At 39.1% G+C, this 72,089-nt stretch overlaps 2 protein-coding genes across 5 annotated transcripts in view; one reads left to right on the forward strand and one right to left on the reverse strand.

The window, feature by feature from the left end:
* Positions 1 to 2,490: 2,490 nt before the first annotated feature.
* DNAJC12 (DnaJ heat shock protein family (Hsp40) member C12) lies at positions 2,491 to 47,176 on the reverse strand. 4 transcript variants are annotated; one of them, XM_045196128.2, is made up of 7 exons: positions 47,069 to 47,176; positions 46,812 to 46,930; positions 42,124 to 42,228; positions 33,245 to 33,323; positions 21,820 to 21,959; positions 9,433 to 9,637; positions 2,491 to 3,052 (listed from the first exon to the last, which is right to left on the reverse strand). In XM_045196128.2, the coding sequence occupies exons 3-7, from the start codon at positions 42,199 to 42,201 to the stop codon at positions 2,958 to 2,960; spliced, it is 597 nt and encodes a 198-aa protein (XP_045052063.2). In that variant the 5' UTR covers positions 42,202 to 42,228; positions 46,812 to 46,930; positions 47,069 to 47,176; the 3' UTR covers positions 2,491 to 2,957. The 4 variants fall into 4 exon arrangements, with proteins under 4 accessions (XP_045052063.2, XP_045052064.2, XP_024417111.2 ...); XM_045196129.3 differs by lacking the exon at positions 46,812 to 46,930 and having other exon boundaries at positions 47,069 to 47,116; XM_024561343.4 differs by lacking the exon at positions 46,812 to 46,930 and having other exon boundaries at positions 46,999 to 47,092.
* Positions 47,177 to 66,790: 19,614 nt separating this feature from the next.
* SIRT1 (sirtuin 1) overlaps positions 66,791 to 72,089 on the forward strand; it is a 29,809-nt gene continuing 24,510 nt past the window's right edge. Inside the window, exons 1-4 of the mRNA XM_053922701.1 lie at positions 66,791 to 67,270; positions 68,593 to 68,706; positions 70,076 to 70,317; positions 71,589 to 71,741. Of these exons, the coding sequence (XP_053778676.1) occupies positions 66,880 to 67,270; positions 68,593 to 68,706; positions 70,076 to 70,317; positions 71,589 to 71,741 (900 nt within the window). The 5' untranslated portion in view covers positions 66,791 to 66,879. The remainder of the gene's footprint in view (positions 67,271 to 68,592; positions 68,707 to 70,075; positions 70,318 to 71,588; positions 71,742 to 72,089) is intronic.

A 72,089-nucleotide genomic window follows, 5' to 3' on the forward strand; every position in this document is an offset into this window, starting at 1 on the left:
ATATCTTGGGTACTCCCTGGTATCAGGAGTTATGGGAGGTGCTGGGGAAATTGTTCCATAAGCACAATGCCACACTGAGCCACTCAACAAAGTCTAGCCTAGAGTGAAAAAAAAACCCCAAAAACCCTAAAGGCAAGATTCCCGATGAATAAGCACTGTTTTCTGGGTTTTTCAGTCCAATGACCCTAAGATCTCTGAAGCTTGCTAAGCGGCATCTGTTATTTGTTTAAGAATTTGGTAATCAAATGTTTATATATATATAAACATTTAATATATATATTATTGTTTATATATAATATATTAACATTTATATATAAACAATATTATATATTGTTTATATATAAATGTTAAAATATATATATATATATTTTTATCTGTTTATCCATTCCAGTACTAGATATTTATCCTACAGGTATACTTCACATACAAGAAATACTATGTATAAAGCTATTCATTACAGTGTTATTTGTGATCACACACACAAAACAACTGTAAGTAACATCAAAAAGCATCAATAGAGGACAAGTTAAATTATGGTTCATCCACACAACAGAATGCCATAAAGCAGGTAAAAAGAATAAAGTAGCACCCACACTAAAAATGGGAACATCTCCAGGACTAACCGAATAAATGGAAGGTGTGCGGTTGTGCAGATGCTGCCATTTGTATAAAGAACAGAAACACGTCCATGTGGTTAAGGCACAGGACAGCTACAGAAAGATACACAAGAAACGGTGCCTCTGAGACGGAAAATTGGGGAAAGGGACTGAGGAGGGAAGGAGGCCGTAATTCTGTCACTTAATTATCACAAGTCTAAACACATAATTATACATAGTAAGAATAGTAATGAGTACCCATAATGCTATGTGCCAGGCACGTTCTAAGCACATTACAAACTTACGCTAATTCAACATGCTCCTTTTATATGAAATTCAGATACCTGTCTTATTTCACTGAACTATTAACTACTTGAGAACATCAGCACGACTTAAGCATTTTTTTATCCTGCACAAACGATAGTTTTCACATAATAATGTTCTCAAGAAATATGTACTTCATTTATTCATTCAATATCAAATTTGAGAGAAACTAATTATCTTCAGTATTTAGAGCTAAGAGCTTAATAACCTTTATCTAAAATTATCTTGTTATAATCAGTTCATTCTGCCATGAAGTTGAGCCAAAATCCAAAATTAAATGGCTTTGAAAATGTGCTATTATACATACATACAACTGTGGTTGTGCTGAATACACTGGGGAATTCAAACAAATTACTAAAGAAAAGTTGTCCAGTTCTCCCTTTATTTTTTTATTCAAACAACCGTATTATCAGAGCACAGTCCCCTGCCTTTTAAACTTTGAGTTCAGGAGAGCATTTAAGTGTTTAAAAATAAAAGGTCTCATACTAAGTTATATGGGATCAAGTATGTAAAGTGCTTAGCACAAGCAAGGCCCATCATAAATCCCCGTTCAAGTGGCGCTCTTCCTCATTTCTTATTTGGAGCCCTCAGGCTTCGTGGGAGAGAGAAAAGTAAATGAGAGCTGGTGTTCAGCTTTGTCCACAACTGGGATATCCATCTGTAACAGAAGCAGAGTGGACCAGGGGAATGGAAGTGTTTTTCCCATTGGCAAGTCATTAAAAGGCATCAATGCTGTAAATTAGACAATGGGGGGAGGGGGGTGTTGGTGTGGAGCAGGAAAAGAAAAAATTAAAACTAATTCTTAGATGTAAAAACTCACTTATTCAATCCAGTTTGGGGGTTGGTTTTTTGTTTGTTTGTTTTGGACTGGGCCAGACAGGCATTAGGACAGGCAATTGCAGTCCAAAACCTCATTTTATTAATTTAACAGGCTATACTTTTGCATTTATTTTCTTTTTTAAGCAAAATTTGCAGATGTAGTAACAATGCCAAATCACGTTTTACTGAAGTGGTAAGATATATAAATAATTCTCTGAACAGATTTGACAAAACAATACAAATTCAAATAAAATTAAGGGAACCAATATGAGATTGTATTTGTTTAAAAAAAAAGTTTTCAACTATATTAGGAACTTAGTTGTGTTCCCCCAAAATTCACATATTGAAGTCCCCAACTCCCATTACCTCAGAATGTAATCTAATTTAAAGATAATGTTTTTAAAGTGTTGATTAAGTTAATGGGAAGCTGTTAGGGTGGATCCTTATCCAATATGACTGATGTTCTTACAACAAGTAGAAGCACCAGGGAGGTACATGCACAGAGAAAGGCCAGGTGAGGGCACAGTGAGAAAGCAGCCATCTACAAACCACGGAGAGACACCTCAGAAGAAACCAAACCTGTAGACACCTTGATCTGGGGTTTCTAGCCTTCACACTGTAAGAAAATAAATTTCTGATCACTTGCTACCTAACAAAAGAAATCTGCTAGCAACATATTTGCTCAAATAATTTTTTAAATTTACCATTGTTAAAATTAAAGTAGAAATACCTATTCAAATTATTTTCAAAATACAGCTGAATTATACATTTATTATGAACTTTAGGAAAATTATTTATTTCATTCTATGGGGGTAAGACAAGTAATTTCACACTTCATTTTAAGTCCAGAGTCAGAAAACATTGTCCATCTTGCACTAATAGAGATCATCCTATATCAATTAAATATTTAAATACAGAGATCAATTTTATAATGGATTTCTATAAATAAATGAACAGGAAAACAGTCATAATACAATCTACTCTGGATCCAAGAGTCTTAATTTATTCAAATATTAAAAGAAACTTGTGTTTTAAAATTTTCTTCATTTAAAAAACACATTGGGAGAATGGGTTCAGGATGGAGAATCAATCAGTACTCAGCGATTCCTGACGTGACATGTGAACATGACGTTTTAAAGACGTGAACAAAGACCGCGTGTTGGCAGCACAGGGGATGGTCTTGCTCACTCGCTCTCCCTCCGACAGAGAAGGGACATTTCATATTTCGTAGTTTCTGAATTTCCTCAGGAGTTCTGAAGGGGCATCCCCAGACCAGCGGAAACGAAGGTGCCAATAATTCATATCTGAGAAACCTATAAAGGATAAAAGAGAAGATTTTTAAATCAGAGGTAAAAACAAAGAGGTCAAGCTGGTAAAACACTTTGCTGATAGGACTTCACTGCAATGAATAAAATGTAAGGGTAAGTCTTTGGTATGAACTATTAATATCTTACAGAAACTGATTAACTTAAGCAGACTGTTGAATTCTTATGAACAGGGCTTAATTTATATGGATGAGAGGATCTCACTTGCTTAAACTTAATAATATAAAGATATTTATAGATGTCTCCAGTGGTGGGAATTTTGACAATTCACCTGCAAAAAAAATTGGAAACAACTTTCAAACAACTGCCAAAATAAAAGGTCAATGGTAAAGGATCTCTAGAACTACAAATAATTTATTCAATGATAGTAAGGGGTTTGTTTTTTTTAAGTCTAAGAAACAACTTTGTTGATAATTAGATAAAAGGTCAGTTTCCTTCTCTACTAGAGGAACTATAAATTGGCAAAACTCTTCTGGTAGGCATCTTGCAATATTTACCAAACTCATTAAAATGTATAAACTTACCCAATAATTCTACTACCAGAAATTTATCTTAAGGAAATAATCATGGATGTGCTCGCTCACGTGTTTTAACTATAGGATGTTTATCATAATACCTTTTATAAGTGTTTTTAAAAATCAAGAAGCATTCTAAGTCTTCAGCAACAGAAATCTGGTTAAAAGGCTTTGATATAGTGACTAACAATTTTTTAATATTTACAGTCAAGGAAAAAGGCTCATAACATATTCCTAAGTGACAGGTAGTGGTTAGACAGACTTCGCTGGTGTGGCTCAATGGATTGAGTGCTGGCCTGTGAACCAAAGGGTCACCAGTTCAATTCCCAGTCAGGGCACATGCCTGGGTTGCAGGACAGATCCCCAGTAGGGGGCGTGTGAGAGGCAACCACACATTGATGTTTCTCTCCCTCTCTTTCTCCCTTCTCCTCTCTCTAAAAATAAGTAAATAAAATCTTTAAAAAAAAGAGTTTAGACAGTGTGATCTAATTTTTACATTTCTTATTTACATGAATATTTATGTAAAAAACATTTTTAAAGTCAAAAAAGAATTACTGCTAAATGTTAACAGTAGTTATCCCTGCATTGGTGTAATAGATGTGATTTTCACTTTTATACCCTTTTTGTTTATCTGTATTTTCTTATTTTTCTGCAATAAACAAGTATGACTTTTTTCATTTTTTGTTTATAATATTGCTAATGAAAAAGCAGGTTACAGGATAATAAATAAAATATGCTTCTGTTATTTAAAATATTATCTAAATATCTAGTCTGGAAAAATATACACAGAGACACTTCCGGCAAAGATGGAGGTATAGGTAGATACACTTTGCTTCCTCGCACAACCAAGAAAAGGACAACAACGAATTTAAAAACAAAAAATAACCAGAACTGCCAGAAAATTGAACTGTATGGAATTCCAACAACCAAGGAGTTAAAGAAGAAACATTCATCCAGACCAGTAGGAAGGGCAGAGATGGGCAGCTGGGGAGGAGAGGCCTCACAGCAAGGTGACAGTTGGAGGACTGCATGAGGCAGTGGCTGGCGCACCAGGCACTCTCACATTTGCGTGCAGATAAACAAGGAGGAACAACTGGGGAGTGAGACAGACTGCACAACCCAGGGTTCCAGCGCAGGGAAATAAAGCCTCAAAACCTCTGGCTGTAAAAACCTGTGGGGGTTATGGCAGTGGGAAAGACTCCTGCCTCACAGGAGAGTTTTTTGGAGAGACCCAGAGGGTCCTAGAATGTACACAAACCCACCCATCTGGGAATCAGCAGCACCAGAAGGGCCCAATTTGCTTGTGGATAGTGAGAGAAGTGACTGAAAGCCAGCCCAGAGCCTGGCAAGTGGCATCGTTCCCTCTTGGGTCCCTCCCCCACATACAGCACCACAATACAGCAAAGTGTGTTGCCTTGCCCTGGCAAATACCTACAGCTCTGCCCCTTACAAAGTCACAGGTGTGCCAAGACAAAGAAATCTGGCCCAAATGAAAGAATAGATCAAAACTCCAAAAATAAAACTAAGTGATGAGGAAACATCCAACCTGTCAGATGCACAGTTCAAAACACTGGTAATCAGGATGCTCACAGAAGGGATTGAGTATGGTCGAAAAATAGAGGAAAAAGTGAAGACTATGCAAAGTGAAATAAAGCAAAATATACAGGGAACCAACAGCGAAGGGAAGGAAACCAGGACTTAAATCAACAATTTGGACCAGAAGGAAGAATGAAACATTCAACCAGAATAGAATGAAAAAACAAGAATTCAAAAAAATAAGGAGAGGCTTAGGAACCTCCAGGATAACTTTAAATGTTTCAACATCCAAATCATAGGTGCCAGAAGGAGAAGAGGAAGAGCAAGAAATTGAAAACTTACTTGAAAAAATAATGAAGGAGAATTTCCCCAATCTGGCAAAGGAAATAGACTTCTAGGAAGTCCAGGAAGCTCAGAGAGTTCCACAGGCACACACACCAAGGCACATCATAATTACATTACTCAAGATGAAAGATAAGGAGAGAATCTTCAAAGCAGCAAGAGAAAAGGAGACAGTTACCTACAAAGGAGTTCCCATAAGACTATCAGCTGATAGTCTTCTGTAAAAAGAAACCTTGCAGGCAAGAAGGGGCTGGAAAGAAGTATTCAAAGTCATGAAAGGCAAGGACCTACATCCGAGATTACTCTATCCAGCAAAGCTATCATTTAGAATGGAAGGGCAGATAAAGTGCTTCCCAGACAAGGTCAAGTTAAAGGAGTTCATCATCACCAAGCCCTTATTATATGAATGTTCAAGGGACTTATCTAAGAAAAAGATGATGATCAAAACCTATGAATAGTAAAATGACAACAAACTGACAACTATCAGCAACTGAACCTAAATAAAACAAAAACAAACTAAGCAAACAACTAGAACAGGAACAGAATCACAAAAATGGAGATCACATGGAGGGTTATCAGCAGGAAGGGGACAGGGGGAGAATGAGGGGAAAGGTACAGGAAATAAGAAGCATAAATGGTAGGTACAACATAGACAGGGGGAGGTTAAGAGTAGTATGGGAAATGGAGAAGCCAAAGAACTTATATGTATGACCCATGGACATGAACTAAAGAGTGGAAATGCTGGTGGGAAGGAGGGTGCAGGGTGGAGGGGAATAAAGGGGAGAAAAAAATGGGATAACTGTAATAGCATACTCAGCAAAATATACTTTTAAAAAAGTAAAATATACACAGAATAGTTGACAATATTTATCTCAGGAAAACAGGATCTATTTGTACTTTCTTTAGAATTATCAGAGAAAACAAATCTAAAGAATTTCCATTTGGGGAAAAAGCTCAAAAGGAAATTCTTTCCGACAACCTGTAATTGAAACACACACACAAAATATGTACTGTATGGTCCTTTTAGTTTTAGGTATACTAACATATAAAAACAACCAAAAGATCAGTAATAGATATGTTCTCCAGTTGGTAAGATTACCAGTTGCATTTTCTTCCTTTTGCTTGACCATATTCTCTCACACCTCATCTGCTGCCAGCCAGGCTCCTCTGCCAGAGGGAGCCCCGTGCTAGAAGCCACAGGGTTGGAAAACTGGGAAGGCAGGTGGATGCCCAGAGGACAGCACTGCACACCAACAGCTTCTGCTACATTTGATTTTGTTTGTTTGTTTGTTTGTTTGTTTGTTTTTATTCCAGGATGTTATATGAAAGTATTTGATTATATTTATCAGAGGCCATTTATTCCATAAACAGAAGGAGGAGAGGTGAGATTGTCTCACACGCCAGTTTTCAGATGCCATGATCCATATTTTACTGTTGCAGTGAAGCCAAGATGATGGGGACTATTTGAGGTCTGCTCACCACAGAACTGGCATTAAAAGGCTAACTCCGAAGTAAATATTAAGCATTGCTTGAGGAAATTAACAAATATGCTGAAACATTACATGAGAAGCTTTTCAGGGCTTGGTTAAGCTGACATGGATAATATCTCTTAAATGCTGATGTTACAAAAATTTACACTACACTCATATGAAATTATAAATAATCATGCAATTGCACTTTGGTATATCAAGCTCCAACCACAAGGCACTACTCAGAACAGCCAAGAATCTCTTAAAAAACATTAAAAAAAAAAAACCACTGCTAAATGCAGCCTTTGGCAAAACTTCATAATTCTTATTCTTCAACGAACACCTTCTCAGAACACTGATCCTGCCTCCTCTCACGCCCTCCACTCCATTCCTCAACCACAGTAGGAGAATAACTACCACATGTGCGGGCGTCAGACTGACATCACCATTTCTCCTGAGTAAACCAGGATGTGTCTGCACTGTGCAATACTTACCAGCTGCTAAAAACAATGAGTTAATTCTAAACGGAAGGGTCTAAGGAGAAGTCCTTTAGTAATAAAATCTGACACTTCAAAAAATGATACACCTGATCTGAATATTTTACATGTATTAAGTTATTTACTCCTCAAAAAGTCTGCTTAAGTTAATCAGTTACTATAAGATGTTAATAATTTATTCCAAAGACTTACCCTTATGAAGTAGAAACTAGAATTTTAACCATTATATACAGATAAGAAAACTCAGATGGGTTAACTCTTGTCAACATAAGAACATCCAAATGTGTAGAGAATTTTTATAAAAATTGATTATTTGAGTTAAACAGAGGACATGCCTGGAAGCAAGATCTCAACAGACAGAAAAATCCTTCCCAGAATAACAGTTCATAGATTCTTTTATGCATTTGAGGTTAAGGAGGGAACGTAAGCAAGATTACATGCAGGTGAGGACTGGATTACAGGTTAAGAATATGTGCTCTCTTGAGGGGGGTCACGGTTTAGAAGGGGTCTGAAAGGAGGCATTTCAAAGATCTGTTAACCTAGAGGCATAGAAGCAACAGACACGGCTTGATTAAGGCAGAGATGAACCTTTCACTAAAGAACTTACAGGCCTGGAGCACGACGACCCACCGTGACTTGTCCAGTTAGGAATTTATGATCAGATCACCCTGTGAGGTTACTTTCCATAGAACTCCTTTTTTTGTTGGCCCTAGGGGTTAGCGAGGGACAGATCTGAACGTTCCAAGGCTGAATGGACAAATATTTGCATGTTGCCTGTGTGTGCATGTGAGGGGGTGTTTGTATGTGTATGTTTGCTTACAGCTGTTTTTCTGACATTCGGTCTTCTGCTTTGATCAGTTATAACGCTGATGTAATCAACATGCAGACTACAAAACGATTTTTGGGGGGGTAACCAGCAGAGACACCTGAATCAAACTCTAAGAATTTTTATTCCCAGCAAGTAATGAGCATTAAAAAGATCTCCCCAAAGAGAGATTTGAAGTGACTACTTCAAGAAAGACTATAATTCACCACAAACTATCTAATTATCTTCCCATTAAATAAGTGTCCAAGGATACTCAGGAACCTTCTGTTTAAAGGCTGAAATCTATTGGGGTATTATATCACAACCCTGAAAGTCAAAGACGATTTTGAAGGACAGTTACAGTGTGTGTACATAACACATCTCTCTGTACAGGACACATAGTGAATGGCTAGAAATGGTAATAGCTCACATTTACCCAGGGCCCTCCCACTATGGGCAAATCACCATGCTAAGCATTTTGCATGGATCTCCTCACTTAATCCGCATGATAAGTCTATAAGAAAGTACCATTATGATCTCTAGTTTTTAGATGAGGAAACTGAGGTCTGGAGAAGTAACTTTTACCAAGTAATACAGATAATAAGTAGTAGAGTCAGGATGTGTAGCTTGGGAGCCAGAAGTTCAACTTCATTAACACTCTGCTTCCGTGGATCTATAAAGGATTCAGAGCGTCTACAGAGCTACTCACAGTTAAGGTATCTTCTCAAAGACAGTACAGGGCCTCAGAAACAGACTGAAGCCAAACCGCCTTAGTTCAGACCCCTGCCCTGCCACATAAAAACTGTATAGCCTTGAGAAAATCATTCAGCTTCCCTGGGCTTTAGCTTTCTCATCTGTCAAAAGAGAATAATCTTGATATCAACCTCACAAACTTCTGGTGAGGATTAAATATATCAATATATGCAAAATTAATGTTAAATGAGATAACAGATGTAAAATAATTTATATAAAAACACTCCTGCACATAGTAAACACCCCACAATAAATGTGAGCTAGCATCACTGCAGTGGAGAGGAAGACACTCCCAGAAATATCTCAGTTTCCTTTGCCAGGAATGTACTGAAGAATGTATCTTCTAGTTTTTGCGTCAGTACTAAGTTAGTATCTGTTAGGTGCCAAACCAATCCTGCATTTGGCAAGACTCAGACTGTCTCTGTCTGCAAAGCGGTATGACGTGACTTACCTGAAGAATCTGGATTCTGTGGGGAGAATGAGTTCTCCAGGGACTCGGATTCTTTTTGCTCCATGTTCTCTGCAGTTGAACCCAGCTCCTCCTTCTTTGTTTCTCTTTGCTCCTTCTGTTCCTCATTTTCAGCCTTGTTGGTATGAGTCTGGTCAGTTTCTTCCAGCATCAGATCTTTTTTACCTCTGACAGCCCAGTGCATTGACTATATTAAGAGCAGACATATAAAGTCATTATTATATAGTTTTCTATATTTAAAGTTTAATACGTTATAATGCTAGTTATCAGAATGTTAAGCTTGACTATTAACCAGATTTTAATCAATTAATCCAGATATTAATTAATCTTCCCTGATTTGGAAGACTAATGACAGAAGGAAAAATCGATATTATGGTACAGAGCAAAGGGACCAGCATCAGAGAGGTTCAGAGAATTAGATGTTTCCTCAAAAAGGTAAACCCAGAATTACCATATGGACGGCAATCCCATTCCTAGGTATGTACCCAAAAGAACTGAAAACATATGTTCAAAGAAAAGCTTATATATGAATGTTCATTCACAGAAGCCAAAAGGTAGAAACATCCCAAATGTCCACCAGCTAATGAGTACATAAATAAAATGTGGTGTTTCCATACAATGGAATATTATTTGACCATAAAAAGGAACAAAGTGCTACAATGTGGATAAACCCTGAAAACACTGCTAAATAAAAGAAGCCGGACACAAAAAGCCACATATGTATGATTCCATTTACAAGAAATACCCAGAACAGACAAATCCATGTAGACAGAAAGCAGAGTAGTGGTTACCAGGAGCTGGGGGAGAGGGTGATGAAAACATTCCGCAACCAGATACCGCTGATGGGTGAACACATCATGAATGTACATAATAGCACTGAATTTTACACTTTTAATGGTTAAAATAGCGAGTTTTATGCTATATGTATTTTAACACCAAAAAACAATGAGACTATATGTCTTGAGTAAGGCTAGAGGTTAAACCTACTACTATTGTAACTATTGTAACTACTATTGTGACTATTGTAACTACTATTGTGACCATCCACGATCAATGCAAAGTTGGCATTAGAATTCTGGCAATAAAAATATTACGATTCTGGATGATACATCTTTTCTTTAAGAAAACACAAGAACAGGGATGGCTGGGGTTGGGGGGGCAGTGGCAGGGGGAATATGGAGATAACTGTACTTGAACAACAATAAAAAAACGTTAAAAAAAAAAAAAGAAAAAAGAAAACACATGGGCCCTGGCTGGTGTGGCTCAGTTGCTTGGAACATCATCCCATAAACCAAAAGGTCATGGGTTCAATTCCTGGTCAGGGCACATGCCTGGGTTGCAGGTTCTGTCCCCAGTCAAGGCATACTAGAGGCAACCAATAAATGTTTCTCTCTTAATCCATGTTTCTCTCTGACATCAATGTTTCTCTCCCTCCCTTCTCCTCTCTCTAAAATGAATAAGCATGTCCTCAGGTGAGGGAGGAAAGAAAGAGAGAGAGAAGGAAAACACATGGCACAAAGCAGATCAATATTTACTATGACATATTTGTCCTAACTTTAGGTGGATTCACTTTATGTGAACTTTTCCAAGTCCAGATATCCTCAAATAGTAAGAGTTTTCTAAGTATCTTCCCACGTACTTTCGTAAGGGTACTGTGAATGTGTACGTGCACACTGTGTGGAAGGCCTCTGGAAGGAAACACAGGAAGCTGCAATGGTGGCTTTCTGGGGGAGAAGAGCAGAACTGGGGTCTGGGATTAGGAAGGACTCACTTTTCATTACATATCCAATTGTACTATGTTCATTTTTTAAACAAAGGGGTGTTAGTTATATTTTTAATTTACAAATTTTTAAAAAACCAGTGGTCACAAATCAACAGCTGTGTATTGCCCACTGATTTCTGGCATAACTTTTGTACTTGTAGTCATACACAAGATCCAAGACCCCTGAAAAGTCTCCCCATAAACCTGGTATCATAGAATTATGTTGAATATGCTGGGAGAAGTCTTTTGCCAATGATTTAACTGTGTGATTTTGCCAGAGTCACTCTGGCTGTGTATGGTGGGATCTAGATAAGGGGAAAATCAAAATGGGTTTTCAAAATGGAAGGATTTGTTAGGTCAGAGGACTGAGGAACAAAGGTCAAGGACAGAGTTACTTTTCCCCATAGACCATTTTGTACCTTTTCCATTTTGTGTCCTGTGTATGTATTTCCCATAGAAATGTTTAAATTGGATAGATAGGTGGAGGAAGGGAATAAGAATAAATGAATACAGAATGAGGAAGAGAGATGAAGAGTTTGCTGTGTCAAGAATATTTCAATTAGGATAATTAGCCCTGGTGTCAACCAAAATACTAAATATAGTGGCTTATTTTCCTCATATCCAGAATACTGCTTTCCTGAGCTACAAAAAAAGGGAGGGGGGAAGAGAGAAAACAAAGCAAACAAATCAAAGCAAAACATTGATTTCCTGAAGTCCAAGGCTTATTGAATTAGCTCAGAAGTTGTGACATTTTAAAACTGTGTCAGAACCACAAAAGTGGCCGCCTCAGCTAAGCATGTTCCCCATGACGCAAGGGGCATCTCGATTTTCACCACTTCAACTGATCTTAAAGTGCTGAGGGCACCGCTTTATTTACCAGTTTAAACAAAACAACGTAGGGAGGCGGTGGCCGAATATTATTACATCCGTGGCCAAGTTGTCTCACCAACCTTTTTTTTTTCATAATCTAAACCCTGCTTTTATAAGGCTGAGTGGCCATCACTGGTTTCACTGCAGAGATATGAGGTACCAGGGGTGGGGTGGGGGTGGAGGTGGGGGAGTTCATCAGCACAGCAGCATCTTAAAGAGCTTAGAGGCACCACAAATTCTTGTCAGCTCTAATACTGGCCTCTCAGCAGGAGCCAGGAGAAGCACCTCTCCAAGAAGAAAAGAAAAAAAAATGCAAAGGAGTAAAATGCCTTCTTGGAATCTTTTAAATAAATCTGTTCATCACAATTTTTAAAGAAAATTAGGAAGTGGTAATGACATGATGTTAATGAATAATAGCTAAAATGATCATAAAAATAGCATGATCTCAACTATGTTAAAAGATAGATATATTCAAATGTAAATATGTAAATATATTTAGATACATATAGATAAAATATAGACAGACTGAAGGGCAATGTGGTCTTGTGCACACCCTAAAATCATAAATACATCGAAGCCTTCTACCCTAATCCAACCGGAGTAGTTGTTTCTTCCTATAACGGGGGTCTGGCTAGGTCACTGGGGGGCAGAGAGAAACCCCCAAGGCAGCACGAAAGGCTGCCCTCCCCCAAGAGGGGAAGGGAACCCCAAGGTGGCATGAAGGAGCCTTATTTCCCCAGGAGGAGAAGGGAGGGGCTGTAGGAGGACGCTACGGCAGGCAACTGTAAACAAGCTGGCGCCAGCATGTGTTGCCCCAGCAACCGAGCACCGCAGTGTGATACAGCAGAAGGAAGTTCGCACAAAATTTGTGCCAGGCTAGTGAAACGTTTGGACAGGGGAAAAGATCCTCTTACCCACTTCCAGATTACGGCAGCAGGAGTAGGGACACTGCCGGCTAAACTTGGTGGATGCCACCGTAAATCGGCTGGGAATTTGGGCACTTCCACTTGGCATGGGACTTTGGGGTGGGAGAATTAAAAACAGAGGGCATGTAGAAACTTGTCACTTTTTTCCTTCCCCTCACTAGCCTGGTGGGGGTCAGTGACCCAAGGGTTCCCGGGCCGGTGGGTCCTGGAGACCTCACGGTCTGATAGCATGTCCGCACCCATTCCAACACAAGAAGTGGTGGCAGTGCTGGTGACTGGCACTGCGCGGCCCTGCTCCTCCAGGCACATGGACACACCAGCGAGCCAGTGGCCGGAGGGACAGGGTGCAGGCGCTGAGCCGATGGGCAGCGGCTGGAAGAAAGGGCAGTACACCGCGAGTGGTATGCTGGAGCGCTTAGACTCCAGAAAGATGCCTCAAGTCGAAGCATGGCCAGGAACCAGCTAAGCCGCATATCCAAAATGGCAGTATTTTTAAATGGGAGAAGAAATTCCAGGCGCAGCCTTAACCTGATCTGGCAAAGGATGGAGGAGTTATTTGTCTTTGGGTATTTTAAAGGAAATGGGCTTTGAGGCAGAAGCACATTATTCTTCCAAAATTGTATCGCCTTTGAATAAAAGACTCCTTTCCTTTTTCTGCCTCTGGAATTTATGGGCAGTGGGCAGCAGAATCCTACATGACTGTACAGTAACATTCCCATTTCAACCTCGCTTACTAACTGCAAGGGAACATTATTCTGAATAGTCTTCTCTAAAAATAATCAACCCATTCACCCCAAGATCCAAGAATTGCCCTACAATGCAATTTCTGCCACCATCCAATGTAACTGGCACTCACACTGACAAATGAAGAGGAGAGAGCAGTGGAAGGAAATGCATGTTAATATGGCTACACCTGCATGGCAGGGTTATAAAGTTATTTTTCTTTTATTTATTTCTATTTTTTTGGTGTTTTCCAAATTTTCTATGACAAGATTATACGTGTGTGTTAAGCAAAATGGTTTATAGCACCTGACTGACCTACCTATCATCTTAAGAAGCAGTTGCTCTCAGTGACCTCGGGATCACCCCAGGAGGGGTGGGCCCAGAATCACCTGAAGGAATATTTTTGCATAGATAAGTAGGCCCCTTAACACTTAAGTTGCTTGCTGCCTTGGAGTACACAGCTGTTACCAAGCAGGTGCCACTCGGCTGTGTTCCTAAAAGCTATACATAAATCAAGCCCCCACCCCCTTTGGGGTATGGAGATCCAAACTCTGGATGCTGCCCAAGACTGCTTCTGTCCATAAGTCCCCTTAGTACACTGTTTAATTCTGCAGGTGTCATCCTCTTTACTCCGGCTCTCAGCCCCACCCTCCTTAGGAGGTCGGTTTCAGACCACGTCAGAAAATCTTCCCAACAATATGTACAACTGGAAAAAAATTAGATTTTAAAAGTTAAATGCACTTATGATTGCCAAAATATACAGGGGTGGGCAAAAGCAGGTTCATAGTTGTGAGTACACAAACTACAGTTTATTCTTGTATTTTATTTATTAATTGTTGTACTATTTTCCATCTGACCAGCTGTAAATCTACTTTCCTTCCCCACCCCATACAAGTGGGAAGCTTCTGCGTGCTAGTAATGGGCGTGTCGGGAGGGATGGTTACAAAGTATATACTTCACAACCATTTACTAAATTGTAAATGTAGGTGTTATGCACCTTTCTGTAAGTTGTATTTCAAAATAAAAATATTAATTGTAAATAGGGTCAGTGGCCTCAGCAGGTGTAAAATATAAACTGCTTTTGGTTTGGCTCTGTTGCTGTATTTGATTGGCTTCTTGAGTTTTTTTGCACATGCACAGAATAGAAGAGGCCGGCCAGTAGCCTCCTCCATGGAGGGAAAAGGATACTGGGAAGGTTAGTGAAAAACAGAGTATGGAAATCAAGAATTAAGGGTCCGGAGAGCTGAAAATGTGAGCTGCGAGTGGCACAGATGGCCTGTACACGATGTATGGACTGTGTGCCTCCGCACTTCTCTCTGGGAATAAGAGTGCCTACAGCGTGCCTTAGATGGGCGGTGAGGACTAATGACTCGCTGATAGTAAGTGCTTTCGAAGCCCTTAGTGAAAAGATAGTTTGAGATAGTCTTACTCATCCATCCCCTTTACGCATTTTGTTATCACCTCCTATCTCTGCTGACCCCAATTAATGAAAGGCCCAAGGGAAAAATCCAAACTATTTCAAAACCAAACAGGCACCTGTCCTGTGCTGTAGTTCATTCGAAGGTCTAACAGAAGAGCAATGCTAAGCAGCCTGGTTTGCTGGGACACAATTAGATCACTCATTTCCATGTTCACAGAAATTATTTCTCAGCTCCACTACAGGATTAGTTGGGCACAGTATTTAACATCAAGTAAACTACTGTAGAGTGACTCAGTTCAACAGAATGACCATCGATAAAAATACCAGATTATAGCAGTTGACAGAGACAAAGAGGAATCCGGGGGTGGGGAGGGTCTGGAGAGAACAATAATGAACTGCACCAGACAGAAAATCACTGTGTGCATGGAGTGAACTAACACTAAACAGTCATCAAGCCTGGGTGCAAAAGTCACTGTCCTATGTTGTTCTGCCTTCCCAATTAACTTGTTTACCAGCTTTCCTCAATGGGTTGTTTGGGTTGTTTTTTTCTTTTTATCTAGGAAGCCATTTTCTTAAATTCTGTACCTTGGTCAACACTGGAATTTAAAAATGTGGTGTCTCTGTGCCAGTAAATATTGAGACAAATAGGAAAACAAATCAACGGACTCAGATGAGCTATGGATCAGCTAAATAACGTTCAAAACTGATGGGTTATTTTTATCCTGGATCTCCATGAGTACATTTTTTTTAACTTGCCTGGGTGATTTCTGACCTGCTTTTGGATAACATCCAACTAGGACAAACTGCCTCTGAATAAGCCCAGACGGTGTTGAACTGCATCCCATCTGGCCAGGGAAACTGTGGCTCCGCAGGCACAATAGGAAGCTGGAAGCTTCCCTGGCAGTCTGCAGCCAGCTGGACTCATCCCAAGGACACCGTGTCCAGACAGAAACACCAGACAAACAGGTACGCGTGAGGGTGATGGGCAGCCCCAACAAGCCCTTCCAGAAACAATCTATTTGTCAAACAATCAATTCATCAAAACTGTGTTTCTATTTAACTATTTATAAAGTGTAGAGCAATTTATACGGCATGGGGCAGTTTTAACAGCTTAGGAGAATTTTTCTCAGAGCTTTATTTGGACTGTAGCTTTGCTGCTACCACTTTCCCACAGCCATCCCCAAGGCATCCTGCCTTATATATTGGAGCTGGAGGGAGAGCCATTCATACCCTGAATCCCTTGCGGTAAAGCCATTCAGCATGGCAGTGATGAATTTCCCTAAGATTCTTTGAACTACAAAGCCATCTATTTTCAACTTATCCCAAGATCCCAAAGGCCCTGCTTACAGAAACCCTCGCCCCATTATCCCTTTTTTTAACCAATATCACATATCTAAATAAATTCCCGACACATTCATTGACCACAATGAATTCTTAAAATAGTTTTACATATTAAACTATTAGGAAAAACTTCTAAAAAGAAAAAGAAAAAACTAGTGAAGTGACAGCTTGGCATGAGAAAAAAATATCAGTTACAGTTTCACATTTCTTGGATGACAGAAATGTGCCATTTGAGGAATTCTCCCAAAGGGGATTCCTGAGATAATGAATCCGTGTGCAATGCTGAAAAAATGCAGTGTGATTTGTTCTGCCTTGGAGGTACTGGGACTAATATTGCTCCCTGCCAATGCTTGTCTTTCAAGAGGGATTATAATGCTTAAATAAAAAACAGAAACACCAGGTTGATGATGTGAAATGTAGGGATTTTATGAGATTTAACACTCTATAAATGTGTAGGGCAAGGGAACAAGCTTATACGTTTTAGATAAATGTTACCTATCCTAAGTTATAAACATTTTCTTGCCAGAATGACATGTGTAATTTACTTATTTATATATAAATATATAAATATAACCCAAACACCCTAGTGGTGATGTTTAACTACAAAAGGATAAACTACAACCTATTAGGTGATGAAAAATAGTAGGTAGACAATTACTACTTTTTATGGAGCAGTGAATGTGAAAGGATGAATGAATGAAATGAATAAATACAGAGCAACAGTTAAAATGCTACAGAGAGAGGATAGGTTTGCACAGGCAGATGTCACTGTGCGGACGAGAACAGAAAAGAATGAAAAGAAAGTTACAGAACGTCTAACAAATGAGGTACAAAATGCATGAAACTTGGCATACGGGATTCCAAGTCCACTGAGGAAGAGAAACAAAAGCAAGTCAAAAGCAAAAATGTTGGGCCCAAAGAACCCTGTTCAAGAAAAATATCACTGCTGATTTAGAGCAGAAAGATATGTGTCTCATCATTTTTGTACCAGAGAATAAATCCAAAACCAAACGCTAGCCCTGGATTCTATTTCAATTTTGCCAACAAGACAAATGATGTAGTCAGTAAGATCTAAAATGTAATTATTGTAAGACCTTAAACACTTCATAGTTGAGCTAAATTCAAAGCAAAAATGATGTTCTGGGAGAAAAGAAATTAGCATTTAATGGAAAGACAACAGTAATATAAAGTACAACAGGAATTCAGAGGGTTCTTTTCTTTTTCTTTTTTTTATTGTTGTTCAAGTACGGTTGTCTCCATTTTCCCACCACCTTTTCTCCCACCCCACCCATCCCCACCTCAAACCGTCAATCCTACCCCCCTTTGGCTTTGTCCATGGGTCCTTTATACATGTTCCTTGACTTGATCCTCCCACTTCTTTCCCGTTTTCACCACTCCCCACCCCTCTGGTTACTGTCAGTTTGTTCTTTATATCAATGTCTCTGGTTACATTTTGCTTGCTTGCTTGTTTTGTTGATTAGGTTCCACTTATAGGTAAGATCATATGGTATTTGTCTCTTACCCCCTGGCTTATTTCACTTAGCATAATGCTCTCCAGTTCCATCCATGTGTCATGAGGGTAGGAGTTCCTTCTTTCTTTCTACTGTGTAGTATTCCATTGTGTAAATGTACCGTGTTTTTTTGATCCACTCATTTACTGATGGGCACTTAGGTTGCTTCCAGTACTTGGCTATTGTCAATTGTGCTGCTATGAACATTGGGGTGCATAGGTTCTTTTGGATTGGTGTTTAGGGATTTTTAGAGTATAATCCCAGCAGTGGAACTGCCGGGTCAGAAGGCAGTTCCATTTTTAGTTTTCTGAAGAAATTCCATACTGTTTTCCACAGTGGCTGTATCAGTCTGCATTCCTACCAACAGTATACTAGGGGTCCCTTTTCTCCACAACCTCACCAGCACTTACTGTTTGTTGATTTGTTTATGATGGCCATTCTGACCAGTGTGAAGTGGTCTCTCATTGTGGTTTTAATTTGCATCTCTCTGATGTCTAGTGATGCTGAGCATCCTTTCATATGTCTCTGGGCCCTCTGTATGTCCTCCTTGGAAAAGTGTCTGTTCAGGTGCTTTGCCCATTTTTTTATTGGATTATTAGTCTTCCTGGAGCAGAGTCATGTTAGTTCTTTATATATTTTTTAGATCAAACCCTTGTCCGACATATCATTTACAAATATATTTTCCTATACAGTTGGTTCCCTTTCATTTTGCTGATGTTTTCCTTAGCCATACAGAAGCTTTTTATTTTGATTAAGTCCATTTGTTTATTCTTTCCTTTATGTCCCTTGCTCTAGGGGACATATCAGTGAAAATATTGCTGCATGGAATAACTGAGATTTTCATGTCTATGTTCTCCTCTATGACTACTATGGTGTCACGTCTTACATTTAAGTCTTTTATCCATCTTAAGTTTATTTTTGTGTATAAGTTGATAGTTGAGTTTCATTTTTTTGCATGCAGCTGTCCAGATCTCCCAAAACCATTTGTTGAAGAGGCTATTTTTACTCCATTTTATGCTTCTGCCCCCTTTGTCAAATATTAATTGACCACAGAGGCATGGGTTTATTTCTGGGCTCTCTATTCTGTTCCATTGATCTATGTGTCTGTTCTTATGCCAGTACCAGAATGTCTTGATTACAATGACCTTGTAATATAGTTTGATGGCAGGTATTGTGATCCTTCCTACTCTGTTATTTCTTAAAATTGCTGCAGCCATTTGGGGTCATTTATGGTCCCATATAAATTTGTGAAATGTTTGTTCTACATCTGTGGAATATGTCATTGGTACTTGAATAGGGATTGCACTGAATCTATAAGTTGCTTTGGATAATATGGACATTTTGATGTTGTTGATTCTTCCAATCCATGAACATGGCATATGCTTCTAATTGTTTGTGTCTTCCTTAATTTCTTTCTTCAGTGTTGTGTAGCTTTCTGAGTACAGGTCTTTCACTCCTTGGTTAGGTTTTTTCATAGGTACTTTATTTTTCTTGTTGCTATCACAAATGGTATTTTTTTTTCCTGATTTCTGATATTTCATTGTTGATGAACAAAAATGCCTTCAATTTCAGGATTATTGACTTTGTATCCTGTTGTTTTGCCAAATTCACTTACTAGGTTGAGTAGTTTTTTGGTGGAATCTATAGGATTTTCTATGTACAGTATCATATCATCTGCAAACAATGACAGTTTTACTTCCTCCTTTCCAATTTGGATGTCTTTTATTTCTTTTTCTTGTCTGATCACTGTGGCTAGTACTACCAATGCTATATTGAATACAAGTGACAAAAGGAGACATCCTTGTCTTTTTCCTGATCTTAGTGGGAAAGCTTTTAGTTTTTGCCCATTGAGTATGATGATGGCTGTAGGTCTTTCATATATGTCCTTATTATGTTGAGGTATGCTCCCTCTACTCCCACTTTGCTGAATGTTTTTATCATAAATGGATGTTGTACCTTATAAAAAGCTTTTTCTGTATCTATTGATATGATCATGTAGTTTTTGTCTTTCCTTTTGTTTATGTGATGTATTATGATTATTTATTTGCAAATATTGCACCATCCTAGCATCCCTGAGATGAATCCCACTTGATCATGGTGTATGACCTTTTTGATGTGTTGCTGGATGTGGTTTGCCAGTATTTTGTTGAGGATTTTAGCATGTATGTCCATCAGTGATATTGGCCTGTAGTTTTCTTTCTTTGGTGTGTCTTTATCTGGCTTTGGGATTAGGATGATGCTGATCTCATAAAAAGACTTTGGGAGTCTTCCCTCTTCTTGGATTTTTTGGCATAGTCTGTGAAGGACAGGGATTAGCTCTTCTTTAAGTATTTTGTAAAATTCTCCTATGAAACCGTCTGGTCCAGGCCATTGTGTGCCAGGAGTTTTTTGATTACTGCTTCAATTTCACCAGCTGTTATCTGTCTGTTCAGGTTTTCTGCTTCTTCTTTATTCAGTTTTGGAAGATTGTATTTTTCTAGACATTTGTCCATTTCACCCAGGTTTTCAAATTTCTTGGCATATAGTTGTTCATAGTGATTTCTTACAATCCTTTGTATTTCTGTGGTGTCATTTGTAATCTCTCCTCTTTCATTTCTGATTGTGTTTATTTGGGTCCTCTGTCTCCTTTTCTTGATGAATCTGCTTAAAGGCTTTTTGATTTGGTTTATCTTTTCAAAGAACCAGCTCCTAGATTTATTGATCCTTTGAATTGTTCTTTTGGTCTCTATGTCATTTAATTCTCCTCTGATCTTGATCATTTCCTTCCTTCTACTCACTCTGGGCTTTATTTATTGTTGTTCCTCCAGTTCTTGTAGATGTAGGGTTAGGCTGTTGATTTGAAATCTTTCTCTTTTTTAGGTAGGCCTGTATTGCTATGAACTTCCCTCTCAGGACTGCCTTTGCTGTATCCCATAGGTTTGGGGCTGTTGTGTGTTCATTTTCATTTGTTTCCAGAAACTTTCTGATTTCTTCCTTGATCTCATTATTAACCCATTCATTGTTTAATAGCATGCTATTTAATCTCCACAAATTTGAATATTTTTGAGTTTTTTCCTTGAGGTTGATTTCTAGTTTCAAGGAGGGTTGGTTTTGTTTGTAATCCACAATTAACTCCATATTAGTGGTTAAAATTAAGTAGTAGAGTTCAGTGGATCATCAAGAAAAATCAACTATAAATAAAAGGCATTAGGCCCAAACTGGTATGGCTCAGTTGACTGGACCTCCTCCCACAAAGTAAAAGGTTGCTGGTTCTATTCCCAGTCAGGGCACATGCCTGGGTTGCCAGTGGGTCCCCTCGCAGGGTATATGCAGGAAGCAACAGATCAGGCAACCAATTAACATTTTCCTTACACATTGATGTTTCTCTCCTTCTCTTTCTTCCTCCCTTCCCCTCTCCATAAGAATAAATAAATAAAATCTTTTGTAAAAAGCATTAGAATAACAAGGGTCACTAATTCAGTTGTAGTTATACTGTGTCACACACAGAAAAATGGAAATATGGTTATGCAGAGGTGGGAAAACAATGTTTATTTAGTCAGTGCCAACAAGGAATTATGGGACTACACAATGTGAAAGGAAAAAACTCCTACTTTTCAGTATGTGAAGTTAAGTTACTGTTTTAAAAATGTTCACTCTAGTTATTTGGGGCATACAAGGTAGGGGAAAAGTAAGTTTACAATTGTTTAAATTGTGGATTCTACCACCTTCTTGACCTTCTCCCTCCTAGTCCCTATAGACTCCTTAAGCTGCTACATAAATCTAACCCATGGGAAGCTTGAGCTTCATAGATTCACTTCATCCCAGAGAGAAACCTACCGTTTTCACAGAGTCACTCAAAGCTTCCCACTGCTGGAATGGCATCGCTATCTGGCTCCTTCGCCAGTGGTCATAGCGGGCTCGACTCTCTTCATTAGTCAAAATCTCTTTTGCCTTCTGCAGTTTCTGAAAAGTCTCCACTGGAAAACAAATCAAAAGATGAGTAATTCTCTCTTGGAGGAGTTAAACTCCCAAACAATCATACTGATCTCACTGGAATATGTCTCTGCTACTTACCAGCTGTGTTACCTTGAACCAGTTCACCTCCTCAAACTTAGTTTCCTCATTTGTAAAGTGTATCACAAGGACAAGTGAGATTATGCGTGTAAAGTGCCTGGCTCACAGTTTATCCACTCCCTTCACTGAGCTCCTGTCATGTGCCAGCTGCTGTGCCAGGTGCTGATGACACAGGTGTGAACAATAGACATGATCTATTTAGTTGGATAGACATTTACAAAGGATTTACAAACATTGGAAAAATTATAATTTTGTCTACTAGGAAGAAAACTACCTTTTCTAGTAGTAGTTTTCCGAGAGGGTAGTGACCAGGCTAGAGGAACGTTATAAATAAAAATACCTAAGGCATCTTAATTTAGCGGAAGGAGAGAATGCCAATGTGGCTGGAAAACACAGGGCCAGTAGATAAACAATGAGGGATGGGGCTGTACAGTCGACAAGGACCCAGTATCCAGGACACTAGAGGTCATGCTGAGGATTCTGCTCTGGTTTTTGTTGTAAGAGCAATTGGAAGTTATTGGGAGGTGTTAAGCACAGGAAATACCATGGTAGATGGTTGATAATTGGCAGCTTTGTCACTGCTCTATTTGACGAGAGGGCATACAATAGAAATCTTTCATAGCCCTGTTGGAAATACTTTCAATGTCACTTCTGCTCCTCAGTGAAGTTAAAACTTTCATAGAGCCCTGGTTGGTGTGACTCAGTTTGTTGGAGCATCATCCCATGAACCAAAAGATTGTGGGTTTGATTCCCAGCGAGGGCACATGCCTAGGTTGTGGGATCCGTCCCCAATTGGAGGTCTCTTGTTGGGTTGCATACGAGAGACAAACAATCGGTTCTCTCTCACATGATGTTTTTCTCCCTCTCTCTCCCTCCCTTCTCCTCTCTCTAAAATCAATAAGCATGTCCTCAAATGAAGATTAAAAAAATAAATTAAAAAAAAATTTCTATTGAGCAAGATATAAGATCAATATGTGAAAATCAATTTTTCTATACATTAGCAATGAGCAATCTGAAAATGAAATTAAGGAAACAATTCCATTTATGGTAGCATCAAAAAAAATTTAATACTTAGAAAAATCTTACAAGAAAAGTACAAGACTTATACACTGAAAGCTATAAACACTGCTGAAAGAAATTAAATTGCTAAATAAGTGGAAAGATACCCTAAATAAGTGGATCAGAAGACCTAATATTGCAAAGATGGTAATAGTCCCCAAACTGATCAACAGATTCAACACAATGTCTATCAATATATCAGCTGCCATTTTTTGCAGAAATTGACAAGCTGATCCTAAAATCCATATGCAAACACAAGAGACCCAGAATAATCAAAACAATCTTGAAAGACAAGAACAAAGTTGGAAGAACTCACAGTTCCCAATTTAAAACTTTCTACAAAGCCCCAGTAACAACAAAAGTGTGGCACTAACACAAGGGTAAACATAAATAAATGAAATATTAAGAGTCCAGAAGTTAACACTCACATTTACAGTCAACTGGATTTCTACGAGAGTATCAAGATAATTCACTTGAGAAAAAAATAGTCTTCAACAAATGGCACAGGAACAACTTATATCCACATATGAAAGAATAAAATGGATCCCTACCTTACAACATATGCAAATATTAACTCAAAATGGATCATACATCCAAATGCAAAAGCTAAAACTATAAAACTCTGAGAAACAAATATCAGAGTAAATCTTTGTGACCTTGGGGTAGGCAATGGCTCCTTAAATATGGCACTGTAGGTGCAAGCACAAGCAACAAAAGAAAAAACAGAAAATTGTACTTCATCAAAATTGAAGATTTTTCCTTCAAAACACTTTAATAAAGTGAAAAGATAAGCTATGGAATGGGAGAAAATATTTACAAATCATAAATCTGATAAGGGATTTGTATCTAAAATTTATAAAGAACTCTTACAATTCAATGAGAAGACCACTAACCTACTTTTAAAATTGGCAAGTGATTTGAATAAACATTTCTCTAAAGAAGATATATGAGTGGCCAATAAGCACATAAGAAGATGTTCAAAATCTTTAGTCACTGGGGAAATACAAATCAGAACCACACTGAGACACCACTTCACACCCACTAGAAAGGCTAAAATAAAAAGATAAATACAAATGTTAATGAGGATGTAAAGTGTTAATGAGGAACTGGAAGACTCATAATTACAGAAAACTATAGAACAGTATAGCTACTTTCAAAAACCATTCAGCAGTCCCTCAAAATGTTAAACACAGAGTTAACATATGGCCCAAGAATTTCAACTGTAAGTACAGTCAACTCTCTGTATCCCAGGTTCAGCATCCATGGATTTAACCAATCGTGACTCAGGAATACTCAGAAAAGCTCTGTCTGGTGTGCCTCAGTGGGTTGGGCTCTGTCCTGCCAACCAATGCCAGTTGATTCCAGGCCAGGGCACATGCCTGGATTCAGGGCCACGTCCCCAGTTGCGGGCATGCAAGAGGCAACCAATCAATGTTTCTCTTGAACATCAGTGTTACTCTCTCTCTCTTTCTCCCCCGCTTCTCTTCTTTCTAAAAATAAATAAAATCTTTTTAAAAAACTACTTGCTTAAAAATTTTTTTTTCAGAAAAAATGCTACATTGTTGCTGACATATACTATGTTTAAGCCTACAATGGTTGCACCTGTACTGAAGAAGTACACACTTTTTTCCTTGTCCTTGGTCCCTGAACAATATAGTAAAACAGCTATGTACATAGCATTTACATTGTATTAGGTATTATGATCATAATATAATTAGGTTATATGCAAATACTACCATTTTACACAACAGACTTTTGGTATCCACAGGGGCTCTGGAACAATCCCTATGTACACCAAGGGACAACTATATAAACTCAGTAAAATTGAAATAATATGTCCACATAAAAACTCGTATATTGATGTTCATAGCAGCATTATTCATACTAGCAAAAACAACTCAAAACTCGCAAATGTCCAACAGCAGAAAAATGGGTAAACAAAATGTGGTATAGCCACACAATGGAATTATCATCCAGTCACAAAAAGAAATGAAGTGCTGATACTCGCTACAGCATGGATAAGCCTTAAAGACATTATGCTACATGAAAGAATCCAGTCACAAGAGGCCACATGTTATATGATTCCATTTATATGAAATACTCAGAAAATGCAAATCTATAGAGATAGTAAATAGATGTGTGGTTACCAGAAGCTAGGCAGGCGAAAATGAGAACTAATTGCTAATGAGTACAGGGTTTCTTTTTTTTCCCACAACAATCTTATGAAGTAGATATAATTATTACTATTATTAATTCCATTTTATAGACTCTAAGGCTAAAGGAGGTTAATGTAACTTGCCCAAGGTCCTAAAGCTTCAAGTAACGGAGCCACGAATAAAACCCAAGCCTGCCAGGCTCCCCAGCAGCTGCTCTGCACTTGACGGCCTTCCTGCCTTGCTGATTTTCCTGCAGTGCATGTTACCTCTAATCCTCACTTTCTCCTCCACCTCCGGGGTAATAAAAACCTCATCATTCATCAATAAGATCCAGGTTGCGCCCTTGAGAAACCCAGAGCCTAGTAAGGAAGCAGATATATAAACAAGTCATTTCAATACAATGTGATAAATAGAAATACAGAGGCCAGACTGGTTGTGTATGGGGAGAGTCAGGAAATATTTCATTAGTTTTCTGTACACTTGGAGTCATCCTTGACTCTTCTCTTTCTCTCACACATCATTTCAAATGCATTAGCAAAGTTCGTTGGCTCTACCTTTAAAATAGACCCAAGATCTGTCCAGACCGGTGTGGCTCAGTTGGCTGGGCCACATCCCACAAAGAGAAAGGCCTCGGCTTTGATTCCCCGTCAAGGCACAAGCCTAGGTTGCAAGTTCAGCCTCCAGTCAGGGTACATGCGAGAGGCAACTGATTGATGTTTCTCTCTCACATTGATGTTTCTGTCCTTGTCCTTCTCCCTCCCTTCCCCTCTCTCTAAAAAAAAAGAAAAGAAAAGAAAAATAAGTAAAATAAAATACAATAAAATAAACCAACATCTGACCTCTTGTCACCACCTCCACTGCCACTGCTTTGGTCAAAGCCACAATCTGCCTCAGCTGGATTATTATAGTAGCTTCTCAGTTGATCTCCCTGCCTTTTCCTCCGTCTATTTTCTACAAAGCAGTTAGAGTAATATTTTAAAAAATAAGTCACATAATATCACTTCTCTGCCCAGAGTGACTTCCAACAACTTTTAATTTCTCTTAGAATGAAGCCAAAAATTCTTATTATGGCTAGTAAGCCTGACATGCTCTGCCTGCCCTCTGCTCCTCTCTTCCTTCTCTGACCTCATTTCCTTCTGCTTTTCCCCATCTCCCTTTGCTGTAGCCACAGTAGCTTCCCTGCTGTTCCTTGACAGCACTTCAGCCTCAGGCAGGGCCCTGGCACTTGCTGTCTTCTGTCCTTTCTACCATGAACACTCTACCCCAGGCACTCACGTGTGACTTCCTTCAGATATTGGCTCAGAGGCTTTCTTGTCGATGCAGTTTCTCTGACCACGCTGTATAACATGGCTGCTCATCCCATCAGCCCCATTCCTTTGTCTCCCTTGCTCTATTTACTTTTCTTTTTTCTTTACCCTCCCTGGAGGACATGCTTATTGATTTTAGAGAGAGGGAAAGGGAGATAGAGAGAGAGGGAAACATCTGTGTGAGAGAGAAACATCAATCAGTTGCCTCTCGCACGTGCCCTGACCAGGGACTCAGGGACCGAACCCAAACCTAAGCATGTGCCCTGACCAGCTCCAACCAGCTAAGCCACACCACATCAGCCAGGGCTTTTTTTTTTTTTTTTTACTTTGCTTTATAGTACTTACCCCCTGACATTATATAGTTATTGGTTTGCAATCTGTCTACCAGAATACACACGCCATGAGGACACTTGATCTCCTTTGTTCTCTGCTGCATCCCTTGCATGGGAACAGTACAGCGGGAGCTCAAAAAATGTCTGTTCACTAAACACATGTGTGAATGCCTTCCACTTTGAGTGTGAACATGAAAATAATCACATAGTGCTATTCCCTGAGCTCTAAGCACCTAATAAATCACACACACCCTTATAACATTTTGTGAATTGGGAACATTTTAATAGTATCATTGAAAAAATAATTAAAATTACCCTGATAGTGCTTAAAAATACCTCATGGAAAGTAGTCAGAACCCTCTAAAACAGGTGGTAGGGCAAAGTGTAGAGAATACTAACTATACCACCATACCAACTGTGAAAACACTGAAATACTTCTGTGCCCCAACTGGTAAAGAGCTGACCTTCCTGATCCCCAGTCCCCCAAACACACCACTTCACATGTTCGCTTAGCAACCAGAGCTGCAGCCTGCCACAGACAGCACCCAAGGACCCTGCTCCAGGGTTGGACAGCACAGGTACCTAACAGGCCATTCACTATTTAATATCACCACTGGAGGTAGTAGCAATTAATGAGTTAAAGGGGAGAGCCTAAAGATGGGGCCATTGAAAGCAACAGGAAAACAAAGAAAAAATAAAAGCATCTTGTCATATCAGCTGGCTGCAGGGAGCAATCCTTCCTGTTGCTGATGACAATGTAAATGTCTCTCTGTGTAAATGTCTCTCTGTATAAATGAGACGTCACTTTTTCCAACAGGAATAAAAAGCTCATTAAATTATCACCGCAGTTGCACATGCCAGTTACTACTAGAGTAGGGGTTGTAAAGATTTACATATTTATTTGTGAGTCACCTTCTCTTTGCACATTACTGTTGGCCTGTTTTCTAGAGTATCCAGAACAAAAGCCTGCTTGGGCTGATTCTGATGTCAATCCCTCAACAACAATTGATAAGCAAAAGCAAAAGAAGCCTTATCTTTCCCGTTAAGTGGCCTTTTCCTTGTTCCATCCTCTTCCCGACATTTAATAAAAATGAGTTTGGGTTTATATTTCTCCTTTAATATATCAACTAATCAAATGAGTCACACAAGATAAATATTTACCAGTTCTAGGAAGAGAGATCTCATTTCGTGAGCTTGTATGAGCAAATGACGCTGGAACCTTTGAGAGACATTCTGACTTAACTCCTAGGTCTACTTTGAAAGTTCATATTTCACAATAGAATTTGTATTATTATGGCCACATTTTAAATGCAGAACACTTATAATTACTTGAGAAATATAATATGATGTCAGAATATGCTTTGAAAGAAGTCTGAAAAAAAAATGTACCAACTGTTATAGCAGTTCTCTGACAGAGAGGTAAGAGCAGTATAGGAAACCATTCTGTGTAGCATGGACCCAGCTCCCACTCGGGAAAGCCAGTGGGGAGCGGGGTCTGGCACACAGGACCCACGCCCACAGATAGGTTCTCCCGTGGAGAATCAGGCCTGCATTGTACCTAGGCCCCTTTGAGACTTGCTTTTTGCTAAAACTCCCTCACCCTGAATTGAGGCAGCAAATGTTTACTGCATATCTTTAAAGTAACTTCCTAAAATCTATGCTAAACCTTCCAAGGTCGAGGGTACCAGTTCAATCACTTTTCCCTTTACGTTTGCAAATATCCTTCTTTTTTGATATAATTAGCAACATCTTCTCCTTTATTTTCTGTAACCACCTAAAGCTAAATGAGGACCATCCTCAAGGTAATGTGCCCAGAAAAGCAATAAAAGTCTGTCAAGGAATGGGTCAGCATGCTCTCCCCTTGAGAGAGTGGCCCAGCCGTCCCTTTTCCTCCACAGGACTCAGTAGTCTGTGTGAATTTGTCCGTTGCTGCCACAACACACAGATGATCCCGCAGGCCGGGATCCGCGTCACAGCAGGCTTTCACTTTCAATATTATTTATTACTATATGTTACTTTTATTCTGAGGGAAAGAAGCAATGAAGAATCTCTGAAGTAGGAAAACAATGAGACATTCAAAGACATCAGCAAGGGACAAAGATGCCCTTCTTCAAATATCTATATGTCTTTGAAGACTTCAAATCAATAACAAAAACACCATTTCAAAAAAATTTTGACCCATTTTTTCAGGGTCAAAAAGAAGCACGTTTTAAAGCATTGGCCTGAAACAGTTATTGTCACGCACATACACAGGACTGGCATGGAGGGTGGCCAGGATCTTTGGAGCTCAGTGACACAATTTCTGTAGCACAACCTGTCCTGCCTCCAACACCCACACCTGGAGAGAACGGATTTCCAAAAGCCTTAGATTTAAAATTAAATGCAAACAAGAAAGCTCTAATGGTTACTTATAAAAAAAGAAAAGTATCCCATTTTGTTAAATTTTTATCTTATAGTGCTGTATAAAAACAAGAAAAAAAAGTCAACTGAATCATAATTGCCACATCGAGCTCTCCCAGCATGCAGGACACCCCACGTAATCTTCGTGGCAGGCCCATGCAGTAATACTATCAGTCTACCCATTTACCTGTGAGAAGGCGCAGACATGTTGCCCATGGTCAAATAGCTGGGAAGTGGGAGGTAGGAGCAATCCAGACAGACAAGCCTGTGTTCATATCCACTACTCCATCGTGCTAACAAGTCAGTAATTTCAATGGCAATGGTTGAGACTACATTTAGTGGACCAAAAAGGTATGTATTTAAGTTTAATTTCTCCCATCTACAGTTGCTCAACAGGTTAGCCTTGCTTCACTTTGATGAAATACATTTCAAAATCTTTCCAGTGTATTCTCTATTTCTGCCAAGCTAAAATTCAGCATCTGGGTGAATTTTTTTAACATCTTAAAATATTTTTTATCAGACATCCTAATCCTTCAAGTACGTAAAGAATCACTTAGATTTTCACAGAGTCATATTCATCCAAATTGAGTAAATGGATGCTTAAACAGATTTGAAAACAATTTCTACCAAAAGGTTGAATCATCTACCAACTGCAAGATTGACAAGGGAAGACACTGATGTGTGTGAACCTTTTCATTTTAAACAATATTTACACAGCGCAGTGTTTCTCTAAATAAGAAACTCTGTGGTCGCCCATATGTGAAACCCCCATGACTATGGCAATAGAAATGGCAATGATTGCAGTGATTCATCGTGTATCCCAAATAGAAATTGTTTTCCAGGGACAGAGAAACGACTCAAAGCTACACTTCATTGCGGGAAAACCCAGTTAAGGAATAACCTGGGGGCTGGTAGTTGGTTTTAAGTGTTTACCAAATGTTTATATTTCAAGTTAGATACCTATTTTAATATTAACTCCAGCTCAGAGAAGTAATTAATGTCTCCTAAAGAAATGTTCATGAACTCATTCATTCACTCGCTCAAGAAATTATTTGCACAAAGTGCAAAGATGTTCTCTGGGGTAGGTGCTGAACAAGATACGCAGGAGGTCTGCTCCACTGAGCTTCCAGTATGACTGATAAGCAAACGGGCAACAAGGAGATGGCCTGATCACAGTTTGCTGCCTGATATATAAAGAGCTCTGCAAGTCACACATGACCTCCCAGAAGAAGTGATGGCTAAGCTAAGACTTGAGGCTGGAGAGTGACTTCGCAGAGCAGGGAGGTGTACACACCTCTGGGGGGTGGAGGGGAGGGTTCCAGGCAAAGGAGCAGCAGGCAGGCACTAAGGTCTGAAGGAAGAGTAGAAAACAGAGCACCTTATGGAACCAAGGTATTTCTGAGTGGCTAAAACATGGACTTGTAGGCATGGTGGTGGAGAGAAAATGAAAATGGAGACGTGGGGGGGGGGGGGGGGGCGGGGGGAGCCCAATATGATAGCTTTGTACCTAAAGGCCCAGCAATGACAAAGAGTAAACTATAGCTACATGTGCAATATGGGTGAACACCACCGACACAAGGTGAAGCAAAAGAAGCCACACACACAAAAATACAGCATATATTGTGTGATTCAATATATATGAAATTCAAAACTACTCAATGACAACAGAGATCCACAGATGCGAGAGGGTGCTGACTTGAACAGGACATGAAAAGGGACTTCTCGGGGTGCTGGAAATGGTCTTCATCACCTGAAGCAGCACATTATACCACTGATTAAACTGGTTAGACATACACGCAAATTCATCAAGTTTACACTTGCAATTTGTTCCCGTTGCCTTAAACAAGTATGCCTTAATAAAAAGGGGGAAAAATCAAATTAGCAAAAGTAGTAGTTAAGTATTTAACAAAAAAAAGTGACCTCCTATATTAGAAAATGATCTGTTTATACAAATCAAAGGGATCAATGATTTCTAGAAAAAAATCATACAGAACTTTAAGATAAGGGAAACTTTTTGTACCAATACTTAGGTATTTATTCATACATTTGATAAAAATACCACAGGAGTGAAATCATTACTATGACATATGTAACTATATGGACCAACCATGTGCAAATTCCCAAAAATCAGAACATGAGCAACATACAGCTCTTTAACACTCACACACACACCCATGCCCACACCCACCTACACCCCAACAACCACAGGCGCTCCTGCAGACATTACTCAGGGCTTCTTCTCTGGCTTGTCAGGTTCTAGGAAGGGAAACATTTTTTAATGAAGAGGAGTTTCTGTTTTATCATTCGTGCAATGTAGAGTTATAGATAGGTCTCAATCATAATAGTTTCCTTATGGAAAAATCGTACATATGCACATACTATACATATACCTACAGTATACACATATAGCAAACATAATCACCAAATTTAAGATAGTATTACCTACCCTGAGAGTAAAATCAGGGTATGAATACGCAACAGATTTTAACTGCATGGTAAAGTCTTAAGCTAAGTGGTACATTACATGGGCATTTGTCTTGGTATTCTTTATACGTATTAAATAGTTTATTTTTCCCCTTACTTAAAAGAAAGATCACTGTCTTCGGTGGGAAGCAATTCAATGACCGCTGTAAGGATCCAGGCATGAAATGAAGGTGACCTACTATAGCGGTTGTGAGGATGGGGGGAAGAGGAGAGAGATATGGAAGGTAAATCACCAGCATTAATCACATGTGGAGAGGAGGGAGGTGAATATTTTGCTTGGCCAACTAAACAGATGGAGGTTCCATTTACTGAGATGGGAAACATTAAAAAATGAACAAGATTTTAGAGAGGGTGGAGAGGAGAATAATGAGTCAGTCCAGTTTTTGACAGGGTGACTTTGAAATGTCTCCAAATAGAGATTTCCAAGAAGCAGTCGAAACTACAGTCTGAAAATGAGGAGCAAGAACTAAGATAGATTTGGGAACCACCAACAAAGAGCTGATAATTGAAACCACTGACTTAGACTAGACTCCAGAGACAAAGGGAGAGTAAGCCCAGAGGAGAGTTTAGGAGGGAACCTTAATGCAGTAGAGAAGGAGTCACAAAGAAGACAGAAAGAGCAGCTTAAGAGGCTGGAGGAAAAGCATGAGTGCATATCCTGGTAGCTAAGAGAAAGGAGTGTTTCAAGAAAGAGAGCGTGATCAACAGTGCCAACTTCTGATGCAAGGTCAGGGAGGTAAGGACAAAAAATCAACCACTGGATTTGTCAGCCAAGAAGTCCTTGGTGACTGTTACAAGAACAGTTTCCAAGAAAGGTGAGGAGGAAGTCAGACTGGGATAAATTGAAAACTGGGTGTATTAAGTAAAGATATCAACTGTGAACCTCTTCTTCAGGAAATTTGGCTCTAAAGGGAAGGAGAGAGATAGAGGAGGAGCAGGAAGGAGACAGTTAAAGGAAGGATTATTAGTTTGTTAGTACTTTTTCAAGCTAAGATGTACATAGGAATTTATGTCTAAATTTATGCTAATGAAATTCAAGTTATCATACAGGAAAACACAAAAGTATGAATATATTATCATACATATGGATATATATCATATGTGGACATATTCAGGTCCCTAAAATGAAGAAAACACAGCAAGTTCTAATCAAAACAACCATCTAGTTACAAACATACTTAAGTTATGTACTCCAATGCTAGTGAAATAAGGCATAAAGTGGACAAATCGTAAACCATGAAGCAGCACATTAAACCAGAAAGAAAAATGGGTGTTAAATGACTACTATTAGAGAAAAGACCCTACACTTTTCCCTCCCACCTCCCATCCAATAGTGCAAAAACATTCTTTGGCATTGAATGAAAAAATAATTTAAAAATAACAGAGAAAATAAAGTTAAGTTACTATTCAAATGGCTCATCTTCATGAGAAACAAATAGGAAATACCTACCCGCTTTGGAGTTCTCAGGATGTTTGTCAGGGTGACATTCCAGGGCTCTGACCTTAAATTCTGCCAGAATTTGTTCAACCTAAAACAAAAATCAATGTTTAAAATAGAGTCCAACTTAAATGACATGAAGGAAGAAGCTGGACATCAGTCCTTCCCCAAACAGCCATGATTAACCCAACTGTTCATTTTGATCTTTATATTTGTATTTGGACTTTTTACTCTAAGAAATTATATCTTCAATAACAAAATTCAGAAAGTATCCAATAAAATCCCCCTATCCAAATAGTCGTCTGTGATGACAGTTTAATGTGTCACTGTATTTAAGTAATGACCCAAGATACCTATGAGGTCAATGTATTTAAATGTCAAAAATGTCACTTAATGACATTTAAATGTTAAAAATGTATTTAAATGTCAGATAGGTTCATCCTAAGAATGTGTAAAAGATGTGTTCATACACCTGAGTTCTTCAAAAGATGCTTGTGCCGTGATTGGTATGGCTCAGTCTGTTGGGCATTGTCCTGCAAAGCTAAAGGTCACCAGGTAGATTCCCTGTCATGCCTGGGTTGCAGGTTTGGTCCCCCAAGGCGGTGGTGTGTAGGAGAGGCAACTGACTGGTGTTTCTCTCTCACACATTGATGTTTCTCTCCCTCTCTTTGTCCCTTTCTTCCCCTCTCTGTAAAAATAAATAAATCCATAAAGTCTTTAAAAAAACATGCTTAGGCACCATTCATTATTCAGGGATGACTGTCCAGTTTATATATTATCAATTATAAAGTTTCTTCCTCCTGCCTTTTGGCCTTTTTCAGTTTCATTAAGAATTTCACAATTTTTTAAAGGACATAATTCAAACCTGATCATTCCACTACCAAATAACAGCTTGGTTAGAGATTATGACTGGGAAAACAGAATCTTCAGCCCTAACTGAAGAATTCTATTTGAGGGCTATCTATGCTTTGATTTGATTTCACTCACCCATCTAATCCTTATTATCAGTAATAATCAAACTTGGCTTTATTAATCATAAGTGCAATGACAACATCAGAAGACAACAGTGGTTATGTGGTTCTGGGATCTGATTGCTTCGTTTTAAATCCCAGTTCTGTCCTGAGATTTTAGGCAAGTTATACAACTTCTAATTGCCTAGGTTTTCTCATATTTACATTAGACAAATAGTATAAGTAGGGCACTTAACACAAAGTCTGATTATAGTAGAAACTCAAAAATAGCAGCTAATTATTAAATGTCAGTGGTTAAGTAACTTGTCTGAAGTCATTTATCTAGTTACTTAAAAAGCTAAGTTTTTTGTTAAGTAAGCAGTTGGACTTCAAATCCAAACATCTTTCCCCCTGTTTTATATGGCTGAATTCCTCAGGCTCAGGGACCTAATTAATAAAAGCAAGTTACCTCTTGTCTGAGAATTGAGTTCTTGAGCAGCTCAGCTCAATATTGCCGTAAGATTCATGGGAGGGAAAACATATGTTTATCAGCTCCATGTCATTCTTAATCAGTTCCTATAAAAAATTTCTTCACTTTTCTAATCAGACATGCAAATATATACAGCCTAGACTAATAACTTTACTCTTTTCCTTGTTAAGCTTTTACTGAGGACTTCCTGGAATAATGGGAAGAAACAGACTTTCTGTTAAGAACTGTAGTCAATTGTTTCTTCTTCCTGGGTGTTCCCTTCAACCATCAGACACCATAATCTGTTTATATAACAACGAAAATTGAGAATAACTTGTTTTTCAAATTTAAAATATTAAATATTTACATATCTTGGGGGATTTTAATAATATACACGGATAAAATCATACCTATCTATCAAAGATAGAAATTTTGGGTTTTATTTTTACTGTTTTATTTTTTGATTACCATCCCACTAGGAAACATTTTAGTATTAGCCCTTGGAAGTAAATGTGTCAAAATGGTTAATTTTCAGTAGTGCTGATATGCACAATTGTTAGTTTCTTCTTTATATCTTCTATACTTTGCCAATTTCATATTTTAAAAGTTAAGAATAGTCCATATATGCCTTTCATAGTTTTCATAGTTTTACAGTCACAAAGTTCATCATAAATCTCTTATGTTGGCTGGTTCTGGTTAAACTAACTAGTAAAGTGGTTAGTTTGTCTTGGACACATTCTATTAATATTAATTTCTTGGCATCCCCACCCCATGTGACCACTGCCAAGTGCAAGCCATGGGCAGGTGGAGGCCCTCCATTTCAAGGTCCACTGAATCCTGACTTTCTGATCCCATGTTCAGTGGTCTGCCTATCCTGCTGGCCAGCAAACATGCAAAAATGTTCCATTTTACTTGTACTCAAATCAAAACATCAAAGGAATGATAATGACCAGTATATTGAAGGTACAAAGAACTGATCATTTTCGTGCTCCCCTGGTGCAAATGCCTTGAAAAGCAGTTGGGATATATATTTCTTTCATATTCTTTGATCCAACAATTCCAGTTCAAGGAATTGGTCTAAGGAGATTATCAGAGGTGGGAAAAGAATTTAGTTATAAGAAAGTTCATGCTATACATTGTAAATAAAAACTTATGTGTCCATAATAAGATATTTGTTAAAGGTAACTGTAATATAGCCATAAGCTGGAAAATGTTGCAGTCATTAAAAAAATCATTTTGTTGCCCTGACCAGTGTGGCTCAGTTGATTGGGCATCATCTCACAAAGCAAAAGGTCACTGGTTCAATTCCCAGCCAGGGCACATGCCTGGGTTGTGGATTCAGGGGCACTTATAAAAGGCAACCTATTGATGTTTCTCTCTCACATTGATGTTTCTCCTCCTTTCTCCCTCTTCCCCTCTCCCTAAATATGAATAAATAAAATCTTGTAAAAAATCTTCTTATAGTAGAAAACTTTTAAAAATCTGAGATAATTTATATATTGTATTTCTATAAGAAAAGAAAAGCTACAAGCATTTTTCCAGTATAAATCCATATTTTACCTCAAAAGAAATGATGTAATGTATAATAATGATAATAATAATAGCTAATATTTATTGAGACTTAATATGTGCCAAGCATTGCTCTAAACATTTTACATACAGCATCTTTTTTAATTCCCACACAACTCTCTGAGGTGGTACTATTATTATTCCCATTTTGCAAATTAGGAAACCAGACATAGAAAAGTTAAATAATTTTCCCAAGGCCATACAGCTAGTAAGTGGCCAGGATTTGAGTTCAGGCAGTCTAATTTCATACACATGTAAATAGTCACATATAAATATATATACATGTATGCATGTACTTATTTACACAATACATGGACCTAGCACATGTATATGCACACATAATTGGCATGCCTACATCATAGACCCAAATATTAAGCATCTAGGTTAACATTTTCCTTTGAGCTCTCTTCATACTCTATATTTCTTTACCAAATATACATTAATCTTAGAAATTAAGTTTTAAAACTTATATTCTCCATATCCTATTAGCACACTGTTTTGATCTGCGCCAGGAAATACTCTCGTACGCAACAGGGACTAATCCGATTTCCCCTTGGGCAGATCTTGTCTAGCTTTCCCTAGCCACACAAATGCCCTCTGTCTCTCCCTCCATGCATCTAAATTTTGACCTCGTAAAATCATTTCATGACCCATCTCTTCTCTCAAGTCTTTTCAGATATTCTCTAATTCCTGTTGCACTTACAGACAGTACCACATAATACAGTACTTGTATGCTCCGAAATTGTTTCCCATGTATTAGCTTTGGCTCCTCACCTGGATGTTAAGTTCCTTATATATTCATACCATGGCTTACCTTGTTGTTTTGTTTTGTTTTGTTTTGTTTTGCACCCCACCCCCCCATTGCTTCTAGTACTGGCCTGATGTCAAGTGTTGAATATATACTTGATTACAGACTGGCAGATGTTCTTCAAATAACATGACTGTAGTGTAATAGGAGCTTTCCAAAAATTGTGATCTATTCACTAAAAAAAAAAATGAACTGATTCTAGTGATGGAAATTTATATGCTACAGAATATACTACAGAAAAGAGAAAACTCATTTTAATAAATGGGTTAATCAGTAATCATTTCAATTCAATTAGTTTGAAACTGCATTTTCTACACAAAACTCCAGATATTAGACATATCCCTGAAATAAATTCCATGAGATCATCCTACATCATTGTAATCAAATGATAATTAATTAAAGCATAAGCTAAAAAAACAAGTTGAGCCACAAAATATATAATGATAGTACTGAGTTATAACCCATAAAATACAATAACTAATGATCTACAATGACAAAAATAGTTAAATAAATAAATAAAGATGAGAGAAGGGATGGCTTTTTTTTTTAGGAGAATTCCAAACAATAAATGTAAAATGAATGAGGAAAATAGAAAGTCACCATTAACCAAACACATTAGCGCTAACTGCTACAAGCAAGATTTGCCAAAGGATGCTAAAATCAATAGGTGAAAGTTTGAGGAGAAACACTATAGTCTCAAAGAATCTTCACCAATATATTTGTTAATTACAAAAGGGAAAATAGTAACCCTGCAGTGGAAAAACCTGGCAGAAGAAACCCGACGGACATCACCTTAACCAAGTGATCAAGGTCATTAAGAAATATCAGAATCAGCAGTTCTGGCCAAGATGGAGGCGTAAGTAGAAACCCTTCGCTTCCGCACGCAATCAAAAGGAGGATAACAACCAATCTAAAATCAATTAACAACCAGGAAGTGCCAGAAAATCAAACTGCGTGGAACTCCGACAACCAAGGAATTAAAGAAAAAATCAACCAGAACAACCAGACCAGTAAGGCGGCAGACCGCACACCCCAACTCAGAAAAACCGTGGCGAGGCGGACTGCTTGGAAGGGGCTGGCTGCAGGCGAAACTGAGACTCAGAGTTGACTGTGGACTACGGCGGTTGCCACAGTGGGAGAAACTCACAGTCTCACATGAGAGTCCATTGGAAAGCGCACTAGGGAGAGCAGGTGAGCTGCACTGTTCCCTCCTTGGCCCCTCCCCCACAGGCAGCTCCGCAGCACAACAAAGATGGTTGCTCTGCCGGGGTGAATACCTAAGGCTATAGGGAACCTACCCAAATGGAATGGCAAATGTAGCCCAGCCCTATAGGAAAACCGACATGCACAAGTCGGCACACAGAAAGCCAAACCCACAGATCGGCTCTCCTGTGGGAAACCAGGCCTGTGTTATACCTAGGCTGCTTGAGGCTTGCTCTTGCTAAAACTCCCTCACCCTGAGTTGAAGCAGCAAATGCTTACTGCGTATCTTTAAAGTAACTTCCTGAAGTCTGTGCTAATTCTCCCAAGGATGGAGTGTAACCAGACCAAACACTCTTATAGTTCCCTTGCATTTGCAACATTTTCCCCATGTTAATCTATAAGAAGTGATCAGTAACATCCTTTCCTTTGTTGTCTGTAAAAAGTAATCACCTAAAGCAAATCTGAGCATAATGAATGAGAACCTTCTTTGATGTATGCTATTAGAAAGCAATAAAAGCCTGTCCAGGCAAAGGTCAAGGTGCTCTCTCCCTCAGAGAGTGGCCGTGCCGTCCCTTTTTCTCCACAGGACTTCTGTAGTCTGTGTGAATTTGTTCGTTGCATCCACAACACTGCCAACCCTGCTGGCTGGAATCTGCATTACAAGGCCCCGCCCCCTTACAACTTATCAGGTTGTGCCAAGACAAAGAAATATGGCCCGAATGAAAGAACATAGCAAAACGTCAGAAAGAGAACTAAGCAATGAGGAGATAACCTATCTCATGGAGAACTTAAATCCCTGGTAGTCAAAATGCTCACAGAACTGATTGAGCTTGGTCGCAAAATGAAAAATCAAATGAAGGATACCCAAAGTGAAATTAAGCAAAATATTCAGGAAACCAACAGTGACAGGAAGGAAACCAGGAGTCAAAGCACCAATTTAGAAAAAAGGAAAAAATAAACATCCAACTGGAACAGAATGAAGAAACAAAAATTCAAAAAAGTGAAGAGAGTTTTACAAACCTCTGGGACAACCTGAAACATTCCAATATCCAAATTATAGGGGTGCCAGAAAGAACAACATCAAGAAATTGAAAATTTATTTGAACAAATAATGAAGGAAAACTTCCCCAATTTGACTACGGAAATAGACTTCCAAGAACTCCAGGAAGCCCAGAGAGTCCCAAAGAAGTTGGACCCAAAGAAGAACACACCAAGGCCATCATCATTAAGTTACCCCAGATTAAAGATAAAGAGAATCCTAAAAGAACCAAGAGGAAAGGAGACAGTTACCTACAAAGGAGTTCCTGTAAGGCTATCAGCTGATTTCTCAAAAGAAACCTTGCAGGCAAGAAGGGGCTGGAAAGAAGTATTTGAACTCATGAAAGGCAAGGACCTACATACAAGATTACTCTATCCAGCAAAGCTGTCATTTAGAATGGAAGGGCAAATAAAGTGCTTCCCAGATAAGATCAAGTTAAAGAAGTTCATCATCATGAAGCCCTTATTATATGAAATGTTAAAGGGACTTATCTAAGAAAAAGAAGATCAAAACAATGAACAGTAAAATGACAACAAATTCACAACTATCAACAAATGAACCTAAAAGAAAAACAATGAAAACAAAAACTAAGCAAACAACTAGAGTAGGAACAGAATCAGAGAAATGGACATCACATTTGGGAGGGGGAAGGGAGGAGTAGTGGGGAAAAGGTACAGGGAAGAAAAAGCATAATTAGTAGGCATAAAATAGACGGAGGGGGATAAAAAATGGTATAGGAAACAGAGGACTCAAAGAACTTATATGTACAACCCATGGACATGAACTAAGAGGGGGAGGGAATGCTGGAAGGTTGGGGGGCAGGGAGGAGGGGGAATAAAAGGGAAAAGTTGGAAAAACTGTAATAGCATAATCAATAAAAAATACTTAAAAAAAAAAAAAAAGAAATATCAGAATCAGCCCTGGCTGGTGTGACTCAGTGGATTGAGCACCGGCTTGCAAACCAAAGGGTCACCAGTTCGATGCCCAGTCAGGGCACATGCCTGGGCTGCGGGCCAGGTTGGGCCCCCAGTAGTGGGTGCATGAGAGGCAACCACACATTGATGTTTCTCTGCCTCTCTTTCTCCTTCCCTTCCCCACTGTCTAAAAATGAATAAATGAAATTAAAAAAAAAGAAATATCAGAATCACATACCCCTGACATGATACACTGAGAAAGGCACTATACCACTTCTGTAGTGTTCTTTCCCAATACGTACAACCTCAATCTAATCATGAGATAACATCAGACAAATCAAAATTATGGGGCATTCTACAAAATAACTGACCTTATGCTTCGAAGCGTCCAGGTCATGAAAGACAAGTGGGTTATTTTTTTAAGTGTGAAGGCTGCCTCTCGCACGTGCCCCATCTGCGCCCCATCAGAGGACAAAATCCACAACCCAGATGTGGGTCCTGACTGGGAATCAACAACATTTGGCTTTGCAAGACGACACCCAACCAGCTGAGCCACATCAGTCAGGGCTGTTCCTTTGATTTTAAGTAGTTCCTTCAAAAATTATTTGGCAATAGCAGAGTCCAAGGTGTGAATAACACATACGGTAAAATGGTAATAAACTTTCTCAATTGCTATAAGCAAAATCACAAAGTAAACAAGAGTAACATATTATTCTAAAGGAGAAATATGCACCTAAAACAGCATTACAACCTGGTGTGTGTGTATAACTACAAGGTACCTAAGACAAACCCCTAGAGTAATGATAAAGATTTTAATGCTTTGTGTCCAATAACACGTTCTATTCTCCAGAGTACATTTTATTACTAAACTCCAGCCATATACAACAAAGATAAATAGAAAAATAATTTGCTTTAAAATATTTTAATATTAATAGCTATTCTTTAGTAATAAAATAATTTTAAAATATACTTACAAAATATAAAATATGAATATATTTAATAATATAATTGAAATATTTCATACTTCTCTCAACAGTATTTAAAATATTGAAAACTGAAAATAAATAAAATATTTAACAATAACAGAATAATCAACTGTAGTATAATAGAATTATGCAATCATTAAAATACGTATGAAGAATGTTTCATAGCACGGAGAAATCCTTGTTTTAATGTTAGTGGGGAAAAAACAGGAATCAATAAGTACATATATCTTCCCAAACATGTCTTCAAAAATATGTGTAGAAAAAAGGCTGAAGATTAATATATCAAACATTAATAGTGTACCCTTGGGAGGCAAAATTATATATGAGTTTTCCATAATTCAAAAAACTTTTACAGCCTTTATCATTGTTTATGGGGACATTTAAAACCTTATGCCATTATAAATCAAGTGACTATATACAGAATTTTCACATGTTTTATGTAAGAAGCCACCCTTTTAACATGTAATTTCTCTCACACAATTTGAAATAGTAACATAAAAGGATGCTTCCTGGTTTGTATAATTTAGCTGCTCACATAAAAGTACATATTTTAGTAAAGCATTTTAAAATTACTAATTACTAGATAATTACATTTCATCTCAGTTATAACGTAAATTATGATAATAAACTATAGCTTATGTATGCTATGAACCACAGCCAACAGCAATGACAACAAAATATCAAATATCTGTTTTTAATATATTTGAAAAAGAGTCTATGGTCATGTACCAGCACACATGTACTCAATCAGAAGGGTCCCTAAAATTGCAAGAGGACACTATTCAAATAAAGACCCAACGCACTTTAAATCCTTAACTTTCTCTGAGCCAAAAATGCTTTAAAATAATACAAGACTAGGTTTTTGGACAATGGGAGTAAAATTTCAAAGTTAAAGTCTTAAATAACCCTTGAAATACTGTTGTGAAAAAGAACAGCATTATCCATTGTCTTACCGAAGACAGCTCATCACATCCCAGTAGCACGTAGTAATCTTCATTATCTTCCAACCTGTAATTCAGGATTGCGTCCATCTATCACTAAACCAGCTCTTCCTGGCCCTGAAACGAGAGGCGCACTGAGCGGCGAATTTACAAGAAAAGCCTTTTTAAATCCGGTCTACAGCAGCATATTCCAAACTGCACTAACTAGATTTAAGGCTGGACACAGTCAATACACCAGATGTCATCAAGACCTGTGTAAACTACCTTCCATTGGCTCTTTACAGAAGAAAAAAAAATAACAGACCTCATACTTAACTGTTGCAGTGCTACACGGGGTTTGTAATTGGAGTTTACGTAAGCGACGCAGGTGAACCTTTCCTCTTGTGGATAACAAAGGCTGCCCTTTTGTACATACTCCTCAAGGGAGCCATCTCCTCTATATTTTTTTCCTTCTTTTTAAGTGACAAAAGAAAATTTGAGGCAATATGCTAAAATCTTAAGATTTGTTAATGTGAGTAGTGGGTGGTTTTCTGAGTGCTTAGAATATTTAGGAATTTTTAAATAGTTTGAGTAGAAGGAAATAGACTAGGGAAGCAAATTTTCATTCATTTGATTATTTATTCATTCAACAGATATTTATTATGCACCTATTTTGTTCCCAGCATGAATGTAGGAAAGGTATGGTAAGCAGGTCTGGGTTCTTAGGGAGCTTACATTCTGACAGAGGGAAGCAAACAAGAAACATGCAAGCGTTTAAATAGTGAAGGAAAATAGGAAAGTGAGGAGAACTGTAAGGGGACAGGGGTGGGTTTGTGGGCCATTTCTCCTTGTCTGGCTCGCTCCGGTTTCAGGAGTGTGTCTGGCCTGGAGTGAGTGCAGGGAATCTGTGTTTCAGCTCACTCTGGCCCTAGGAAATGCAGGTCAGGTCTAGGATTTAGAGAAGAAAGTGAGTAGTCAGGTATACAAAATTTTAACTGCCTTAACTCTTTAAATTCCTCCATAAATTATTACCTTGGAAAAAATGCTTTTTCATTGAGCCCACTTATATACATCTTTTTAAAGGTTTATTTCTGAAGAGAAATAAAGCACTAAAACACCAATTTTACTAATCCTTCATTATATGTCCTCTCTTGCTAAAAGTTCTGTATGGACTTCACACCAGTCACAATGGCCATTGTAAACAAATCAACAAGTGTTGGAGAGGATGTGGAGAAAAGGGAACCCTAGTACACTGTTGGTGGGAATGCAGACTGGTGCAGCCACTGTGGAAAACAGTATGGAATTCCCTCAGAAAACTAAAAATGGAACTGCCTTTTGACCCAGCAATTCCACTGCTGAGATTATACCCTAAGAATCCTGAAACACCAATCCAAAAGAACCTATGTACCCCAAGGTCCTTAGCAGCACAATTTACAATTGCCAAGTGTTGAGAGCAACCAAAGTGCCCATCAGTAAATAAGTGGATCAAAAAACAATGGTACATTTACACAATGGAATAGTACACAGCAGAAAGAAAGGAAATCCTCCACTTTGCAACAGCATGGATGGATCTGGAGAGCATTATGCTAAATGAAATAAGCCAGGTGGTAAGAGACAAATACCATATGATCTCACCTATAAGTGGAACCTAATCAACAAAACAAATAAGCAAGCAAAATATAACCAGAGACATGGAAATAAAGAACAAACTGACAGTAACCAGGGGGGAGGAAGGAGAGGGATAAAGTGGGAAAATAGGGGAAGGCCCGTCAAAGAACATGATAAAGGACAGGTGGACAAAGCCAAAGGGGGTAGGTTCGAGGGTGGGAGGTGGGGATGGGTGGGGCAGGGGGGACGTGGTGGGGGAAAAATGGACACAACTATACTTGAACAACAATTAAAAAATTATAAAAATAAAATTAAATAAAAAGTTCGGTATGGAATTTTTAAGTAAAGTAATTAATTTTGTTTTAGAAATTTTACATTCCTTGAGGCATTTGGAGACCTACTTAGGTATCACAAAATCCTGACCAAAATAAGCAGACATGGTCTTAAAATGATGTAAAGTTATTGCTATGGAAAACAGGATGGTGATTCCTCAAACAATTAAACATGGAATTACTACATGATCCAGCAATTCCACTTCTCAGTACATACTCAAAAGATTTGAATGCAGGGACTTGAACAGACTTCTGTATACCCATCTTCATAATATCATTATTTACCATAGCCAGAAGGTAGAAGCAACCCAGTGTCCACTGACAGAGGAACAGATCAAGTATGGTATATACAGCCAATGGAATACTACTCAGCCTTAAAAAGGAAGGAAATTCTGACACATGCTACCACATGGATGACCCTGGAAGACATTAAGTGAAATAAAGCAGACGTGAAAGGACAAATTCTGTAAGATTCTACTTATATGAGTTACCTAGAGGAGTCAAATTCATAGAGAGAAAAAATTTCCAGGGGCTATGGGGAAGGGTCAAATGAGGAGTTAGTATTTAATGGGTTCGAAGTTCCAGTTTGGAAAAATGAGAAAAGTTCTGAAGATGAATGGTGGTGATGGCTGTGCAACGTGAATGTACTTGATGCCAATGAACTGTACACTTAAAAGAGTTAAAATGGTAAATTTATGTTTTATGTATACACACACACAACTTGACCAGAAATAAAAGTATTGCTCCTTTCCTCTCTGTCCTGAGAGCAGTCAGGGCAGTGCCTTAATGTTGTTCTGAAGAACAACAAGAAAATTACAAAAAGAATTTTGGTAAGTACTTACTCATGTTTCATTGTATTAAATGCAACTTGAGGCTCTTTTTCCTGAACCACCACGTTCTCATACTCTCCAGTATACCATATAGTCATTGAAAGTGATGTGGAAACATATTTAATGCCTGAGAAATGTTCGCATTTCTGTTAGAAACAGTATTACCATGTAAAAATTCACTGAGCACCGAGACCTATGCATGTTACTGAGTATAAGTCATATCATCAAACTTATCTCAATTTAAAAAGTAAAAAATATAAAATTTTACAAATAGGTATAGTATGATTCCAGCTTTATAAATTTACCTTGTATGTATATTTAGAAAATATGAGAAAGTGTACACACCAAAATAGATCAGCTGTCACTAGACAATGGGGTCACAGGTAATCCATGTTTTATTCTTTTTATTTATCTACATTTGCTAAGATGTACATATATTATTCTTATAATAAGAAAAAAGAAGCAATAAAAAAACAAGAAAGTAAAAACTGTGAAATGTCAAACTCCACATAACAATGTATTTACTGAAAGAAATGAATCCTGCCATCACAAACGTCCCCTCTCCTGGGCGTCTTGGCCACTGTCCAGGCCGACTGGTTGGTCCAACTGTTGTGTCTTCCAAATTACTCCCTGCTTACAGGAATCACAGTGCAGTGGACACAGTGCTGAACTCTGACCCTTGTTCCTTGAGTAGGAATATGCTTTAGTCACCACACCTCCCATATTAGTGAATTAATTTGGTTGAGAACATAAGATTAATTCAAATGAACATTAGCACATTACATAATCAAATGCTAAACTGTATGCTTTTGAGGAAAAGCTAACAGGAACCATTGAAGCTTTCTCACAAAATGAAAAGGAGGAAGAGGCAACACACATAAGCTGTCATAGAAAGATGAAAATGTCAATAGCAAGTTCAGGCAAAGGTGTGGAAAACGACCTCACAGCAGAGCGAGTTAGAGAGAAAAGTCTTTAAGTCTAGAATGATGACGAGACCTGGGCCAGCATGTGGACAGGGAGCCTTGCTGATCAGGCAGAGGATGCTGAGCACATATGTGGGCAACAGGGAACTACTGTAGCTTCTTGAGCATGTGAGTATCATGTTGTAAGTGGAGCTTTAAAAATTTTGATCCGGTGGCTTCGTGCTTTTGGAGGAAAGAAATCAGGAAAACAGTGATAAATACAGTTAAACCATTAATCTGAGAGTTAGGCCCACTTTCTTTTTGAATGGGCACTACGTGCACATAGCACAAAATTTTAAAGGTATAAAAAGGTAGGCAAGAAAGGGAAGTGTCCTTCCACCATTGGTCCTCCCACCACCCGGTTTCTTTCCTAGTAAAAACCACTGGTAACAATGTCTTGTGTCTGCAGATTCATTTTAAGCACTTACATACATACATATGTATATATGTATACACGTATGGTAAGTTGTTCATCTATCAGAGAAGTAAAATTTCTAGTGTTTGATATTATCCAATGTTAAAGCAGAAATTACTAAGCAAGCACTTTCATACATGTTGGATGAGTGTAAATTGGTGCAATTTGGCAATTTGGTGGTATTTATCAACTTTTATAAAGCATATATATCTCCTTGCCTGGGCAATTTTTTTCTCTACGACTTCACCCAGAGGATTTACACCAAAACATGTTCAAAGCAATCACTGCAACGTTCTTTGTAACAACAACAAAAATGGAAACAACCAAAAAGTCCCTCAATGGGTTAAGAAGAGAGTAGTGGATGAGTAAATCATGGTATCTATGGAATGAAAGTGGATTATCAAATGAAAAAGTAAGGTTGAGGAGAGTATTATGACATTTTCTCTTTGTGTACTTTTTACTATGTACATTTGCACCTATAAATTTTTTTTCTTTAAGAAGCAGATAAGGGTTTTCCTTTTAAGGGTGGGAGCTGGGCAGGTACAGAAGAGAGGCTTTTAGTTTTAGTTTATACCTTTGGGAACTCTGAAGTCAGTGTAGTCAGCCCGCCACTTTTGCCATCTTCTTTATGTTTTTTTAGCACTTCAAACAGCACGTCATTTGTTTTATTTACATATGTTCGCTGAATAAAACCTTAAGACATACCACAAAACAGATGGTAGAAATCAAGTGAAATTTTTAACAGTTAAAACTCTTTGTACCTCAAGAGAAGTAAATCAGACGCACAATCTCAGGACCAACCCGACCGCCAAATCCGCCCAGTGTACTCACTCGCAGGAAGCCTCGTCCACCCAGGCCTACAACTCCCAGGGGGCATCGCGGGAAAGGCGTAAAGATGACGACACAATACGATCAGCTACTTCCGGCCTCCAGGAAACGTCCCTCCGGAAGTGCTTTTTTAAAACTTTTCGCTACGTTAATGCTCCGGTAGACCTTAAGCGGGAAGAAAGAAACAAGTAAAATTCAGGTCCAGCGAAAAAGAGAGGGGCCGGGAAGTAAGAGCCTACAAGTCCCAGATGCTCTGAGCGAGATCAGCAGTTAAGCAGCCCCTAGGTGAGCTTCTTGCGGACTCAAGAGCCCAAGGTGTGCCGTCCTTCTGCCCCCGGCTTTTCCTTCCAGTCTCTTGCCATATTTCTGTCTTGCAAAACAAAATCTGCATGCTTCCCTTTAAGGGTCATCGAAACTGGGCTTCCAAGAAGTTAAGCCCAAGCTCCAGAAATTGCCTACAACCGTTATTCCTGAGAAACAACAACATGGCCCCGGCTCCCTGCGCAGGGATCCTGGAAACTAGCTGTGCGCGGTGTAATTAGTTAACGCACGAGTTAGTGGTTCACTAACTCTCCGTGCCCACGCAGAATCTACTGCTCGTTCCAGCATACGATCTGGGGGAAAGAAAACGGAGTTGGCCAGGACTTTAGCCTCGCTTATATTTCAGTCTCTCGCCGGCTGCCAGAGCAAACTAGCATTTTGAAAGAGCAGGATGTTTAAACAGTCTTTCTGTTAAGTCAGACACAATAGAATTTGTAAATGATTCTTTAAGGCTGTTGAAACATTGCTTGGAAGTTTTAGTCGAGTGCAATAATAAATGCTAGTAATCCCGTTGTTAATAATAGTGGGGAGTGTTGGGGGGCGGGGGGGCCTGGGAGAAATCTGCTCAATTTTACTGTGAACCTAAAAAACAAAAATAAATAAAGTTTATTAATTTAAAAAACAGTAATAACAACAGGAAGTATAATAACTACTATTATTGACCTCCTACCATGTGCCAGTGGTAAAGCTGGGATATGAACTTTGCTGTGGCTCCAAAAGCCCATAGTGAAGGAAATGCATAAAAACACCACATCAGATTATCTAGTCAGAAGTTTGGCATGTTAGAAAATGCACTTGACAATGCCACTAGGAAACCCGATTTCTGTATCAGCCCTCCACAGTTCCTTGGTGAGCCACACTTTCTTGATTTGTGAAGGAAGATATCAGTCCAGAGTAATCTTAAAGTGCGCAGGAATCACCTGGTGATCTGGTTAAGGTGCAACTTTTGCTCCAGGATGTCTGGGTGAGGTCTGAGATTCTGCATTTCTCAAATCCGCAGGTGAAGTCCCTGTTGATTCAGGGACCACACTTGGAATAGCAAAGGGTGGGATGACCTGTGAGATTTTTTTTTTCCTCAAGCTCTAATATTTTTACAGTGGATCATTCTTTCCCCCTCTGACCATAGCGCCTTTACTCTCAAGGAAATATTAAAGGATCTTTCCAAATTGAGTGACTGAAGTTTCCTATCTGAAGCCAAACACTAAAAAATGACTAAACTATAGTAATAATGCCTCTGGAAGGATAGATACACAAGAAAAAATAAAATTAGTTGCCTTCAGGGAGGGCCCAAGTACATGAATGGGAGGGAAATTTTACTGTACTTTTTAAAAAATAGCAAATACCATAGACCGGGTGGCTTATACACAACAGACATTTCCTTCTCCCAGTTCTGGAGGCTGGACGTCTGAGATCAGGGTGCACCATGGTCATTGTGACTTCTCATTGTAACCTCACACTGTGGAAGGGGCTTAGAAGCTCTGTTGGGTCTTTTCAAAAAATATATATGTATATATTTTTTATTATGCTATTACAGTTTTCCCATTTTTTCTCCTTTTTATTCCCCTCCACCCTACACCCCCTTCCCACCACCATTCCCCCCTCAACCTTAGTTTATGTCCATGGGTCGTACATACAAGTTGTCCATTTCCTATACTATTCTTAACCTCCTCCTATCTATTTTGCACCTACCATTTATGCTTCTTATTCCCTATACCTTTTGCCCCATTCTCCCTCCCCCTCCCCACAGATAACCCTCCATGTGATCTCTATTTTTGTGAAACTGTTCCTGTTCTAGTTTGCTTAGTTTTTGTTTTTGTTTGTGTTAGGTTCAGTTGTTGGTAGTTGTGAGTTTGTTGTCATTTTACTATTCATAGGTTTTGATCATCTTTTTCTTAGCTAAGTCCCTTTAACATTTCACATAATAAGGGCTTGGTGATGATGAAATCCTTTAACTCGACTTTATCTGGCAAGCACTTTATCTACTCTCCTATTCTAAATGATAGCTTTGCTAGATAGAGTAATCTTGGATGTAGGTCCTTGCCCTTCAAGACTGAATACTTCTTTCCAGCAAGGTTTCTTTTGAGAAATCAGCTGAGAGCCTTATGGGAACTCCTTTGTAGGTAACTCTCTCCTTTTCTCTTGCAGCTTTGAAGATTCTCTCATCTTTAATCTTGGGTAATATAATTATGATGTGCCTTGGTGTGTTCTTCCTTGAGCCCAACTTGTTTGGGACTCTGGGCTTCCTGGAAGTCTATTTCCTTTGCCAGATTGGGGAAGTTCTCCATTATTTTTTCAAATAAGTTTTCGATTTATTGTCCTTCCTTTTCTCCTTCCGGCACCCCTATTATTCAGATGTTGGAAGATTTAAAGTTATCACGGAGGTTCCTGATATGCTCCTCATTTTTTTTGCATTCTTGTTTCTTCATTCTGTTCTGGTTAAATGTTTTATTTCTTCCATCTGGCCTAAATCATTAATTTGAGTCCCACTTTCCTTCCCTTCACTGTTGGTTCCCTGTATATTTTGCTTTATTTCACTTTACATAGCCTTTACTTTTTCCTCTATTTTTCAACCATACTCAACCATTTCTGTGAGCATCCTGATTACCTGTGTTTTGAACTCTGCATCTGAGGTTGTCTATCTCCTCATCGCTTAGTTCTATTTTTGGAGCTTTGATCTGTTCTTTGAGCCATATGTTTTTGGTCTTGGTGCGCCTGTTATGTTGTAATGGGCAGAGCCTTAGGTATTCAGGGTGGGGCCTCCCATGTTGCTGCAATGTGACGCTGGTTATGGGGGAGGGGTCTGAGGGGGAACAATGCCACTTTCTGGGCCGGCTTTCAGTCACTTCCTCCTCTACATACAAGCAAATTGGGCCATTCTGGTGCTGATTCCTGGGTGGATGGGTTTGTGTACATTCTAGGACCCTGTGGGTCTCTCCAATGAACTCTTCTGTGAGGCTGGGAGTTTCTCTTGCTGCTGCAGTCCCCACAGGTTTAACAGAGGTTTGGGGGCTTTATTTCCCTGTGCTGGAGCACTGGGTTGCTTGGTCTCTCTCGCTCTCCAGTTGTTCCTCCCAGTTTATCTGCATGCAAATGTGGCAAGGCGGCAGCTGGTGGACCGTGCAGTCCCATATTTGTGTAATTTTATACCTTCCAAATTTCTACTGTGTATTTCCTATAGGAGAAGGGAGAAGGATAATAGGGGGAGGGCCATCAAGGAACATGTATAAAGGACACATGGACAAAGCTAAAAGGGGTAGGTCCAAGGGCGGGAGGCAGGGATGGATAGGGGGTTGTGGTGGGGTGAAAATGGAGACAACTGTACTTGAACATAAAATAATAAATAAATAATAATTCATTTTTCGACAGCATGGCTGAACCTAGAGGGTATTATGCTAAGTGAAATAAGTCAGTGCGAGACAAATACCATATGATTTTACTTACATGTGGAAGCTAAAGAGCAATAGAAATGAACAAACAAAACAAAAATAGATACAAAGAACAGACTTATGGTTGCCAGAGGGTAGGAGTTTGGGGGGCACTGCTTGAAAAAGATGAAGAGGTTGAGAAGTACAGATTGGTAGTGGATACTGGGAATATCAGAGGAGACACTTTCTAAAGTACCTGATTGTCTAACCACTATGCTATGCACCTGAAACCAATACAAAATAATATTGAATGTAAACTGTAATTGAAAAATGTCAAAATGTTTTATTTTAAAATATATTTTATTGATTATGCTATTACAGTTGTCCCATTTACCCCCTTTATACCTCTCCGCCCTGCACCACCACCCCCATCATTCCCCTGCCCTTAGTTCATGTCCATGGGTCGTACATATAAGTTCTTTGGCTTCTCCATTTCCTACACTATTCTTACCCACCCCCTGTCTATTTTGTACCTACCATTTATGCTTCTTATTCCCTGTACCTTTCCCCCCCATTCTCTCCCCTCCCCCTCCCTGCTGATAACCCTCCATGTGAGCTCTATTTCTGTGATTCTCTTCCTGTTCTAGTTGTTTGCTTAGTTTGTTTTTGTTTTTGTTTTTTATGTCCGATTGTTGATAGTTGTACATTTGTTGTCATTTTCCTGTTCATATTTTTGATCATCTTCATTTTCTTAGCTAAGTCCCTTTAACATTTCATATAATAAAGGTTTTTTGTTTTTAAATTTGTTGTTGTCCTTTTGGTTGTGCAAGGAGGCACAGTATATCTACCTACCTAAAATGTTTTAAAAATAATAATTCATTTTTAATCATAGAAAAGTGGTTAAGTTGCTATTTGTTAGTAAAGGAAGAAGCCAAGTTACTACTTTGTGTCTTCTATTACTATAACAGTTTTAAACAGAATGAAATTCTTTGAACAGTCACTTAATTATGTTCAGGAAACAAGCACTTATATATTTCCCTGACATTTCAGCTTTTTTCCCCTCTTCTCAAAAAAGAATTGCAGTGGAGTATGCTAGTAAGATGAAAATAAATAAAGGGAAGCTCATTCAAAATGGAGTCAGCAAGCCATGAAGGGAGCGCTCCCATACCAGTCATTGCACTTACCTAACCAGCAGCAGCAGCTTATACAATTAATAGGAAGAGGAAGACCCCTCCCTGTTTGTCTCAGTGATGATCAGCTGACCCTCTTCTTGCCTCAGCAATACTAATTGCTTGCGCCCAGTAAGAAAATGCCACAACCTCAAACTCTCATTCCCCACCAATGAGCTCTTGTTCAAGACAACCCTCCCCAATTTTCTCCTGGAACTCAAAGCTGGCTTCCCTTTTGTCTGTGGACTTGCCTATGGTTTACCATAGTTTGCATGTCCTGAATTGCAATTCCTCTGTTATTCCTAAATAAGTTGAACTGCTGCTTTAATAATTTTCGCTGTTTAATTTTTAAGGTTGACAGTAATATAGACAAATCAGATACAATGGTAGTTTTGGGGTAACTTAAGGGTATGAAACTGGACTAAATCATCATGAGGTAACGTGTGGTGTAAGGTCTGTGGTTCTCCTGGCCCTGGCTGGGTGGCTCAGTTGGCTAGTGTCATGCTGATACGCCAAGGTTGCAGGTCCATCTGCGGTCAGGCACATAAAGAAGCAATTAATCAATGCATAAGTAAGTGGAACAACAAATCTCTCTCTCAAATTAATAAATTTTTTCAAAAACCGTGCTCCCTTGGTCCTATGTCTTGATTCCTAGAACCTAGACCAGTTATCCTCTAGGTTGGCTACATATTACAATCACTTGTGTGTGGGTGAATACGCACACACACATGTATGTATATACATGTATACACACATGCCAATGCCAGGACCCTCCTGTAGGCCAATAAAAATGGAATCTCGGCGGGGGGGGGGCGGTGCATGGTTATTTTTTAAAGCTTCCCCCAGTGATTCTAATGTACAGCAAGATGTATTCAACCAATGACATTAATCTGCTACACAGGAAATACTAATGGAACAAAAATAAGAAACAATGAATACTTTCTATATCCCAGTTCTCTTTGTTAAATTAAAAGAATCCAGTTGAGTCAATGATAAATTCATAGATACCGCATGATTATATGAATGCCCAATTTGCCAAGTGAATGTTTGCTAAAGGGATTGAAGTCTAAATATAGAATAATACGCATGAGTAGCTTCGTGGATCAGCAAAAATCTTTGCTTACATGATACATGCGTAGCACTGTGAGAGATACAAAAGTCTGTTTTAGTTGTTCCTTAAAGGAACTTGGATTGCAATTTAAAAAAACAAGATTGAATCTGTGAGCCACAGATTAGGCCTATCAAACCATGTCCCTAAAACATTGTGAATTAATTGCCAGTATTTTAAAATTCAGAGAGTTTTACATAAAATTTCAGGCTTCTACCACCATTTGAAAAAATGGAAGCTCTGACAATCGGGTTCACTTTGCCATTCCCACTGGGAACATTTGCGCGGAGCTGAGCAGAGAATCTCCCCTTTAGATGGGACTTGTCACAGTCCTGCAACTCCCTGTTGCTGCTGTCTGGCTGGGGCCAAGCGTCAGTTGCCAGGCATTATCACTTACATTCTTATGATAGAGTTAAGAGGGACGTGAACCATTTCTTGATGCCTATTTTTAACAATTGTAGAACAACAAAAGATAGAGCAAGAAGGCCCCGGTGTTTCAAGAAAAATGAGAGGACAGGCAGGCTCTCTCTGGAGCACGCCTACGCCTTTCTTCCTCAGGCATGCATCTTTACCTTTTCTCCCTAAATTCTAAGGGTCCAGATGAGACTTGCAATGAGGGGATCAGCAGGCAGCAGCAGATCATCCCGGGCTTACCCTCTGACCCTGCCTCCAAGGTCCACTTTTCTCTGGCTTTTCAGTGAGCAAACAGCAGCCCCGTTCCTGGAGCACCACCTAGGCTCCTCCTGTTGCTTCCTCTGCCCTAAGCCTTTCCTATTTTTCGCTGTTCCCAACTTTAATAAATGTACTCTCAAGATGAAAACAGAGGGAGAGGATATAATTTCTTTGAGAAAATAAAGACTATTATATAGTTCTCTGTACTCATATCCTGGCCTTTATACATATCTGAATTTATGACCCTTGGTCTACACTGATTAAAATATATAATCAATACCCAAATAAAAAGCAAATATTAAAGTATGGATTACTGCTTAAATGTATGAGCTTGAAAGTCAGACAGGGATTCAATTCCAAGCTACCATTTACCAGCCATGATACTAATTATGGCCCTATACCTCAGGTTGCTTTTCTCCATCTGTAAAAGGAAGATGATAATAGCACCTACCCCACAGGGCTGATTTGAGGATTGAAAAGGTGACATGGGTCAACATGGTATCTGGTATCCGGTGACAGCACTCTAAATGTCAACTCTTGATGAGTTAAAGAGGGGGAAAGGGAGTTGCTGGGGAAGTTATGTAGGAGGGGTGAGCTGACCAAGGGGAGGAAGACACAGCTTGTCCAGGTGGAGAGAAAACAGGTTGGTATAAACCTGAGAGAAGCTCAGAAGAGATACTTACCAGGGCCTGGGTATTTAAGTCAAGTAGTTGCAAGACAACCAAACTGGAGAATTTTCCTCATGTTTTAATTTTAAAATCTAAAGACTTTGCTGGCCCCTGCTTCATGGTATACAGTATGTGACTGTAACAATCACTGTAGCAATGTTTGGGTTTTCCTTACCCACTATTCGGCAAGGATTAAACAATTTCAAGACAGCAAACTTCTGGGGTGAGGGGAGGGGGGAGCTGCTTGCTTCAGAGTTGAATTAAAGATATTTTCACTCATAGGATGCTTGTGCTTGGACACAGTCAGCAGCGTTACCTACTAATAACCACTAGAGGGACTAGAACCAAAGGAATCATCAAGGTCCTACCTACAGTACTCTTTTTAAAATCATATTTTATTGATTATACTATTATAATTGTCACAATATTCCTCCCCTCTGCCCCCTCCACCCAGCATCCCCCACTCCCTCAGGCAATCTCCACAGCATTGTTCATGTCCATGGGTCATGCATATAAGTTTGTTGGCTACTCCATTTCCTATACTATACTTTACATCTCCATGGCTATTCTGTAACTACCTATTTGTTCTTCTTAATTCCCTCACCTCCTCACCCATTCCACCACACTCCCCTCCCATCTGGCGTCCATCAAAACCCTCTCCATATCCATGATTCTGTCTCTGTTCTTCCTGTTTGCTGTATTTGTTTTTTATATTCAATTGTTGATAAATATGTAGTTTTGCCGTTTTATTGTTCACAGTTTAGATCTTCTTTTTCTTAAATTAGTCCCTTTAACATTTCATATAACAATGTTTTGGTGCTGATCAACTCCTTTAGTTTTTTCTTGTTTGGAAAGCTCTTTATCTGCCCTTTAATTCTAAATAATAGCTTTGCTGGGTAGAGCAACCTCAGCTATAGGTCCCTGCTTTTCATGACTTTGAATATTTCTTGCCAGTTCTTCCTAGCCTGCAAAGTTCCTTTTGAGAAATCAGCTGGTGGTCTTATGGGAACTCCCCTGTAGGGAAGTAACTTCTTTTCTCTTTCTGCTTTTAAGATTCTCTCTTTATCTTTAACCTTTGGCATTTTAATGATGACGTGTCTTGGTGTCTTGGAGTGGGCCTCCTTGCATCCATCTTGTTTAGGACTCTTTGTGCTTCCTGGACTTGTGTGTCTATATCCTTCACCAAATTAGGGAAGTTTTCATTATTTTTTGAATCGATTTTCAATTTCTTGCTCTTTTTCTTCTCCTACTGGCACCCCTACAACATGAATGTTGGAATGCTTGAAGTTGTCCCATAGGCTGCTTACAGTATCCTCATTTATTCGGATTTTTTTTTCTTCTTGTTTTGATTGGTTGGGTTTTTTGGGGGGGTTTTTTGCTTCTTTATGTTCCAAATCATTGATTTGATTCATGACTTCATCCACTCTACTGTTGTTTCCCTGTAAATTGTTCTTTATTTCTTTATTTTTATAAAGATTTTATTTATTTATTTTTAGAGAGAGGGGAAGGGAAAGAGAAAGAGAGGGAGAGAAAAATCAATGTGCGGTTGCCTCTCATGTGGCCCTCACTGGGGACCTGGCCTGCAACCCAGGCATGTGCCCTGACTGGGAATTGAACTGGTGACCTTTTGGTTCACAGCCTGTGCTCAATCCACTGAGCTACACCAGCCAGGGCTGCTCTTTATTTCAATTAGTGTATCCTGTGTCTCTGACTGGGTCTTCTTATGCTGCTGATAGTATGGCTCAGGCTGTCCTTCCCTATTTCCCCTTCAGAATAGCATTTCTCTTACAAAGAAAAGTCACTCCCCACCTCTGTCCTGAGTATCACTGCTGTATAACAAGGTCCTAAGTGCGAGATTCCCTAAGATACCATACACACAGACAGTTGAAAGTACACCCATTAATATTTAATTGAGATGCCCTAAGTCCTCCTCAACTTCCTGCCTTTCCCAAATTTAAACATATTTCTGGTAAGGGTGGTTCACTGACTTAGAAAGAGGGTGTGTTGACTTTGGGATGTTCTGAAATCAATGTCAACAATGGGAACGACAGTGATTCTTGTTTAATAACTTCTTTTATCCTTTGACTATTGTACAAGAATTCACTGTTCGTGAAGGAAAGTCTGGGGAAAGCAGAGCTTTAGTAAGAAACATTCAAAGACTTAAAATAGCTTTTATTATGAATTTAAATTGTAAAAATTGTCTTCATCTATTATAGCACTAATCCCCAGGGTGTGTCATTAGCTAGAAAGAAAACACGACTGAGTAGCTGAAGCAGTGCTAGTAAGACTGAGTCTAATAAATTAACTAGAAAGTTTCCTTGGAGTGCCAAAATTTTCAAGAGTTTTTGACACTGGATAAAACATACAGATAACAGTTTTACGTAATTTTTTAGATTCTGTGTGGATTATTAAATACTATAGTTACATGTTTTATTAAATCATGTAAAAATTTTTATTCCGTTACTACAGGCCATCTGCATTAGTTTTCTGTGTTGCATACAAAGTTACCAAGAGCCATGAACTTAGAAGCTCTAGACAACATACATTTATTGCCACACGGTTTCCACTGGGCAGGAGTGCCGGCAGAGTTTAACTGAATCTGGCACCCAAGGTCGCACAGGCTGCAAACAAGGTGTAATCTGAGGGTTCCATCTCAGCTTGATGAGGTGACTCAAGAGTTGGAAAATTTTAGTTTTAAGTAATAGTTAGTAAGCTTAGTAATTAGTGCATGTAAAAAGCTATTGTTTCAGGAACTGAAGGTGTGACCCACCCTGACTCCAGGAGACCACAAACAGTTCTACCTGTGCGCCCCAGGAGGCCTGCAAACAATTAGATGGTATCTGAGCTGTTGTGCTCCAGTGAGAGACTCCAAAGCCCAGGTCACAGATAAAGAATCACTGGTCAACAGATAAAAGAATGCTGCAGTTTTTATCTGATTAACCTTTTCCCCGAATTCCAAACCCCTTACATATACTTCTTTTTCTCCTTATAAAAAGGATTGGTTTAAAAACAAAAGGCGAAAAATAAATGAGATCTTCCAATCAAGATGGTGGCATAGGCAGATATGGCTTACCTCTTTGCACAACCACATCAAAATTACAACTAAAATATAGAAAACCATCACTCAGAACCATCAGATCAAATAAAATGAAAGTCTGACAACTACAGAATTAAAGAAACCAGCTCTGGCTAGTGTGGCTCAGTGGATTGAGTGCCGGCCTGTGAACCAAAGTTCACTGGTTCAATTCCCAGTCAGGCCACATGCCTGGGTTACAGGCCAGGTCCCCAGATGAGGGTATAGGAGAGGCAACCACACACTGATGTTTCTTTCCCTCTCCTTCTCCCTGTCTTCCCCTGTCTCTAAAAATAAATAAATAAAATCATTTTTTAAAAAAAAGGAAGAAAGAAACCACATCCATCCAGACTGGTAGGAGTTTGGCAAAGGAAATAGACATGCAAGTCCAGGAAACACAGAGAATTCCAATCAAGTTAGACCAAAAGAGGAGCACACCAAGACACATCATAGTTAAAATGCCAAGGGTTAAAGATAAAGCGAGAACCTTAAAAGCAGCAAGAGAAAAGCAGCGAGTTACCTACAAAAGGAGTTCCCATAAGATCATCAGCTGATTTTGCAAAAGAAACTGCAGGCAAGAAGGGGCTGGCAAGAAGCGCTTAAAGTGGTGAAAAGCAAGGACCTATATCCAAGATTACTCTATCCAGGAAAGTTTTCATTTAAAATGGGAGGGTAGATAAAGCGCTTCCCAGACAAGGTAAAGCTAAAGGAATTTATCATCACCAAGCACTTATATGAAATGTTAAAGGGACTAATTTAAGAAAAAGAAAATCAAAACTATGAACAGTAAAGTGACATCAAACTCACAGCTATCAACAACTGAATCTAAAAAATAAGAACAAAAACAAAGTAAGCAAACAACCAGAACACAAACAAAATCATAGGTATGGGGATCATGTGGAGGATCATCAGCTGGGAGGGGGAAGGTGAAGAATGAGAGAAAGGTGCACAGATTAAGAAGCATAATTGGTAGGTACAAAATAGACAGGAGGATGTTAAGAATAGTATAAGAAATGGAGAAGCCAAAGAACTTATATGCACCACCCATGGACATGAACGAAGTGGCAGAGGCAGGGATGGCTGGAGGTGAGCGGGGGTACCAGGCAGAGGGGGACAGAAAGGGAAAAATTGGGACAACTGTAACAACATAACCAATAAAATATACTTCAAAAAATAAAAAATAAATTCCTTGTGAGTTTCCCCCGCAAAATAAAATAAAATAAAAATTCCTCAGTTACATTAGCCACATTAAACTGCTCAGTAGCCACATGTGGCTCATGGCTACTATACTGTATAGTGTAGTTGTCAGAAAATGTCAACCACATAATCTGGGAAACCAGTCCTCATTATCAACCTCATCAACAAAATTCAACTTATTTTCTGTTAGAAAAAGTCTTTGTTTCTCAAGAACAAAAAATAATGTACACTATGATAACTATTATGAGAGCATTTTATAAGGATGTATTATATAAAATGGGTTACCAGAAGCAGCCAAATAAGATTTTAAAGGTGGTCAAGGGGTACAAATTTTCGGTTATAAAAGTCCTGGGGATGTAACATGCAGCATGGTGACCAGAGTGAATAATACCGTATTGTATATTTGGAAGTTGCTAAAAGGGATCGTAAAAGTTCTTATCACAAGAAGCCACTGTAGCTGTGTGCGGTAATAGATAGCAACTAATTTTATTGTGGTGATCATTTTGCTTATATAGATATGTTGAATCTTTATGCTGCACACTTGAAATTAATGTTCTATGTCAATTATATCTCAATAAAAATAATGATGAAACAGAAAATATACTTAATCACACATTTTCATAAGATCATCTCACATGTTAAAACTTCTGTAAATCATTTATTTAATGTATAATTGGTAGAATTTTAAAAATTTTACTTATTTATTTCTTTTTAGAGAGGGGGAATGGAGGGAGAGAAACACTGATTGCCTATTCAGAGTTGATTCGTGCTGACACCGTCTCATTCTACTAATAACTAATATTTATTCACACATATGTAAACCAGTTGAAAAATTTTAACTCCCATTTATTTATTAAGGTATGCACTTCCAATATATTTTTTCGTAGTAATTATTTGTCAGAATTATATTACTAATGTCACTTTGATAGGTTGTAGAGTAGTAATAATGGTCACAATAACTCAATCCAGAAGGAATATTTCCAACAGAAGTTGTTTTTAAACTAAATATCAATTTGAATACATATTTTTCACAGCACAGATATAAGATATGTGATCAATAAAAGACTTTTCAAAACTTCTGATACTGAGTGTCGTCCCGATCTGCCAAGGTTGCTGGTTTGGTCCCTGGTCAGGGCACATACAGGAATCAACCAATGAATACATAAATAGGTGGAACGACAAATCGATGTTCTCCCACCCCATTCTTTTCTCTCTAAAATCAATTTTAAAAAAACAGAAATGGTGATGGAACAAGTAGATATTGTCTGGGAGGTGGAGAATTCCCCCCTCTAAACTTCTTTAGTTCTTATTGCTGCACTACTAATAAAGGAATAAAACTGATACAAGACTAGATTAACAGGAGAAAAAGCAACTTCATATGTGCTCAGGGGAGGTCTTAACATAATGCTCCGATCAGAAAATGAGGATCCAAGAAAGGATTGGACCAGGCACCTTTAACACTTTTTAGATAATGAAACAATAAATTTGTGAGAAATTGACAGGACAAAAACAAGTTAGTGTTTATTATAAAGGACTTTAAGCAAGGTTTGGGTGTGCATTAATGGGGAATTTAAACAAAGTAGTAAATTAGTAAAGAAATAAGATTTGCTTATACAGACTTTTAGGTTTTGAGTTTTTAATTGAAGCAATGAGGGCTGTTTCCCAGATGAGGGGAGGACACCTTTCACATAGGAGATTCATTTCCTGCACTTACAGAGACTGAGGACAGTCACGAGTTTCTCCCACTCCTGCTACTTCTCAAGGGATTGTAACTTGATAATTTAACAATCAATATGTTAATGCCATTACAGGACATTTTGAGGGTGGACTGCTCTGGTCCCCAACAATATCCACAGGCAAAAAATAACAAAACAAAACAAAAAGCACCTTGACCCATACTTCATATACTTCATACAAAAACTAACCTGAAATGAAGTACAGACTTAAATGTTAAGTGTACAACTATAAAACTACCAGAAGAAAAATGAAAGAAAATATTTGTGACCTTGGGTTAAGCAAAGAGTTCTTAGCTACGATACCAACAGCAAAATTCATAGAAGAAAAAATGATAAATTGATTTTCATCAATATTTAAAAGCCTCTGCCCTGCAAAGGACCTGGTTAAGAGAATGAAAGACAAGCTGCAAATTGGGAGAAATATTTACAAATTATATATCTAACAAGGACTTTAATCCAGAATGTAACTTATAAAACACAAGAAACCCTAACAAAGAAGCCAAGAATATACAGTGGGGAACAAATGGTGTTGAGAAAACTGAACAGTCACATGCTAAAGAATGATAAACAAATGGGACTGCATTAAACTAAAAATATTCTGCACAGCAAAGGAAGTCATCAACAAAATGAAAAGGCAACTTATGGAATGGGAGAAAATATTTGCAAATCATATATCTGATAAGGGGTTAATATCTGATAAAGGGTTAGTATCCAGAATATTTATATAAAAATCTATATAACTCAATAAGAAATAGAACAAACAATATGATTAAAAAATGGGCAGAGGATCTGACTAGACAGTTTCCCAAAGAAGACATACAGGTGGCAGAGGTACATGACAAGGTGCTCCACATCACTAACCACCAGAGAAATGCAAATCAGAATCGCAATGGGATATGACTTTCACACCTGTTAGAATGGCCATCATCAATAAGATAAAAGATAATGAATGTTAGCAAAGATGTGGAGAAAAGGAAACCCTCGCACCATTGTACGCTGTTGGGAACACAGCAGCCACTGTCGAAGTTCCTCAGAAATGAAAAATTAAAAATAGTCAAGGCATGGAAACAACCTGTGTCCATCAGTGGATGAATAGAGAAATAGTGAAATATTATTCATCCATTAAAAAAGGAGGAAGTTCTGCCCTGACCGGTGTGGCTCGGTTGGGCGTTATCCCACAGAGTGAAAGATCACCAGTTCAATTCCCAGTCAGGGCATATGCATGGGTTGGGGTGTGTGTGAGAGGCAACCAATTGATGTTTCTTTCTCTCGCACATCAACGTTTCTCTCCTTTCCTCTCTCTTTAAAAATAAATAAATAAAATCTTTAAGAAACAAAAGAGAAGGAAATCCTGCCATTTGTGGATGGAACTTGAGGGTGTTACACCGAGTGAAATAAGTCAGACAGATGTAAATACTGTATGATCTCATTTACAGGTGGACCTAATAGAAAAACCTCATAGAAACACAGAACAACAGTGATGGGTGTCAAGGGCAGGGTTAGGGTGGGTGGGAAGGCAGGCAAAATGGGGAATGGTGGTCAAAAGGCACAAATATTCTGGGGATGTAGTGTATGGCTTGGGGACTACGGCTAACAGTACATATTGTTTATTTGCAAGTTGAAAGACAGTAAATCTAAAAAGTTCTTGTCACACACACACAAATTGGTAATTGTGTCGTGATTAATGTTAACTTATTCTGGTAATCATCATGATATATACATATATCAAATCATTATATTGTACATCTAAAACTAATACAATTTATATTTTAATTGTATCTCAAAAAAGAAAACGACACAATATAAAAGACAAGATTGATAAAAACAACACAATATAAAAGACTGCTTTATAATGAATAATTCTGCTCATCAAAAGACACCATTGAAGAGATGGATCCTTCATAACTTATAATGACTGGGTCCAGCTGACAGACTGGCACACAGCTAGATCACATGTTAGTGCTGGCCACTGTCTCCTGTTTGCTCTCAACTCCATTCTCTCGCCCTGAATGGTACAAGTCCCAGGCTTTCTTGTGTGTAGCCACATGACTGGTCCCTAGACAATTAAATGTGAGAAGTGGTAACAGTGAGTGTCACTTTCCACACTGGCCCATAAAACCTTCCAACGGATGTTACATTTCCTTTACCTGTCCAATGGCAGAGCTACAAAAGAGAAGGAACAAGGGTCTCTTGGTCGGTTTTTTAAAGGAAAGTTGACCCAAAGTGTTGTTTGAGCAGGAACAACTTGAAGGATTGTTCTGTGAGTGAGAAATAAACTTTTGTTGCATTTAGCCACTGACATTTTTGGATTATTTATTACAGCAATTAGTCTACCCTAACACAACTATGACAGTGGCTTTTACTATGTTCTTTTGGGACCCTAAATCACCTCAGTGATGTCGTGATAAAAACGCAGGGAGTCTACTTCAACCAGAACACCTTGCTTTCAGCTCCCCATATCCACAGGTTTCAAATCCATGGTAGGGACAAAGTACATGCATTGTTCTAGGCCATTTTATTTTTTATATAGTAATAAGTATTTTTAAAAGATTTTATTTACTTATTTTTAGACAGAGGGGAAAGGAGGGAGGGAGAGAGAGAGAGAAAAACACCACCCCGCACTGGGGACCCTGGCCCGCAACCCAGGCACGTGCTCTGACTGGGAATCAAACCAGTGACCCTTTGCTTCGCAGTCCGGTGCTCAATTCACTGAACCACCAGCCAGGGCTGTTCTAGGTCATTTTATATAAGGGACTTGAGTGTCAGAGAATTTTGGTATCCACAATGGGGTGGGGTGGAAGGTCCTAGAACAAATCCCCCAAAGTTACCAACGGATGACTGTGCCTATAATGTATGATGTATGAATGCATGCATGTATGATTTGAAATGATGCATATGGTGAGGACTTCAAAAGGCATAAAAGGTTTTGTAGTAAAAATAAATCTTTATACTTTTGTCATTCAGTTTCCCATTTGCTCTCCCTAGGAGCAACTTCTGTCACCACCTTCCCGAGTTTAAGTGATAATCTATGCACATATAAACACATGTACTGGTGATATGTCTAACCAGTTCCTCATTAATGGACAGTTAGTGTATTTCCCACCTTTTGCTAGTATAGACCATGGCACAATGACTACGCTTGTATATACGTCATTTAATACATATGGAATATCCATTTTACATTTTGATAGTACCAAATTTGCATTACATAGGGTACCAATTTACATTTCTGCTATCCCGATACAAGTGGGCCTGGCTCTTCACATCCTTACAATGCAAGACATGATCAAATTTTCGTTCCTTACTACTTTGATATGTGAAAAATGATATCTTATTATAGTTTAATAAGTATTTCTCTTACAATTTCACATCTTTCACGTGTTTAAAAGCCACTTACATTCCCTTTTTGGTGAACTGAACTCTTCCCTTTTCACCCAGCCTATCAATTTTTTTCTTATTGATTGGTGCAAGTCCTTTTACTACTAAAGGAAATGTATTTACATTTTATGATCATTCAACAAATGGATTCTGCTGCCAAATACCAGTTTGAAAATCACTGCTTATGCTACTTTGCAACCTGGCCCTGCTAATAAAAGCCTGCCCCCTCATTCCTTAGGAGATCTTTGTCAGATGGAGTCCCAACCAGTCCCACTTTCCCCGTGTGGTTGAAACTCTAAGCCAGAGTTTCTCAGCTGACACTGTTGACATTTTGGCTGGATAATTCTTTGTTGTGGGCAGGTGGCCTCTGCACTGTAGAACATTTAGCAGTATACCTGGTCTCTCCATCTGCTGGTAGTACAGTCTCCCCTGAGTTGTGACAACCAAAAATATCTCCACATTGTCAAATCTACCCTGGAGGATGAATGAATATATAAATGAAGGAATGAAAAATGAATGATGAATGAATGAAGAAAGGAAAAAAGAAAGAAAGAAAAAGGAAATGTCTGTAAGCTTACCAACATCTTTTTCAAAAAAAGGTGGGAATTTCGTTTCTATTTTGATGGGGTACTGACTCTCAACATTTCATGTAGTACACCCCACTAATGTTGTTTAGAATCATTTATAAAATATTTTGTAGGGCACTGACTGGTGTGGCTCCGTGGGTTGGGCACTGTCCCGGGAACAAAAAGGTCGCTGGTTCAATTCCCAGTTGGGGCACCTACCTGGGTTTCGGGCCAGGTACCCAGTTTGGAGTGTGTGAGAGGCAACTGATCTATGTTTCTCTCCCTCTCTTTCTCCCTTCCTCCCCCTCTCTCTAAAAATAAACTTTAAAAATCTTAAAAAATATTTTGTAGGATAAGATAAATTGGAAAGAGAACAGGGCCAAGCATGCCACCAGGAAGGGTGAAGTGCCTGTGTAACTAGGAATTGGAGAGAGTGGGGGAGGGAGAAAAGATCAGGATTTGGTTACTGATTGGTTAGAGAGCATCAATCTGAAGGAACACTTCAGAGATGATTCCAGGAAAAAAGAGATCACCACTTTCAAAAATGAAAAGTGACTGGTTTTAAGTGGAGATTCTCAGTTTAATTTGGGTAAAAGGCTTAGATGGGATTTTAGAGATACATTTCCAACGTTGTAATCTCTTTTAGGTTCAGGCAAGTTAAGGTCAAGGGACAGTTTATTACGAGCTTGGAGAGGTACTTTAAGGGATAGAATTGCCATGCTCCAGAGGCAGATGCCTTACCAAACACTGGCTCTAGATCTGCCGAGCACTAAAGAGGTCCTTAGTTAAGGCTAGACATGGAATTACAGAATCCTGGAATTTCAGGGAGAGTACAAATTAGAGAGGCTTCAAGTAAGGAAGAAACTAATTTTTAAGCTACTACATACCCATCACTTTACATCTGGCTATCTCACTTAATTCTCACTGCAAATCCTACAAAATAGGTACAGTATTACCGAAACTGGCAAAGTCAGCATTTGTGCTGCCCGTCACTGCCAGACCCAATAAGTAGAGACAAGGATTGAATCTTTAGGGGCACTTTATTCAGATGCCAGAGATCTGAGAGGGCGGCAGGTTATGTGCCCTCAAAAACCATCTTAACGTCTCATCTCATCTCAAGCTGACCTTTTCATAAGAAGAACAGGTGTGTAAGGGGTTTGGAAAAGGTTAATCAGATAGGAGTTCCAGTCCGGGGCAATTGTCCTAGTATCTTTTATCTGTTGATCAACAACTCAGATACCAGCGAAATCACTTGCAGACAGACCCCCTGGGGCGGGAAGGTTGAACTGCTTGTCCATCTCCTAGAGTCACTTAGGTGCTGCATTCCAGTTCCTCGAATAACAGCTTTTCACAGGCATTAATCACTTAAGCCTGTCAACTAAGTCTAAAATCTTTAACTTTTGAGTTTCCCTATTATTACCAACAGGTTTAGAAAGGCTAAATAAATTGCTCCAGCTAGAAAGGAAGGATCTCAAATTGTAACTCAAACCCTACTGTATGTAGGGGCCACATCCTGCTCATTCCGAGCTCCCCTGGCACCCACTTTACAAAGTCCACTCAGAAGGGCATTCACAACGTTTGGAGCCAAACTGGAGCCAGGAAGCACATCGGCTGATTCGCATCCTCTCTGGTCAAGGGTCTCCACAGGAAAGAGGTGTGCCTTTACAGATTTGACAATGCCCACTACCCTCTAAGTCAATGATTTTCAACCTTTTACATCTCATGGCACACATAAACTAATTATTCAAATTCTGTGACAATAATTTTTTTTGCCAATCTGACAAGAGATAGGTGTAACTTTGATTCATTCACATAGGATGGCTACTGCGTTGTGTTGGCTGTTGCCATTTTTTAATTTGACAACCTAAGGGAAAAGAAGTCAGTGCCCCTGACAAAATAGGTATTGCATGTTTCAAAAATTCTTGCAGCACGTAGGTTGAAAATCCACTGCTATCAGTGCTAGGGAGTGGGGAGAAAATCAGCTAAGAAGAGAAGCGAGGAGGAGGAGGAGCGGAAGAGGAGCTGTCAGAATGGAGAGAGGAGGGCGAGGAGTGTCTTTTTGCCTCTACTCACCGGTGAACGAGACCGAGCGAGTATCCAGGGTAACGTTGGCCAGTTTCATTCCCTATCGCATCTCACGGACTACGTCTTGAACCCTTCGCTTAAATCTAGAGCAGACAGGGTCTGTGACAGGAGCGCAAACACGCAACACGAAACAAAACTTGAGCCACCCGAGCGGCAGTGATTGCAGGACGGTAGGAAGGAGAAGTTGAGAAAGCGGCGAGTGCGGCTGCACTACCCGGGCACCGCCGAGCGGTGGGGCTGCAGCGGCCGGCTCCCCCTCCCGGCCCTCGCCGCCGCCTCCGCCCGCCACGTGACCTGCCCTGCTGCGGTCGCGCCCGCGGGGGTGGCGGGAGACCCGGGGAAGGCGGGGGAGCCGACGGGCGGGTCACGTGACTGGGTTTAAATCTCCCGCAGCCGGAGCCTCGGGGGCGCCAGTGCCGCGAGTGCGAGCGGGAGGAGAGGAGGCGAGGGAGGAGGGCAAGAGAGGCAGTTTGAAGATGGCGGACGAGGCGGCGCTCGCCCTTCAGCCCGGCGGCTCCCCTTCGGCTGTGGCGGCCGAGTGGGAGGCCGCGTCGCCGTCCACCGGGGAGCCTCTCAGCAAGAGGCCGCGGAGAGACGTTCCCGGCCTCGGGTGGAGCCCGGGCGAGCCCGATGGGGCAGCCCCTGAGCGTGAGCTGCTGGCGGTGGCCGGGGACGGCCCGGCGGCGGCGGCGGCGGCGGCGGGCGGGGAGCGGGAGGCCCCGGCGACGGCAGGCGGATTAGGAGACAATGGGTCGGGCCTACAGGGCCTATCCCGGGACCCGCCGCCGGCCGACGACTTCGACGACGAGGACGACGATGATGAGGGAGAGGAGGAGGAAGAGGCAGCGGCGGAGATCGGGTACCGAGGTACGCAGGACGCGGGCGGCAGGGACTGCGCATCCCCTCGCCTCCCTCTCCCAGGGCCCCTTCTGCTGTGGGGTGGGGCTGGGGTGTCTGGGAACGGCGGGGTCGGGGCTCAGCGCTGGCGCCGCCGCGTCCCTTTCCCTACCGCCGCCCTCAGCGGCGGGCCTCCGGGGCTGCCGGCCCGGCTGCGGGAGCGGCCGGCGGGCTGGCTCCCTCCCGCTCCCCGCCCCGCCTTCCCCTGGTCCACGGCCGCCCGGGCCGCCCGGCGCTCTGCGCAGCTGCCGGGCCGCGAAGCTCTCGCAGTTTTTAGAATGTTTCTCTTCTCCTCTTAACCTTTTAGTATTTAGCTTTTGTTAAACATCATTCCCACCCCTCACCCCCACCCCAGCGCACTTAAATCGGCAACTTTTGATTTTTTGCATCGACCTTTTGCAAACTGACACCTATACAAATTCGTGACGCCTCCTTTTTTTTTCGAGAATCTTAATTTTTACACTTGTCTTCAATTTTCAAGAGCAAAGCTGTTTCTAAAAACCGTTCCGTGGTGCAAGTAATATGGGCATGGGAGAGTAATAGTACTTTCAGAGTACTTTACATGAATAGTATTTTTCCTCTAACGTTCCAACAGTTTTACGATTAGGAATTCTCTATTGTGTGTATGTAACCCTGAGACACGAGTTGAACTTTTTCTGGTATAGTAAATCAGTCGTGTTATTTGTATATGTCAGGTCGTCCATGAGGGCTTTTTATTTTCGATCTGAGGAGTTTCTGACCTGGATAGATGCGCGTCTCCATCAGTGTTTGCATCAGTGAATCTAATCAGTGGGCTCTTGGACCGAAACATGTGCATTAAGGACTGTATTAGTCAAAAGACTTCTCATTTTAAGAAAAAGTTTAATAGGGGAAACGAATAAGGCAAAGCTATCTTTATATGTTTAGAGACGTGCAAATTGCTGTGGATTCATTTCAAAAACTTTTTTTCGGTAAATTTTTATTTGACAAGTCTTACAAGCTTCATTATTTTGTGATTGATAAATCCAGTCTAACTAGATAACTGTTCTTTGTATTTAGACTTAGTAGACAAATTATATCTAGATTTTTGATGAAGTGAAACTTTTAGACTGTGGTTAGAGTCCCTAAAGATGAGGATGTTCTGTGCCCACGAACCATTCGAGCTGACTCAGTAGGCATTTACACAGGTTGTGGGTAGGATGTTAAGTGTTTTATTCAGTGAAAATCGGTACATCATAACCATTACAGAGCTTCTTACATTTCAGATGCAGATTGTTTCAGCAGCCTGGAATTGCGTTTGGTTTCTTTTGCAGACAACCTGTTTCGTGATGAAATAATCACTAATGGTTTTCATTCATGTGAAAGTGATGAGGATGATAGAGCCTCACATGCAAGCTCTAGTGACTGGACTCCAAGGCCAAGGATAGGTATGGTTTCACAGCTTTAGAGAATAAATGCTGTCTTTTTCTTTGTGTTTTCATGTTATGCCAACCAAAAATATAATTTTCTGCCCCCTTTAACCTGGTGGTGAGGTTCCTTAGGTGCTTGCTAAGATTTAATGTCAATTTATGTTTCTAGGGAAAGTCTAGTGCTTCTGTTTTTGTTTTTAAACAACTCAGGCCCATGGAAGCTGGCCTCGTGTATTTCCCAACCAAGTCCTACTGGTACCTCGGGCCCTTGGGTCCTCTTCACTTGTTTCCTCTCTGTGGAATGCTCTTCCTCCAGTTAGAGTGTCTGGCTTTCTCATTTCCTATTTGTTCTTCATTTTCTGTTAACTTACCACTTCTTAACAAGCTCTGTCTCTTAACGTTTTCATTGTTGTATTTCCTATACTAGAATATAAGCCCTGCTGGAGATAGGGATTATTTAATGGTTTGTATACTATTTTGTCAGTTCCTATAAAAGTTCCTGGCACATAATTTGTGCTCAGTAAATCTTTAACTATGTGGATGAAATGGGAAAGTAACACAGGTGGGTAAAAGTAGATTTACAGTTATGATACAAATAAGTAAACAGCAATTAATAGTAACACAAGAATAAATTCTGTGTTTTGTGTACTCACAAAAGTAAATCTACTTTAGCAGTAGAGAACACTCTTAGGTATTTACACCAAAGTTACAACATGACCATCTTGAAAATGGTCTTTTCTTAATGTGCTTTTATTCTTGACTACTTAAATATAAATATGGTGACAGTTCCTCTTTAGTGTCTATAATATTACTGCATTTTTGGCTTTCTCAAGCTAGAAAACTGATCTAAAGAAATGTTGGGGTAAAGAAATATGAATGCTTAAAATATCAGCATTATATATATCATTTTGGGAGATGGGTTAAGATCAAATTAAATATTACGGGAAAATTTTTAATAAGGTGGCAGTTATGTATAAATTTCCTTAGATAGATAAATAGATTTCCTTTTTCCTAGGCCCTTAATGATACACAGCATGAGGTTTGGGGATGGTAGGATCTTTCCTATATTTGTAGAACCCTTTTGTACATACTCCTGTTATGAATTGTGGTGTATTTCTGGATGGTAACCATCAAAATGTACCTCTGGTAATACATACTTTTATTTTATAGCTCAAGGGGCAGACCTAACTCTTGATTGGATCTTTCTAATTTCATTGGGATATAGCATTAGCTCTGAGGATGTCACAAGAATGAAATTACGTTATAATGCATTTTATTACTTGATTAAAAACCCTTAAAGATTGCTAATTCATTACTTCAGAAAATAAATGAGGTTTTGAATTACTTGGATATGGATTTGATCTAATTCTTTGCCCTCTTAATATAGGTCCATATGCTTTTGTTCAGCAACATCTCATGATCGGCACAGATCCTCGAACAATTCTTAAAGATTTACTGCCAGAAACAATTCCTCCTCCTGAATTGGATGATATGACATTGTGGCAGATTGTTATTAATATCCTTTCAGAACCACCAAAAAGGAAAAAAAGAAAAGATATTAATACAATTGAAGATGCTGTGAAATTACTGCAGGAATGCAAAAAAATAATAGTTCTAACTGGAGCTGGGGTATGTAACATGTGTAAAACACTGGTAAAAAGGAGGAGGTGGTAAATGTTTTTTCTTACGCCTTTTCCAGTTAAACATTTTTCTGGTGTAGAAGAATTTATCCTTACATGATAATGGGCATTTTTGTTTGGAAATGGCTCAAAAGGAAATGGAGTAGCAGGTACCAAATTGGTTCAGTTTTTAAAAACCTCTGCAACAACCTTAAAAATGATTTGTTTCTGTTTATTAGTACAGCAGATAAGTGGAATTAAGGCAAGACTTTTACCTACATTACACCACAGGTCCTAAATGAGATTCAGAGAATTCTGCTTGCATTAAAGTGTGTTAGGGTGTGATGGAGAAATTGGGTATTTTTTCCATTTTCATGGGGAAACCAAGAACCCAAATGATGTTCACAAGTAAAAGAATTTAGTGTTAGGAAGGTAACAGATTCCCACCTCCCCTCCATTTAAATTAAGGTGATGTGATTGTGATGTCTTGACATTATTTGCCTGCCTATAGGATTGCAGTTCACTAGTTATGGAAGGCTATTGTGTTTGTGTATTGAATACAGAATATGCTTGTTGGTGACCAGAGTGATGCTGGAGTAAAATTCAGTCTTGCTTTCTGCCCTTTTGAATTAAGGGAGGATGTCACTTAATCTTAAATGAGCATCAACAATGGTAATGCTTTGCTCCCAGATGTGATTTAGACATGTTTGGTTTACTCTGAGGTCAAAGTGGAGTCCACTCTGGTAAAATTGGGAAACGAAAAGGTAACACTGAAATCCCTGTTTGATTGTTAGGGTTTATTTGTAGAAAAAGCAGGGTCTAAATTGATTCTTAAACATTAAGAATTGAAATATTGTACAACAAAATATTTTAAAGAAAATACAGAAATTTAGTATTTTTGAAGTAGTAGGCCCCTGACCAGATGAGAAGTTCTTTGGAAATACTTGACTAATAGAAATTCTTCTGGTTAAAATAATTTGAAATTACTTACTCTTTTCTCAATCAATTTGCTGTTGCTTTAATTAGTTGGTTAAATGCTTAAAGGTTCGAAATTTGCCTGACTTAAAATTCCTTACCCATTATGAATGGACTCTGATGGATTTAGTACTACTTGTTTTGAGAGTTTTATTTGTATTTTAAATTGAAATAGGATGGTATTTATGTTCCCCAAAAGAAGCTTAAAACTAAAATATTTCTCAACCCCTCCCTAAATGTATAAGAGCAATTATAAAGGTTGAGGTAGAAGATTTAATTATACAAATTATGCCATATATATTGCAGGTTTCTGTTTCTTGTGGAATACCTGACTTCAGGTCAAGAGATGGTATTTATGCTCGCCTTGCGGTAGACTTCCCAGATCTTCCAGATCCTCAAGCAATGTTTGATATTGAGTATTTCAGAAAAGATCCAAGACCGTTCTTCAAGTTCGCAAAGGTACTATGAACTCCTCTAGTTGTTCCATTGGGTCATAAAGATTTTAACATCTGCATTGGTATGGTTTATATTAGCCAGATTATAACACATGTTGATGTGCCTGAAAATGTGTGATTGGGGTAGAGAAGGTTCTAAGGTTGCATTTTAGTCAAGAGTGCTCTGTTCTGCTCTAGAATCTCTAGAGTTGCATAGTCCAGTTCAGGCTTTTATTTCATGCTCTTACTATTGTTACTAGGAAATTTAAAATTACATACATGGCTCACATTATATTTCTATTGGGCGGCTCAAATCTAGAGTACAAAGATTGATAATACATTGCATTATACTGGAGATTTTCTTTCTTTTTTT

The sequence above is a fragment of the Desmodus rotundus genome, chromosome 4, assembly GCF_022682495.2.
Source record: "Desmodus rotundus isolate HL8 chromosome 4, HLdesRot8A.1, whole genome shotgun sequence".
NCBI lineage: Eukaryota > Metazoa > Chordata > Mammalia > Chiroptera > Phyllostomidae > Desmodus > Desmodus rotundus.

Bases quoted from the DNA above. Each gene is read 5' to 3' on its own strand.
- DNAJC12 (XM_045196128.2), bottom strand. From the start codon at position 42,201: ATGGACGCAATCCTGAATTACAGGTTGGAAGATAATGAAGATTACTAC. The intron at 33,324-42,123 runs GTAAGACAATGG...TTTTTGTTTTAG, and splicing joins GATGTGATGAGCTGTCTTCG to GTTGAACAAATTCTGGCAGA. The intron at 3,053-9,432 runs GTAAGTCACGTC...TATCCTTTATAG, and splicing joins ACAGAATCCAGATTCTTCAG to GTTTCTCAGATATGAATTAT.